The 72,089-nt window shown below is 32.4% G+C and overlaps 1 protein-coding gene and 1 long non-coding RNA gene across 2 annotated transcripts; both read right to left on the bottom strand.

Moving 5' to 3' along the window:
- Window positions 1–28,590: 28,590 nt before the first annotated feature.
- LOC142321197 (uncharacterized) lies at window positions 28,591–44,856 on the bottom strand. Its single transcript, XM_075359193.1, has 4 exons — window positions 44,726–44,856; window positions 31,621–31,748; window positions 28,628–28,758; window positions 28,591–28,596 (listed from the first exon to the last, which is right to left on the bottom strand). The coding sequence occupies exons 1-4, from the start codon at window positions 44,854–44,856 to the stop codon at window positions 28,591–28,593; spliced, it is 396 nt and encodes a 131-aa protein (XP_075215308.1).
- A 12,713-nt stretch (window positions 44,857–57,569) lies between these two features.
- On the bottom strand, window positions 57,570–68,677 carry LOC142320964 (uncharacterized). Its single transcript, XR_012755524.1, has 4 exons — window positions 68,571–68,677; window positions 67,466–67,626; window positions 65,776–65,912; window positions 57,570–57,656 (listed from the first exon to the last, which is right to left on the bottom strand). It is a non-coding gene; the product is annotated as an uncharacterized LOC142320964 (long non-coding RNA).
- Between the last annotated feature and the right edge of the window lie 3,412 nt (window positions 68,678–72,089).

Here is a 72,089-nt window from a genome sequence, read left to right as displayed (position 1 = left end):
ATAACAGTATCAACATCTAAATGACATAAGTGAGTAAAATTTTTTCAATTTATTGGATTATAAAAAAAGAATATAAAACCTTATGATCAGATTTCTTTATGTAAAAAATTGAAGGATTTTTTTTTGTTTAAGACAGTAATAATTTTGACAACATTAATGTTACATCATTTCATGTAACTGTGCATTAGAGGTTTTAATAAAAACGATCAATTATATTTATTTATCCTTAAATATTAATAAGAATCTTCTTGTAAAATTTTACTACATTGAACATTTTATTTTTCTAAAGTTGAATCAATGGTATTAATTTTATATTTAATTTTTAATAATTATTTGTATATGATTTGGTTCGTGTTACTATATTTCTAATAGTAAATCTTTTGTTGTATTCTCTGTAGACACATTATGTTTATCAAGCAACATATCTAACCTCAATTGTTGTAACCACTGGACCAGTTGTGTGAGCTTCTATCGACCAGCTAAAATATTAATCTGGTAAGTTATCATTTATTTAACAAAGTCACTAAATTATCTCTTACACGTAGTCGGTTACGGTTTGCATTCTGTTGCCAGAGTTTTTTGTTAGTATTACATTAAAGATTTCTAATCTGAGGAGAACATTTTATATATTAACCACTGTATACGTGAATACATAACTGATTTTTATTGAAGTATATCAAGCAAAAAAAAAAAATTAACAATTTTTTCCCTCCTTCTTGTTATGAATGTTTAATTTCCATATTTTAAAATGAAGTTAGGGAAAAAAGTATGGGCTTTCCAGAAAACTTCTGCAGAAAACTTTATACAGTCCCCTATACAAGGGATTCATCCATCTTGGTATTCTGTATATGACACTAACAGTGTGAATATAAATAATTTTTTAATTTTTGTTTGTAAAATGTGATTTAAAAAAAATATTATTCACTTCATTGAAATCAATGTCTGTGTTTTATTGTCAGGATAACACCTACTTCTACAATTTTTTCTGTGCTTCCATGCAATAAAATTTCATTCCTTTTCTTGATCGTTTGATACTGTAAAATAATTTATGATCAAAGCACACTCTCTTGTTATTCATTCAAAGAAGTCAAAAGCAGTGGTTCCTAAACGATTCGCGTTCGCGTCCCGTTTTTAATTACATTTTCCATTGTGCCATTCGCAACGAAAATCATTGACTGCCCGTAAGTAAGGGATTAAAATAAATACAATCTATTATGGGTTCATTGCAAAAATTAATAACTATAAAAATCTTTTAAAATTTTATTATAAAACTTTAACAATATTTCGCGACAAGCGAGTGAAGAGGCATCTCGTATCATTTGTTGCAGGTACGACAACGATTAGATAAGTAGATTTAGAGTGAACAGCATTAATATGACAACAATGAAATTGATAATGCAAATTGAAAGGAGGATGGTATTACATTGCAACAGGTTCTCCATTTTTAGTAAGATTAGTTTCTTCTTCAGGTAATTATGTATTCTTCATTGGATGCATGTGCATAGTGGAGTAATTTAGCGTGTTAGAACATTGGAAAAAATCGCATTTCCCAGGTAATCATCTCAGTAGTTTGTAAATTTTCTTCATGTTAACTGGGTAATTAAGTATTATAAGTTAGAGATATGTTCAGTCGCGTTCCCATTCCATACCCCATCATCTCGCTGCCCCTAAAACGGTTGTAATTGTTTTTTAATTATGTTTATTACTGTATCATTATGCATTTTACTTTGGAATTGGTTATGCTAATTCGCGTTCACGTCCCGAAATACCCGCCTCAAAAGTAAGTCTCTGCGTATGTTGTAAATGTTTTTAATTATGTTTTTGCATGTTGTCTTTATTACAGGTGTATTTTGTGTTTTAGGTTTTGACTTGTATTTTTTTAAGTCGCGTTCACGTTCCATATACATATCCCCTTAAGCCCCTCAGTGGATTTTAAAAGTATTTTATGTTTTTTGTAGTGTTTTTGTGTTTCATTAGAATTATTTTTGTTTAGTATGTTCGTCATTGTGTTAAGTAGTGTTATATGTGTTTATTATTTTTACAAGTGCATTATGTTATTTAAGTTAAAATTAGTTATGTTTATCGCCCGCGCGTTTCATAAACGAAACATCAAATCTCCCTATTTTGAACTCCGATATAATTTTAAAAAGTTTTTGTTACTTATATTTAAAATTAAAGTGAATGCTCGTAAGCCAGGTAAAGGTATGGGTAGTATTCCTATGTTTTTTTTAAATTTTATTATGCAATATATTTTACATACATGTAACTGTGTTTTTACGAATTGATTTGATATTTTTAATAATTTAGTTTCAGACTGTTAAACTAATCAGGGATAAAAACTATGGTGTGATGAAGAGAAGAAATGAATAATTTGATTCCAGAAGACTTAATATATTATTAGTTTGTTAATTTATTTTACAATTTTTATACTAATATTATTTTATTTTGTTTAATGGTTTTTTCAGGCACAAAAATATTTGTATATTTAAAAATTAATGTTGGAACAAGAAAGCTAAAATAATACTTAGAAAATTTACATGTGATGATGAATGTGTAACAAAAAAAAGATGTAAAATGTAATTTCAACAAGGTCAAGTGAAGATGATCAGTTTAACAATAACAGTATCAACATCTAAATGACATAAGTGAGTAAAATTTTCAATTTATTAGATTATAAAAAAAGAATATAAAACCTTATGATCAGATTTCTTTATGTAAAAAATTGAAGGATTTCTTTTTGTTTAATACAGTATTAATTTTGACAACATTAATGTTACATCATTTCATGTAACGGTGCATTAGAATTTTTAATAAAAACGATCAATTATAGTTATTTATCCTTAAATATTAATAAGAAGCTTCTTGTAAACTTTTACTACATTGAATATTTTATTTTTCTAAAGTTGAATCAATGGTATTAATTTTATATTTAATTTTTAATAATTATTTGTATATGATTTGGTTCGCGTTACTATATTTCTAATAGTAAATCTTTTGTTGTATTCTCTGTAGACACATTATGTTTATCAAGCAACATATCTAACCTCAATTGTTGTAACCACTGGACCAGTTGTGTGAGCTTCTATCCACCGGCTAAAATATTAATCTGGTAAGTTATCATTTATTTAACAAAGTCACTAAATTATCTCTTACACGTAGTCGGTTACGGTTTGCATTCTGTTGCAAGAGTTTTTTGTTAGTATTACATTAAAGATTTCTAATCTGAGGAGAACTTTTTATATATTAACCACTGTATGCGTGAATACATAACTGATTTTTATTGAAGTATATCAAGCAAAAAAAAATAATTAATAATTTTTTCCCTCCTTCTTGTTATGAATGTTTAATTTGCATATTTTAAAATGAAGTTAGGGAAAAAAGTATGGGCTTTGCAGAAAACTTCTGCAGAAAACTTTATACAGTCCCCTATACAAGGGATTCATCCATCATGGTATTCTGTATATGACATTAACAGTGTGAATATAAATCATTTTTTAATTTTTGTTTGTAAAATGTGATTTAAAAAAAATATTATTCACTTCATTGACCGGCCATTGAAATCAATGTCTGTGTTTTATTGTCAGGATGACACCTACTTCTACAATTTTTTCTGTGCTTCCATGCAATAAAATTTCATTCCTTTTCTTGATCGTTTGATACTGTAAAATAATTTATGATCAAAGCACACTCTCTTGTTATTCATTCAAAGAAGTCAAAAGCAGTGGTTCCTAAACGTTTCGGGTTCGCGTCGCCGTTTTTAATTACATTTTCCATTGTGCCATTCGCAACGAAAATCATTGACTGCCCGTAAGTAAGGGATTAAAATAAATACAATCTATTATGGGTTCATTGCAAAAATTAATAACTATAAAAATCTTTTAAAATTTTATTATAAAACTTTAACAATATTTCGCGACAAGCGAGTGAAGAGGCATCTCGTATCATTTGTTGCAGGTACGACAACGATTAGATAAGTAGGTTTAGAGTGAACAGCATTAACATGACAACAATGAAATTGATAATGCAAATTGAAAGGAGGATGGTATTACATTGCAACAGGTTCTCCATTTTTAGTAAGATTAGTTTCTTCTTCAGGTAATTATGTATTCTTTATTGGATGCATGTGCATAGTGGAGTAATTTAGCGTGTTAGAACATTGGAAAAAATCGCATTTCCCAGGTAATCATCTCAGTAGTTTGTAAATTTTCTTCATGTTAACTGGGTCATTAAGTATTATAAGTTAGAGATATGTTCAGTCGCGTTCCCATTCCATACCCCATCATCTCGCTGCCCCTAAAACGGTTGTAATTGTTTTTTAATTATGTTTATTACTGTATCATTATGCATTTTACTTTGGAATTGGTTATGCTAATTCGCGTTCACGTCCCGAAATACCCGCCTCAAAAGTAAGTCTCTGCGTATGATGTAAATGTTTTTAATTATGTTTTTGCATGTTGTCTTTATTACAGGTGTATTTTGTGTTTTAGGTTTTGACTTGTATTTTTTTAAGTCGCGTTCACGTTCCATATACATATCCCCTTAAGCCCCTCAGTGGATTTTAAATGTATTTTATGTTTTTTGTAGTGTTTTTGTGTTTCATTAGAATTATTTTTGTTTAGTATGTTCATCATTGTGTTAAGTAGTGTTATATGTGTTTAGTATTTTTACAAGTGCATTATGTTATTTAAGTTAAAATTAGTTATGTTTATCGCCCGCGCGTTTCATAAACGAAACATCAAATCTCCCTATTTTGAACTCCGATATAATTTTAAAAAGTTTTTGTTACTTATATTTAAAATTAAAGTGAATGCTCGTAAGCCAGGTAAAGGTATGGGTAGTTTTCCTATGTTTTTTTTAAATTTTATTATGCAATATATTTTACATACATGTAAATGTGTTTTTACGAATTGATTTGATATTTTTAATAATTTAGTTTCAGACTGTTAAACTAATCAGGGATAAAAACTATGGTGTGATGAAGAGAAGAAATGAATAATTTGATTCCAGAAGACTTAATATATTATTAGTTTGTTAATTTATTTTACAATTTTTATACTAATATTATTTTATTTTGTTTCATGGTTTTTTCAGGCACAAAAATACTTGTATATTTAAAAATTAATGTTGGAACAAGAGAACTAAAATAATACTTAGAAAATTTACATGTGATGATGAATGTGTAACAAAAAAAAGATGTAAAATGTAATTTCAACAAGGTCAAGTGAAGATGATCTGTTTAACAATAACAGTATCAACATCTAAATGACATAAGTGACTAAAATTTACAATTTATTAGATTATAAAAAAGAATATAAAACCTTATGATCAGATTTCTTTTTGTAAAGATTTGAAGGATTTCTTTTTGTTTAAGACAGTATTAATTTTGACAACATTAATGTTACATCATTTCATGTAACGGTGCATTAGAGTTTTTAATAAAAACGATCAATTATAGTTATTTATCCTTAAATATTAATAAGAAGCTTCTTGTAAACTTTTACTACATTGAACATTTTATTTTTCTAAAGTTTAATCAATGGTATTAATTTTATATTTAATTTTTAATAATTATTTGTATATGATTTGGTTCGTGTTACTATATTTCTAATAGTAAATCTTTTGTTGTATTCTCTGTAGACACATTATGTTTATCAAGCAACATATCTAACCTCAATTGTTGTAACCACTGGACCATTTGTGTGAGCTTCTATCCACCAGCTAAAATATTAATCTGGTAAGTAATCATTTATTTAACAAAGTCACTAAAATATCTCTTACACGTAGTCGGTTACGGTTTGCATTCTGTTGCAAGAGTTTTTTGTTAGTATTACATTAAAGATTTCTAATCTGAGGAGAACTTTTTATATATTAACCACTGTATACGTGAGAACATAACTGATTTTTATTGAAGTATATCAAGCAAAAAAAAATAATTAATAATTTTTTCCCTCCTTCTTGTTATGAATGTTTAATTTGCATATTATAATATGAAGTTAGTGAAATAGTATGGGCTTTGCAGAAAGCTTCTGCAGAAAACTTTATACAGTCCCCTATACAAGCGATTCCGTCATCATGGTATTCTGTATATGACATTAACAGTGTGTAAATAAATCATTTTTTAATTTTTGTTTGTAAAATGTGATTTAAAAAAAATATTATTCACTTCATTGACCGGCCATTGAAATCAATGTCTGTGTTTTATGGTCAGGATAACACCTACTTCTACAATTTATTCTGTGCTTCCATGCAATAAAATTTCATTCCTGTTCTTGTTCGTTTGATACTGTAAAATAATTTATGATCAAAGCACACTCTCTTGTTATTCATTCAAAGAAGTCAAAAGCAGTGGTTCCTAAACGTTTCGGGTTCGCGTCGCCGTTTTTAATTACATTTTCCATTGTGCCATTCGCAACGAAAATCATTGACTGCCCGTAAGTAAGGGATTAAAATAAATACAATCTATTATGGGTTCATTGCAAAAATTAATAACTATAAAAATCTTTTAAAATTTTATTATAAAACTTTAACAATATTTCGCGACAAGCGAGTGAAGAGGCATCTCGTATCATTTGTTGCAGGTACGACAACGATTAGATAAGTAGGTTTAGAGTGAACAGCATTAACATGACAACAATGAAATTGATAATGCAAATTGAAAGGAGGATGGTATTACATTGCAACAGGTTCTCCATTTTTAGTAAGATTAGTTTCTTCTTCAGGTAATTATGTATTCTTTATTGGATGCATGTGCATAGTGGAGTAATTTAGCGTGTTAGAACATTGGAAATAATCGCATTTCCCAGGTAATCATCTCAGTAGTTTGTAAATTTTCTTCATGTTAACTGGGTCATTAAGTATTATAAGTTAGAGATATGTTCAGTCGCGTTCCCATTCCATACCCCATCATCTCGCTGCCCCTAAAACGGTTGTAATTGTTTTTTAATTATGTTTATTACTTTATCATTATGGATTTTACTTTGGAATTGGTTATTCTAATTCGCGTTCACGTCCCGAAATACCCGTCTCATAAGTAAGTCTCTGCGTATGTTGTAAATGATTTTAATCATGTTTTTGCATGTTGTCTTTATTACAGGTGTATTTTGTGTTTTAGGTTTTGACTTGTATTTTTTTAAGTCGCGTTCACGTTCCATACACTAATTCCCCTTAAGCCCCTCATGGATTTTAAATGTATTTTATGTTATGTGTTGTAAAAATACTAAACACATATAACACTACTTAACACAATGACGAACATACTGAACAAAAATAATTCTAATGAAACACAAAAACACTACAAAAAACATATCACCTCTTTGGAAAATATCACCTCTTTTTAGAGGTGATATTTTCCTGGGCACCACGTGAATATTTTTTCTAGTAACATTATTATTGTTCACGTAACCAAATTTAGACGAAGTGAATGCACTAATAAAAACTATTTAATTATTATCGAGATTTGTTTTTTATTACCGACACCGAGAGAGTTGTTTGGACAATTACCCTTTATGGTCACGTTCTTCTTTAATACAATATATTGTAAAATTACAAATCGTAAAAATCGCAAGTTATTTTACATAGGTACTGCATTATGGTTCAAAACTTTTTCGAAATGACAGTTTTGTTACCCAGAACAAGTAATCTATCTTTCTTTACAAGCCTACCTTTATTTTCAGATAGAAACTTACTATTCTACAGTCGATATTACTGTTTGATTGATTTTTCGATATGAGAATCGAGAAAAAGGTTTTATAACCGTTATTTACTAACTTTCTTGTTCGCTTGTTGCCTACTTTTAGAAATCGATCTTTCTGTCATCAGAAGTTAACAAACTTTCTTCGTTTTCCGTGAACCTCATTAAAGAAAGATAAATTGCAATTCTTCAGTTATTTCTGTTTAAGTAGCATACTGCATAAATGTCTCTTTTCTTTAGCCTTCTATATTTTTAGTGATTTCAGAATTGATGTTTATAGCTATCGTTTACATTGGTATTAATACAACCAAAAATTTTGTCCAAAGAAAAATTTTGTCTTCCACGAAAAAATTAATGTTACTCGCGAGCAAGAAAAGATTGTTACGTAAGTTGACGTTTGTAAAAACATTCAATAACCTAGATCGTTTGTAGGCACGTATAGAAAACAGAGAAAAAACAATTAAAGCTTTTAATTCAGGAAGCAACTTCAGAAATATTCGTAGACCAGAATTCGAGTAAATTAATTAAGTCTCTTGTAGATTACGGCGAACGAAAAGTATAAACATTGCAGTAAACTGTCCATTAATAAAAACAGAAACTTAATCCTTCCAAAAAATTAGGGTTTTCTGAATTTTAAAGGTTCTAATGGTCGGCTTGTCAAATTCAAGCAATGTCGTTTCCCAAAATATTGTTTAGTGAAGCTAAGGATGTTGATTTAAATTTTACAAGTACCTGGATAATTTTAAGGAAGACGACTTATTCAGTGCTGATGAAATAAGAATATTTTATAAGCTACTTAGTAAAACTTTAAAATTTTAACGATAAAAATGTGCCGGCAGAAAAATTTCCAACGAATCAGTCACCGTTTTATCTGAGCCAATATAACAGGAACGGAAAAACGTCCGTTATTATTAATTAATAAGTCAAAGAATTCAAGATGTTTCAAAAACGTTAAAATCAACCTGTAGAGAATTGAAATAACAAATGAACACGAATGATTTCTGAAAATTTTTAAGAAGAAATTCATTCGTGCGATGATGAATGCGGTAAGGTCGATCGGAAAATTTTGTTACTGAGAGGTAAGTAAACGGTCGGTAGGTTACTAGGTAGTGCAACCCACCGGGTTGGTTCGGCGATCCCTTACCGCTATGTCAGACTGATGCGGTCATATGTGCTAGACCGACATTTTGTCGTGCGCGTAGGGGAAACGATTTCCTCTACCAGAGAAATAGCCGCTGGGGTTCCCCAAGGAGCAGTGCTTTCCCCGTTCTTGTACACTTTGTACGTGAACGATATGCCGCTGTCGGAAGGGGTCAAAACGGCCCTTTACGCAGACGACACGGGATATTTCTACGAATCCGCAAATGTGGATTACGCGGTCCGGAGGCTCCAAAGGCAGCTGGACTTAGTGGAACCATGGCTCGATATGTGGAGAATCAGGGTCAACGGTGAAACATCGGTGGCCGTGATGTTCACATACAAGACACGAAAACCGGCCAGACAGCTGGAAATCTCAGGGGAGAAAATCCCTTTTGAGAAAACGGTTAAGTACCTGGGGGTGGTGTTGGACAGGCGGCTTACCTTCGGCGAACATGTAAATTATGCGACCTGGAGGGCTAAGGCCGCCAGAACCTCGCTATACCCAGTGCTGAACAGTGCCAGCCCGTACCCACTGGCAACTAAGCTACTCATTTTTTGGCTGTAGTACTGCCGATTCTGAATATGCTTACCCGGCATGGGGGGGCAGTGTTGAGCTCCTCGCTTCAAAAGAAGATCGAGGCCGTCCAAAACATCGCGTTGCGGACGATCTTTGGAGCTCCGTGGTTCGTCAGGAACGACACTCTCCGATCTGATGCGAGATTTCAATCCGTGTCCGAGGTGGGGGTGGCGCAGGCGCGCAGACTGTTTGGGAGAGCGGCTGTGTCCGAACACAGTCATCTTCGGGACATCTGCCGAGAGGACCCAACCCCGACAGTTGTAAGGAAGCGGCCTCACGCCGTACTGGACGAACCACCGTGATGGTGCGGTGCGGGAGCCGAGAATCGACAAACCAGGCTTAGGGGCCTCCATATCGCATGAGCCATAAACGGAATAACGCGTCAGAGGCGTTTCCGGGGTCGCGAGTGCTTAATTTTCGCGAGTTATATAGTCTGCAACGTCAAATACGGTAAGTCGCGCATAAAACAAAAACGCGGTCCTAATTTTTAATTTTTATTTTTTCCGCGTGTGTTTTGTTCTGTTTCTCTTGTTTCAGAAACGGGAGAAACGTGGATGTGGAACGACTCGTCGTGCCGTCTTGGGAAACGGCCTTTCCTTCCTCTCATCCTGCCAGTCCAAAGGAAAGTAAAAATCAAATTTTTTTATTTATTTATTTATTTTTGGTTTTTTCTTCGTGTGTGTGTGTTCTGCTTCTTTTGTTGCAGATACCAACAGCCACCCAAAACAAATGGTTTCTTCACTGCGGCCACGCGGTCCCCCAAACCCCTTCCCGGACACACGTGTGTCTGAAGGTTAATAATTACGTGGAGTGAATAATTTCTGTTTACTTCTTCTAAGAAAACCGCCGCCCCAAAACCGCGATCGCGAATAGGTATCACCATTTTGTAAGTTCCCTATTACCTTCCTTTAAGAAAGAAGAACGAGGGAACGAGCCCAGCAGCCATCAGCCCAGCAGTCACAAGCCCAGCAGCCACTGACAGCACGGAAGAACGAAGAAACCTGCACTTTCCCCCGTTCAGCCCTTCGGGGCCTCGGGAATTTCAAGGTTAACGGCATGTAACTTCGGTTACTGCCAATTCTTGGAAAGTGCAGGCCAAAGAAGAATAAAGAGGTCTTCGGAAGAAGAAGAGGGAGAAGAAGAAGATGAAGAAGAAGGAAGACCCTCTACTCGTCCCAACATCACGGACTGGAGTCCGGAACAGAGCCCAGCAGAGATGCGTCCTGGAAGGCAGCCATAACAGAAGTGGAGGAAGAACTTCTACACAACCTTTCCTTTCTAAAACTTACTAGTTAGATAAAAATAAACCAGCAACTGCGACTCCTCCGGAGTAGGGGTCGCATTGCTCCCTCCTTATAGTTAGTGCCCCGTTGTGGCGTATTCCTGCTACCCTATTAAGCGTTAACACCGAAAGGACTTCAGTAGACGGTCTGAAGGGGAATTGCGTCGGGAGAACAGGCTTCATAAGCCTAGCCTTCCGCGGTCGCCCCATAAAATGGGTTCGATAACGCTGGTTCAACAACGGATTGGAATGCAATTAAATCCGTCTTAAATTAACTAAATAATAATAACCAAAACTTGAAAAAATTAGACCCGCTATATAAAATAACCCTTTAAAAAAAAAACAAGCCCGATTAGAATGATCCAGCAGCAAGGGACTCTGTCCAGGTTCTGCGATAAGTAGGGAGAAATAAACTCCCGTCAACTTTGCATTCCACCGGGTTGGTCTAGTGGTTAACGCGTCTTCCCAAATCAGCTGATTTGGAAGTCGAGAGTTACAGCGTTCAAGTCCTAGTAAAGCCAGTTATTTTTACACGGATTTGAATACTAGATCGTGGATACCGGTGTTCTTTGGTGGTTGGGTTTCAGTTAACCACACATCTCAGGAATGGTCGAACTGAGAATGTACAAGACTACACTTCATTTACACTCATACATATCATCCTCATTCATCCTCTGAAGAATTATCTAAACGGTAGTTACCGGAGGCTAAACAGGAAAAAGAAAGAAAAGGTTACTAGGTAGTGCAGCCGTCCAGGGACCTTACGCGGGAAACAGTGGTGATCGCACAGGCGGACTTCCTCCTAATATCAGAACCCAATAAGCGAATGGCGGGAGAAGGTCCCTGGCTATTAACCAAGACGGAGATGCTGCGATTGGAGTTGTGTCCAATAAATATGCAATAGAACGAACTATCGTAGGGAGAGGCTTCATGGCGGTAGTGCTAACAGACTGCCTACATATCCCCAAATAGCGGACTAGAATTTCCAAGAAATATTGTCGTGACTAGAGAGCTGGTTCATAGAACACGAAACCAGTTATTCTAGTCGGGGATTTGAACGCCGAAAGTGCGGAGTTGGGAGGATTGAGGTCCACCATCCAGGGTTACGAAATGGCGGCGCTGATGTCATCGCTCGGGATGGTGGTCATAAATATGCCTGCTGTTCCCACGTTCATCGGAAGGGGGATGGGTCACTCCTCAACATAACAGCTGGATCGGAAGGACTGGCACCAATGGTGGAGAGGTAGGAAGTGAGCTACGAAGAATTTGGAAGTGATCACGAGCGATAATCTTTGTGGTCGGAGACACTCGCACCTGCCACCCTCCCCCTCGCGGAGGTGGAGGCCCACTGAATATCAGCTACAAAGGATAGCGGATGCGGTTGTTGATGAGATAGGAGACGTCCAGCCCCTGACTCCGGAAGACCTGATGACTGTTCTACAGAAACAATGTGCCCAGGTGGCACAATCGTCGAGAACACCACGAAGACAATTTTACTTGACTAATGGACATTGCTCTCTCAGGAAAGAGACCCAACGCAGGCAAAGGATCCTGATGAGGGCCAGAGGTCAATGAAACACCCAGCTTGAACAATTAGATGAATTAAGGGAGGAGTATAAAGCTGTGAAAAGACGGCTGAGAGATGCAATCCGGAGAGCAAAACAGGAAGCTTAGCGACGACTGGTTAGTGAACTGGATGCGGCCCTGGTGGAAGACGTACCAAATTCTAATGAAGAGGTTCGGCCGACGCCTCCCCAGGTTGTTCCGCACTCAGACTACAAGAGCGATTTTGTCGCTATTTACAGCCATAGAGGAAGGAGACTGGACGGAAATGAATGCCGGCCATGCACTGCCCTTCTCCTTGGATGAAATTCATTGGGCGACGTCCAGGATCAACATCAAGAAGAGCCCAGAGCCAGACGAAGTGCCTGCGACGATGATAAAATGCCTTGTCGCGCGACACCCAGGGTTGTGCGACAAGGCGGTGTTTCAGAGTCTCCAGGGCGGTGTTCATTATATCCTTGGACATAATGAACACCGCCCTGGATAGAGGCGACTTCCCTCGCTGCTGGAAGGAAACAAAGATGGTACTCCTTCCCAAGCCGGGGCTTCCACCCGGGAGGGAGATTAAGTATAGGTTAATATGTTTTCTCAACACTAGGGGCTAACTGTATGAGAGCTTAATATCAGAATGACTCAAGGAGGAGCTAACAGCAGCGGAGGGACTCTCCCCTCGTCAATATGGTTTCACAAGGGAAAGTCAACGGTGAATGTGATCAGGATGGACTGGTCGAAAGAACGTGCTGCAGGTACTTGGCGGCGACAGAAGATCCCGTTGGTGGTTCTACTAGATATCCAGAATGCTTTTAACAGCGTCCCCTGACATGTCATAGTTGATGAGTTAAAGTATAGAGGAATCAGTGATCCACTCCTGTCGGTGTTCAATAACTATTTCAAGAATAGAAAGATGTTTGTAGAACCGAGAAGAAGAGTTGATTTTGACATGTACGGGGGAGTATCACAGGGCTCGGTCCTAGAACCGCTTCTCTTGAATGTGGCGTACGACGGCCTCCTGCGAATAGAACTACCAGGAGACGCGCAGGTGGTCGCGGAGACTGTAGTAAAGGAGACCGCCAACGAAGCGGTTAGAGGAGTAAGTGCATGGCTCGAAGAGAGGGGGCTGAGACTAACTCCGCAGAACAAGGCGGTGGTGGCCTTACCCGGTCGCAGACATCTGCGGAGGATGGGGATACAGGTCGACGGCTGTACGGTACAAGAGGAGAAGAACGCAAAGTACCTCGGCGTATGGTTGGACCGATCTGGCCGCTTCACCCTCCACATCAAGAAAGTAACGGAGAGGACAGTAAAGGTCCTAGCGGACTTGGGTGGTCTCCTGGCACCTCGACAGGGGCCGCGGGCGAGTAAATGAAAGATGCTTCTGTCCGTGGCCACATCGATTGGGCTATATTCGGTTACGGTGTGGTTTGAGGCGCTGGAAGTTAAGCGTAACGCCAACAGGCTGGCTTCTTTACAACGACGCGCCAACATCAGTCATATCAGCATATCGGACCATATCCGAGGCTGTAGCAGAGGTGATAGCTGGAGTCCCGCCCATCCACCTCAGAGCGTTGGAGATCAAGAGAGTTCATGACGGCATACCAAAGATAGAGGCTAAACGGAGGCGCAATGAAGAGTGGCAATCCGAATGGGAGGCGTCGAACTCAGGTCGGTGGACTAAACGGCTCATCGGCTCATACTACGCCTGGAGTTGTGGCTCCAGGGAGGATTTGGAGATGTAAACTACTTTCTGACTCAACTCCTCTCTGGACATGGAGTCTTCGGTGCCTATCTCTTCAGCTTCGGTAAAAGGATGTCTCCAGATTGTGTTTATTGTGGCAGTGAAGATACGCCGGAGCATATATACTTCGGGTGAAGAAGATGGGAGCGAGCATGAATGTTGCATGGCCTCAACTAGATAACCCTGGAGAAAATGGTGAAATACATGCTCCAGGGAAAACGACAGTGGAGTGAAATTCCTTGCAACACATTCTGAAAAAAAGAGAAGCTGTTCTCTGGGATGCGGAGTAACATTTGGCAAAGGACATGGATATCTGGACACCATGGTTGGCGGTAATTAGAAAAAAAATGAATTACAGGGAGCTGACTAAAAAGATAGCATAGCCAGAGGGGTTGAAACACGGAATCTTGCAGGGCCAGGGAAGTAGCCTTCTTGCTGAGGATGTCTTGGCTCAATCACATGCAAGAGTGACTAGAGTGACTAGAGGGACACTCTGATGACGCATGAAGAACCTTCGAAGTTTGTGAGGCGGGCGCGCAAGGGTCTGGGGGGCATGCAAGGGAAGCATACCCGGTCTAGTCGGACCCCGACTAGAAGTAGAAACGTAAAGGGTGGCCCAACTGGGGAGGAGCTCCACGGCATCCAGAAACGGAGGCGGTGTCGCTTCAATGGTGGTGGCCTCGTAGAAGGTTGTTTTAAACACACCAGTGCATACGATTAAGTCTTTGCGCTGGGCACTCCTTAAATTTTGAATTAGTGCTCGATTTCTTTCCAACCTATGCGCCCAAACGGACGCAACATAAGAAGTCATGCTTTCGAAGACACCTCGGTACACAAATACAAATGACGGCCCGACAGCCCGTAATCCTTCCGAGCAATCCTCCTAAGCTTGTGCATCAACAAATGGCGTTCGCCGCTACTTGCCTAATGCGGTTGCTAAACAGCAACTTCTCATCAAACAAAACACCTTGGTAATTATGAACTCTAACTCGGCTGATTACACAGCCTTTGTACTTAATATGGGGGTTGCGAATGTACGATAATTTGTCTGCACCCTTGAGAAGCATACACTTCGTCTTGGACACTGAACTCTTTTAAATTTTGCATGTACATCCAACCTTCTGCGGTTGAGAAAGCCTCTTGCGCCCGGTCTTCTAGCTGTGGTTGTGAATTACCACGAACTAACAGGAGACAGTCATCGGTAAAAGCCCGGACCGTGACTCCTTCTGGAAATGTCAACCCCAGAAATCCGTCCAATACCAGATTCCACAGCAAGGGACTGAGAACGGAACCCTGCGGGCTTCCCCTGGTGACTGATTTTTCCACAACTAGGTGCGCAACAGAGTCGTACGTTAGACAAACAGTCACGTACCACGGTCTGCAGGGCTACGGGAACATTGTGACGTTCGAACTAAGAGAACAGAACTCCAATACAAGGAAGGAAATTCTGCCTCTATGTCAATAAAAATTGCCAAAACACCGGTGTGGTTAAAAAAAAGAAAAAAGTCATTAAATAGGTATACGTCGCATAACCCACCGGGTTGGTCTAGTGGTGAATACGTCTTCCCAAATCAGCTGATTTCGAAGTCGAGGGTTCTAAGGTTCAAATCCTAGTAAAGGCAGTTACTTTTATACGGATTTGAATATTAGATCGTGAACACCGGTGTTCTTTGGTGGTTGGATTTCAATTAACCACATATCTCAGAAATGGTCGACTTGAGATTGTGCAAGACTATACTTCTTTTACAGTCGTACATATCATCCTCTCAAGTAATCCTGACGGTGGCTCCGGAGGCTAAACAGTAAAAAAAATGTATACGTCACATATTGATATCACAGGCTTTAAAAGAATTAAGCAATTTTTCTTCGGGACATAATATATGTGTACTACAGCCGATGGACCAGGGTGACATAAAAACTGCAAAAGGTTACTACCAAGAGAAAATCTTGTAAAACTTACTTTAGATACGTTAGAAAAACTTAATTTATACGATCCAGTATATCCAAAGCAAAAAAGAAAACCCATTGAAAATATTCGTACTGATTTATTATTTCAATTCTTTACTGGTCGATTTTAATGCTTTTGAAGCATGTTGAATTCCTTGATTTATGGATAACTAATAACGGATATTTTTTCGTTCATGTCATATTCGCAAAGAATAAACGGTGACTCGTTCGTTTGAAACTTTTGTGCCGAAACATTTTTATCGTTAAATTTTTAACAACAGTAAAAAAAAAATAATTTTAATATGCTGGCCATATTCAAAATACAAAAACGAACTCTACTTATGATGAAAAAGACAATCATCCACTAAGTATCCAGTTATTGATTAAACTTATTATTGATCTTTTTTGATCAAATAGTTCATCTAAAGTTTTCCAGTTTCTTCAGTAAATAGATTAAATTTTTACATAAGGATTTCAGACGATTTGGATAATTGGTACTTTTTGCAACGTTGTTATGGAAAGCGTTGTCTTTATGAAAAAGTTTTTTGTAGTCTTTGTTTTCCTTATACTTAAAACCTAAACCTAAGGGCTTTTGCATCAATAGCTTGTTTGTTTTAATTTGTGCCCATTACCTCGATTTTTGTGTTTTACATTTTGTACTGGATTATGCATGTACAACATTTTACATGAAATAAATTTAAAATTGATTACGTCAGATCCAGTGGCGGCTCGTAGCTAAAATTAGTGGGGGTGATGCTCCAGAAAAAATTTTCTGGACCTTTTCAAGACCACGGTTAAAGTTTTGTGTAAAATAAAAATTAATCAAATAGAATAGCTAGAAGCAGGATAATAATCTAATTCTATACTTTATCACATTCAAGAATATGGTACACTGTTTTTAAGCACAGTTTAAAGCAGTTATTTTAGAGTTAAAGTGAGTTTACTGAATTCCTAGTGGAAACCTACTGGGATGGTGTAAGTACTTGCTTGTCCAATTTATTGAGTTTACAAACACAAAAATAATTAATTGTTGCTTTTATTAAATTCTGGTGATTAAAAAATATATGCATAAGATGTTCATTAAATCTAATGATCACATTAAAATATATTTATTAATGAATATATATTATTCAAATTAATTATTATGTATACATTTTAAAGCATGTATTAAAAAATAGTCATTAAATCTAATATTATTTTTGTAAAAAAGTAAAAAACAGTAACCAAAATCATATTCAAACCATCATTAACCTGGTAAGTTAATTTGATTTAGGAACTTACCAGAATTCCGTGTAATAAGTTTTCAAATCGTCCTTTGTACATTGTTTGACAGTGTGCCACTTAAGTATAACAGGAAGAAACTATATAATTCAGCACTGAAGTGACCTCATCACTAAAAATTATTTTATTTAATGAATAAAGGATCTACATCATTGTTAGCAGTCATGATTTTGCAGAACTTGACTATAGTTGAAATCAACCCAATAACGTTTGCAATAAATATATATCAAAAGGTTTAAATTTTTTACTTTTCAATATTGCAACAAATGAATTTGGGCGATGTGATGTGATGTGATCTGATGTGATGTTCTTGCACTATTTTTCAAGTATGGAATGGAGATTTTCAATAAACTTGTAATAAATCTGACAACCCATCTCCTAGTCATTCGCTTATCCTGTGCTGCTGCCTGTAATTTTTTTCTTCGAAACACTAAACCTTTATTGACACTGTACATTTAAAAATAGAAGCAAAATTAGAGAAGGAAAACATATTTAACTGTAATAAGATGAAAAATATGTATGTAGTTAATCCTTTCTCTATCTTTATGAATTGTTTCAAAAATACTCATCCTATACCACCAAATCTCCAAACAAATGAATGTTCACTCGATTTTGAATACTTTGAAACTGGTAGTACCCCAATCTTTGTTCATCTGTATTTTGTGGCTGGAATATCCTTGAGAATTCTTTACACCATTTTTTTTTTGTCTTAATGAAAACTTTGAAATGAACTGCTGTGTGATGTAAGCTGCTAGTTAAAAATGTGACTTCCTCTCCCAAAGGGAGATAAATTTCATTATCATCAACAAAAGGTAGAGTAAAACTAACCTAAACACACTCCTCAGCATTTCAAGTCTCCATGTGAAACATCTTCAAAAATTAGAAAGATTACTTTTGAGTAACTGTAAATATTATAATTGCCTTCTTAAAATAAAAGAATAGTCTTGACTTTTTTAATATTTTTTAAATTAGTTTCTTTCTGTGGAAGATCATCAGAGTCCCAAAGAATTTATGTGAGAATGTAATTTTACCCTTATGAAGTTCAAGTAAGAGTATTTTCAATACAAGAGTAAGAAAAATTATCTTTACTGAATTGGCAGTAGGCACATATTAGATTAGTAAAATAAAAACTATTTGAAAATTTGTTTCAAATATTGTTCATAATAGCGCACAAAAAATTCAATTGCTCGTATAAAATTATACAGAATCCCATTAATGTGGATTTTCAGATTTCTTAAATGTAAGATTTTTTTTAAAAAAGCCTAAATTTATTTACACAAACAATTTGAATACTACATACTACTCACTATCTAATATTTATTGCTTAAGGTGATGGTGTATACAATGACATTCTGGTATTCAAAATTATTTTGCATGAAAATTCAAGAAAATCAGCCAGACTCATTAAGGTAATAACTACTCCTACATTCCATAGGCAAAAATTTGATATCACTTTATTTTACATTGTTTCTTTGCATTCCATTTCTTTTTTTTATCACGACCCACGTTTCTTGCCTTTTTCATTTCTACTGAAAATTTTTTTTTAGGCAGAGAGCATTTTTTTGTAGGCGTATTTGTATTTTAATTAGAAACAAATCTAAAAGAATTTAAACAATATAAACTTCAAAACACAATTAAAAATTAAAAAAAAATTCTTCTCTATTCTAAATTTCAATTTTTTGAGGTCTCACAGAAATTATGAGTTAGCAGTCGTTTTTAAATTGCCACCAACTACAAAAAAATCTCAAATTTCAGAACTATGGAAAAAAATTTAATTTTTCACTTTTTAGCTAGGATTTTTTTAAAATCAGTTTTATTTTTTTAAAGTTGTTTATAGTTACGTAATTCTACAAAACAGATGTTACTTCGTCAAGAATGTGCAACTGAATAACATTTACTTAATTATCACTGCAACAGCTGTCACAAGTCAGGCAAACACACAAATATTTATTTACATTTAGTTATCTCCTGAATATTTGCTCCTTTTATAACCACTAAACCATCAAAAAATTTATTTCTATGCAAAACTAAATTTTAAGATGGTCTTAAAGGCAGATTCCTGCAATTATTCTATGAATAAAATAAATGGGATAGTAACTAGACGAGCATCAATAAGCTGACTGATGATCAGTTGGTATAATTATAACATTAAAGAATTTACACTAGATGAAATCAATTTTTATCAGATGGGACATAGATGCCACTCATAAATGCAGTAATTTTTGTTACTTTTTTCACCTGTATATTTATTTTTCCTTTTTTTTATTAGTATATTATTAGTGCTTATTGTCATATAGTTAGGCAGTAGTAAACCTCATTATGATATCTTGAACTCCTCTAAAAGAACTATCAATAACAAAAATTATTAATTATTAAGTTATTAAAAAATTAATAATCTTAGTAACCGAAACTGCTAGGGAAATGAATAACATTACCTTTGTGAAAAATGAGATAATTTTGTTTAAACTATGCTATAGGTCTTCTTTTTAGTTTACGCTGAGGTGAAAAAGAAATATTTTAAGTTCAAAAAGAAAATGCATAGATTACTAAAGAAATTCAGCTGCAATCTAAGGAACTAATTTTTCTATTGACTTGCAAAATTAATTGAAAAGTTACCAATTAATATTCAAAAGTTTTTCTTGGTATCAAAAGTTTAATGATTATTTAAATTGTAATTCCAGTAATAAAGAAATTTGATGGGAATATTATTAAGCAAGAAAATGTAACTTATAGTAAAACTACTAAAACAACTTTACAGAAATTACACAAACATTACTTCTGTTACCATTTCTGCTACTGTTATACTATAGTAATTGATTTTATATTAATTTTAATAATTCCAACCAGCAAAATACTGATCCTATACTAAGTAAACAATTCACCTTGAATAATTTTTGTTGATGGTTCAATAAATTGTTTCTCAAAGATTCCAAGAAAATAAAAAATTGAATTTTATGTATAAAAAACAAATATTCAGTTTGTATTAAATGACACCTTGGTTTTTAAAGAAATCATAGATGATAAAATTTCTCCTCAACAAATTTAAACAATGAATCTTTTACTAATGAAATATTTCTAACTTACTAAGGAATTCTATTTGTTAGTTTTAATGAAATTATACTAAAAACATTGTAATTATATAATATGTAAAATTTAAATGTAATTAATTTAATTATTTAATATGTAAAAAAAAAAATTATTAAATAAATAAAAACATTTTAAAAACATGTTTTAAAAAAACCCCAAATATCAGTAACAATCCCAGTTTTATGCCACTGTAATGTATTTATGTGTATGCAAACCTAAACATATTACATTTATACATTCACAAGACCAGTGTCAATCGTAGTTTTGTTCAATAGAAATAAGTCAACAGTGTAATGTTAGTTCAGAAAGAGAACGAAACATCTGAAGAACGAGAGGTTTGATTAACACTTAGGCATCAGCGTTATTCACAAATTCATGCAGCAGAGTTAATTGAAGAGAGCGAGGCTCGATTAGAAAGTTATGTATGCATTTTCAAGTTAACAAAATATTAATGATATCGTTCTTAAATAAAAACAAAAAAATAAAAAATGTTTAAAAACATGCTTTTAAAAAAAATCTAAAAAATTGATTACTTAGTAAACATAAATAGAAGATAATTTTGTTTTCAACAAAATAATATATATAAAGTTGCCTATTTTCACAAGACCACAATGAAAAGCATGGGGCATGCTTACATATTCAATATCTACATAAATTCTTTAAATATGACAAAGGTTTTGATGTAAAATAGAATGATCGCTTCAATATACAATATCTAGTAAATCTCTTTGAATGAATAAAGTTAAGGTGCAAAATACAACCTCAGTCGTGCCCCATTCTTTTCATTGTGGTCTTGAGAAAATAGCCATCGTTATACATATTATTTTGTTGAAAACAAAATAATTATCTTCTGTTTATGTTTAGTGGGTAATCCATTTTTTAGATTTTTTAAAAGCATATTTAAATTTTTTTTTCCCCCAAATAAAATGACTTAATTTAATAAAATTAAAAATGACTATTTCCCTTGCAAAACATACATCAACTAACCTTTAGCATGATTTATGAAAATTCTATATCTTAAAATTTAAAATAACATAACTTTTAACAATTTTAAACTTTATTTTAAAAAAAAAGTATATTAACGTTCTACAACAATTCACATAAGATTATCACAGATAGCTGTTTTATTTTTTTAATTATTTGGTCTATTATTATTGTGAAAAAATTATTACTTAACTTGATACTAATTTACAGTACTAGAATTAACAATGAATAAAAACAATTAATATTTAGCCAAATTGAATGTAAAGTAGAGGACATGAAAACAGTCACAAAATTACATTGGTTTTCTGACATAATTCAGCTACTTCTTAATCGTTTTTAAAAAATAAAATTGTCATTTTGTTCAAAATAAAAAATTTTATATTTTAGCAAAAATATACATGGTCGCCATTTTGTAACTCTGTATATATGCTATATTTGCAAGAATATGTGATCACTTCTAGCTGTATCAAGTCCTAGTAGTGTCATATGCTAAATGTGCAAGAAGAATCATTTAAAATTTTACACTTATTTCCATCCACATTGATGGGTTAAGACTATATCTGAACAAATGTAGACTAACTGCTTTTAGCCTACACTATTTCAGTCATTATTTATGTGATAATTATCACTTCTGCCTTGCTGCAGTAAACAAACACAACTGAGGAAATTATTTATTTTATTTAAAGAATAGTAAAACATATATATTGCATTGAACTCTAGCTTTATTCATGCAATTACAAGTTATAAGACTAAATAACAATATCCTACACATAAGTTTTATTATGAAAATAAAGTATTAATTTCTAAGAGAGAAAAAAATACATAAGCTATAAGCCTAAAAATGTTTAATCTGAATAAACAAAATTATCACTAATAAAGAGAAAAAATATCTTTTCATTTTCTCAGTAGATATATTACTATGTTCTCTAGTAAATCTCAGCAAAATGAATAATTTAATAATTTGTTTCTACAGATTTGTTTTTCACAATTCCAGTTGCATTCAGAATATTTATAACTATTTTGAAAAAATTGTCTATCATAAATGAAAAGATTATTAATAAATGATTAGGTGTGTTTGATTAAATATAACTAGTGAGATTCAACTGCATTCATCATTTCACGTTTTACATTTTTAGAAACAGAACAGATTTTAAAATTTTATTGACTTAAATTGTGATGCTTTGCTCTTGAATAGACATACACACACATTCACATTTATTTATGAATTTTTATATGATCCTCAGTTCACATTTTTTGCCATTATGCATATGTTGGAAAAGTTGATATATTTTTTTTTACCTATCATTATGAACTACTTATCTTTTATGTTCCTTAGTTTTCTGCTGCTTAATACTGCTCTGATCTGAGTTTTCCTTCCCAAAGTTGTTCCTCAAAAAACAAATCCTTATAAATGTTTAACTAGTTCTTTGTTATAAATGGAATTACAAATCTATCATTTATGAGATGATCTAAGTGGTGTATGATCTTTTATAATGTAGATGTAGTACATAATAAATTTGTATTTTAAACAAAAAATAACAATTTGACCAGCTCAGAATGCAAAGTTTCTTCTCTCACATTGTTAAGCAAATAGGAGACATATTTTACTTCTGGGAGGATTGTATTTTTTTAAATATATTTTAGCAAATGTTTCAAATCTAAATGAAAGGTCATGCAAACTTTCAGTTGTTAGAACTTGAGATTTGCAGATATTACATAGAATAAGTTGAAATTTATGTTTCCTCATATATGTAAGTAAGAGTGAACCTCATTTTGAACCTTTAGACATTGTTACCTCTAGTTCAATGTTAGTAGTTTTTGAATACCCACTGTGTAATGAATATGAAAAATTTTATCATCCAATCAACTTGAAAAATAGAATTATGGACATCACTTTCAAAGACTGAATTCATTTTAATCACCTAAGATTAATATTTTGAATTCAAAATCAATATTTGATCAACTTTGAAAGTTATCAAATTCCATTAAATTTGCTTGCTTTCTGAATGTTTAGAAAGTACAGTTTGGATGATATAGTCACATAGTTCGGCTACTATTTTGTAAATTTAAAGGAATAAACACAAAATTTCTATTATATTTGAAAAATGTTACATGGCATTTATTTAAATCCAAAATAATCTTAAAAAAGAAGGTAGGTAGTGTAATTTTCATTCTAATTTCACGTAAATGAAATTATTTTAAAAAGTTATTTTTAAATCTTAAATTGTATTAAAAAGAATTTTAAATTAGTAGACTAAATTCTCTGTTTTAAACTTATGAAAATAATTCTTTGTAATATATCCTTCATTCCACATCATTATTTTTTCATAAAGTTTTCATTTTATCATTAGATTTGTTCCATATTTCCTACCTCCTCTGGTGTATTAAATCTTTGTTCTACTTTTATTGTTATTTAGTAAAAAAGTGAGCTGAAAGTATCGCAAACTATCTGATGAACATTTCAGTTTTCAAATCTTCTTATTTGAAAACTGAAGCATTGAAATAGCTGCACAACTATGATTATCTCATGGTTTAGCAAAAATAAAATAATAGTATGAACCATTCAATAGACACAAAAATATCATCAATGTTGATCTTATTGCTTACATAAATCAGCTGAATCTTTTAAAAATGGGTGTGAACTGAAGATCTGAATAGAAGACTAAAGGTACCTAAATAAAGCTTACATTTATTTATTAAGCTTAGAACAAAAGAAGATTTACAGAAAACAAACACTAAATGATACAGAATTCATTAAAATAATTTTAGAGAAATATTTTAACTAAATTTTATAAAATTATTACCAGTAATAGATGGGTTAACCTATGATTATTTAGGCAATTTGTTTAATTAGATTTTAAAAGTAACTTTCATGATTACATCCTATTTCTTAAAAGGCAAACATTAACAATTAATTGAGAAGTGGGAAAGTTAAAGAATACAAGCTGCACAAAGTGTAATATTTTTTTTATAGCTAATACCAAGACCAACAGCCTAGAAACTGTCATATGACCAAATAATTTTTTACCTATGTCCTAGTGCCACTTTACATAATTTTTTTTTTTTTTTTTTAGCGTACCCCAGAATAAAAGTTAGATGACCTTGATAGCAGCATCGAACTAAATTGCCAAAACATACATTGAAACAGAAAAATTAAAATATTTAATTTCTAGCCACACTTATACAAATTCTGAGATGTTTTGGATCAATAGAAAAACAAATACCTAAAATATAAGGGATTGAAGAGCTCAAAGATGAAATAGGCAGCATAAGGCCAAAAATGTCTTTCAAAGTGATTGAAATCAATTTTTGATTCGGCTCTTTAGCTAATGAGTTTATTAAAACCAACAACCTAAAAATTATAAATTTTCAAATATCACAGATTCATTATTACTAGAGTCATAAGTGATCAACCTAGAACTATTTAAATTAAAAACTTCTTCAATGCGATAATAAAATGGAAAGCCTACTTTCTGGTAAAAAATTAACCAAAATCTTATAAACCATCAGGCACAATTTCTGAAAGATAAACTACTTGAATCTAAGCCATTGTAAAACTAAATAGAATAATAATGCAATTTACATTTTTATATTTTGGATTGTGTTACATAAAAAGTGAAAGAAAATAAAAAACATAATTAATATCAGGGGCAGAAATAATGAACACTAACATAATCGATTGAGTCATACAAAATTGCTAGTATATTTTAAACAAGGTGAATTATTTTTATAGATTTAAAAAAACCTTTAAGTATTAAGAGTTACCCAGGTAAATTGGATATGCATTCACTTACACATTTGCAGAATCTTCACGAGCACTAATCATATTAGAATCAATTTGCAAAATCTATATATATATACATAGAAAATGGATATTCATACAAAGATATTAATGATAAATTACAAATTTATGTATTACACATAAAAGTCATAAACTCAGCTCACTTAAATAATTAAAAATTAAAGTTTAATCTTTAATGACTTGTATCGGTTCTGTAAGAACAGTAGCAACCTCACAATTTTTACCATTACCAATAATTTTACTCAAAATTTCATTTTCAAAGCCATCCTTATCAATTTGTAATGATGTTATCAGTTCCTCTACAACAACCTGAAAATTACAGATTTTAATAATAACATGAATTTATTATATTAGTAAATTATTCTATACTGATGTGTGCTAAATTCACAAAAACACTAACTTATCAGAAATGAAAGAAAACCTTATTTATTAGTATATCTATTAAGGAGTAGTTGCTCAAGTAATGCAGAGAAGTTTTAATAAATGTATAAATATTGAATAATGATTAGTATAATAAACACACATCATATGACAATCAATAATACTTATTGGTAGTAAGCAGTATTTCGTACCATACTAACATTTATTTTATTTTATTTTTTTATTTAAACATCCTAGGAACACTTGGCATTAACTGAATTGCTCTCAATTGTCATGGGTCCCAGTCTGAGTGACTCTCCCGCTCTTATGTGAAGGCAAGTAAGGATATCCTAGGCAAGGAGGCTGTCTGCCTGGCACTAGACAATGCCACGCTTCATCCTGACTTCCTTACTTTTTGAAGTCTCTCCTTGTATATGGTTTTTTTTTACAAATTTATTATTTATTCATTATTCGGTTAATACTGTTGTATTAACCGAATAATACACAATAAAACCACAATTTATCAAATACCAAATACAAGAATAACACATAATTTGTAATAGAACAAGAAATAAATGCATATCTAAAGTCACCTTCCCGTCACACAGGATAACCGCTAAACCATGGGCCACAATTCCCACATTACATTAAATACAAATCACTATCACTACAATTATAATTATCCTGGATCTAATCCTAAACGGATGGCACCAATTGCCACCGATCACATTCAGTCCAGCCCCCAAGCTACAACCTCCTCCGTCTTGGACTGCAGGATGCCTGAGACCAAAGTTGACACTTCCAATTTGATGATCTCCTACTTACCTGAAGGCTTAACCTTTAGATAAATGCATGACCTTTTTATAGTTAAATATCCTGAATTGGCTGACTTAGTAAAACATCAGTTTTACTAGGATTAGTTCAGGAAAGATTTTTTACTAAGTTGTGGCTGCCCTGCCAAAGACACTTGTACAGCTTGTGAGGAACTAGGAATTAAATTAAGATCTCCATCTTTAAATGATGTTTCAAAGCGAGTAGCAGCACAAGTTTGTTCATTCCTTCCACATACTCAGTACGAGTTTCAACTCTGTTCAACCAACACATTATTTTTGACAGCGCCATCAGTGAAGTTGTGTTTTACGAATATAGAGCATCAGAATTTAGAGCAACGTTATGCAATCAAGTTTTGTGTTAAACTTGGGGAATCCGCGAGTGAGACTTTTGAAAAGTTGAAACAGGCTTATGGGGAACATTGCTTATCAAGAACACAAGTTTTCCGCTGGCACAAATCATTTTTGGAAGGCCGAGAACTCATTGAAGATCAATCTCACTCAGGGAGACCTTCAACTTCAAAATCTGGTGAAAACGTTGAGCATGTGAGGGTTCTTGTGAGAGATCAGACCATCATTTAACAATAAGAATGATGAGTGAACAGTTAAATTTAAACACTTTCATTGTACATCAAATTTTGACTGACAATTTGGACATGCGAAATTGGTGCCGAAAAACCTCACAATGGAACAGAAGGACAATCAAAGAAATGTGTGTGTTGATCTTCTTCAGAGGATTGACAATGACCAAGAATTCTTCAATCATGTGATTACAGGTGACGAATCCTGGATATTTGGGTACGATCCTGAAACAAAGCGGCAAAGCGGAGAGTGATTCACACTCCGTCATCTCCTCGACTGAAAAAATGACGAATGAGCAAATCAAACATCAAAACCATGCTGATTTTCTTGTTTGACAGTAGGAGTATTGTGCATAAAGAATTTGTTCCTCCAGGACAAACTGTCAACCAAGTGTTTTACAAAGGTGTCCTTGAAAGGCTCAGGAAAAGAGTGGTTCGCGTGAGACCAGACATTGGAGACAAGTGGATGCTTCATCATGACAATGCCCCGTGTCACACAGCCATTTCCATCAGGGAATTTTTGACCTCAAAACGCATTCCTACGGTTCCTCAACCCCCCTATTCGCCTGATTTGAGTCCTTGTGACTTTTTCCTTTTCCCGAAATTGAAACATGTCTTAAAAGGACGTCATTTTGGAACTCTGGAGAACATCCAAAAGACTGTGACCGACCAGTTAAAAGCCCTACCAGTTAAAGCCTTCCAGCACTGTTACCAGGAGTGGGAACAATGACTCCACCGGTGTATAGCTGCCCAAGGGAACTACTTTGAAGGGGATAATATTGTTGTTTGAAAAAATAAAAACTTTGGTAAGTAAAAAGTCAGTCTCATTACTTTTCTCACACATCTCGTATACAAGAACTGATGGAGAAAGATAATTCCAAAACATATCCAACAAACCATGAAGTATTTTCTTAAAAAAATACTTTAGGATAGTTTATGGGTGGGATCACTTCTGCTCTGTGAAGGAATGATGAACAGTGAAAAATATTTTACACAACTTAAGCCTGCTGAACCTGTCATATTTTGAAATATGACATAAGAAATTGGACAATATCACTTAAAAAGAAGGTAACAAAAGTTTTTCAGGACAAAGGGATAAAAGTATTCAACTGATCTGGGAACCATGATATGAATACCACTGAAAACTTGTGATTCATTTGAAAGTCCAAGTTCAAAAAAAGTATTGCACACATTAAGAGAGATGATTTCACAACTTAAATGAGTCTAGTTTCATGATGCAGAGATTCAGGGAAAAGTGTAAATGATTGGTTAAGTTGATGCCTAATAATATTAAAATGTTAATTAAAGCTAAAAGAGGACTTAGTAACAACTAAAAACCTTTTATAAAGCTATTTCTTTTGTTTTGCCACCATAGAGAAATAATACATTTATATTGTAAAATTAATCATGCTTCAATTACTTTACACAAGGCTGTAACCATGGCAGCAGTTTTAGTCTAAAGTCTGTTACCGAAAACTGACAATACTCAATAATTGGCTGGAATTTTTTCTAAATTTACTTCAAAATTATAATTGAAGTATGAGTGTGAATACAATTAAACATTGTGAATAGTTAGTAATGCTTAAATGTTAATAATTATTTAATATAATATATTAAGTAATATATTTAAGTAATATATATTATATTTAATATAATATATTATTTAACATACATAATCATGATGTGCATTAGCCATCAGGAGAGCAGTATTGTTATATTTATTAAAAACTTTTATTTCTGCACCTGCTGATAAGAGAAGCTTAATTACTGAGATACTATCTCCATTATTGGTAAGCACTGCTTGCATTAAAGGTGTCTGACCACGAACATCACAAACATTTACACATGCTCCTTTCTGTATCAACTCTGATAAAGCTGATGTTTCACTACCAAGATATACTGAAAATTTATGAGAGATAATCACAGATCATTAATTTGCAATTAAATGGATTTTTTTTTCTACATTCAAAAGAGCATTTCTGAAATTATAAATTTCTATACTTCTTTTGATCAAACAGTAGTAAAGTGAATTTTCTGTATGGTTTGAAATACGGTCATTGTCTTAATCTAATAAGACATAAAAACAATCAGAAAGTTTAATTTTTAACCATAAGTGTATAAGAAAAATCAAGTAAATTCATCATATGCTATACTGTTAATGTAAAGAAAATACCCTTTCTCATTGAAAAAAAATAAAATTAACTGTATTTGGGTGTCATCTAGTAGTTAAACATATATAAATGAGTACATGTAAGTTCTTATAAATGTTCTTACATTTATGAATAAAAACAAGAGAAGATCTGTTCCATTTTCTGAAGGAAGAATCAATCATGGATAAAAAGTGTAAATTGGTGAGTTATGTATTGAAGGTCATTCTACTGCTGCTTGCTATGTTTGCAGAATACTTTTAATGCATTTATAGAAAATATGATGCTATGCCTGTCATTTAAAACAGATTTCTGAATTTACATATTTGATCAAAAATGTTTAAAAATTATAACAAAACCGTTTTTGAATGTCTCAAAAATAATTTGTATACATTGTTAATTTTAAATTTTAATGATTAATTGTATCTATTTCATTCTAGAAGACTGAAAGAGTTTTTTATAAATCAAAATTGGAATTCAAAACAATTTCTGATGCCTCATAGTATAGAGATTTTTTCTTTTAGGTAAACCATTTTATTTCTCAACCAAGTAGTTTGATTACTTCTTTTTATATATGCTAGTACTTAAGATTTATTTATTTACTTAATTATTTTATGACCTCAGATGTGAATTAATATACATATTTTAATGAGAAGCTCTTTCTTCTATATCCAATAAAGGTTTTCCATTCACACTTTTGATACTGATACAGCCAAAGTTTTCTCCATATTTGCATTTGTGGCATCATAGCTCTACAGCTACACTGTAAATAGTAAAATATATTAATCAGTCAAAAAATAGGGTTTGGGTTTTTTGCATTCTAAATGTTTCATGATCCACAACCCCAAAAAAAAATTTGGGGGATTTATGTACTTAAGCATGTGTGTTGGTGTGATTGAAACTTAATAACTTGATTGGATGAACCAATTTTGATGAAATTTGGCACAGAGACTTGAGAATATTGGACGATTTGTAGTTAAAAGTTTGGGGTCAATATCTCCAGTGGAGTAGATAGTTTCTTTGGAGTCAATGTTCTTAAAACTTTGCAAATGTACACCATTTTATATTAACTTCAGTACTTGCATACATGCGTATCATACCATTTTTAAAAAAAATTCTACCCCTTCCCAAAAATCAAAAAGCTATCTTTTTATTTCTGAATATTTTTAACCAGAATCTTTTTATATCTTTCTAAGCAAAGTAGTAGGGCAATATTAGGGGTGGGAGAGCCAATCAAGTTTAAAAATATGGATTTTTTTGATTTTTAAAACTTTTTAGCTTTTTAAACTTTTAATAATAAAATTTCATCATAATTCACCCCCACTCCAAAAAAAAAATTTAGGCATTTTTTTTCAGTGGAATTTCATTTAGTTTCTTTTAATTTAGTAAATGTAGACAAATCAACAAATTTTCTTGGGAAGTGATTTTGGGAGTGGACAGAAGAAAGAGGTAAAAATATAATTTTTTTTAATTTAAAAAATTTTTTTCATATATCATTTTTCCAAGAATAAATAACCATTTCCAGGAATTATAACAACTTTATTGTCAGCTTTTTTTCTGTGTGCTACAAATTCCTTACACATAATCATGCTTTTCACTACCTCATTTCAGCTCTCCTCCTTCAACCATTCTTCCTTTGCTACTAAATATTCCTTATTAATTTTATTTCATATGTCAATGCAATCTTTGTGCCTCCATTAACTTTTGCATTTTTATACTTTCTGCGTTCATTCATCAGGCTTAATCTTCTCATTTATCAGCCTATATACTAGGATCATATGTGTACTACACATTATTGTTATGTAATTATGTGAGGTAATTATGCAGTTTAGTTGAGAATAAATATAACAGCAACGTTTTTTGGTTTTCTCTACTTACTGTACACAGTACATTTTGACATCCTTTATTACTCTTAATGTTATTGAATAGATGCCCTCCTTCTGTGCCACTGCACAAGAAGGAGGTAGAGCAGTGTGAATTTCTGATAGAAATGGTCTCAAATATTTGCATCTGAATTTTGGCATATGGAAATTATTTTGATCTTCATTTTTTGTAATTTCAGTTGTTTAAAAAATAATTTTGCAAAATTAGATCTATAAAAAAGGGAAGGATATTGTCATAGCGTATGATTATTACTTTTGAGGTGAAAAATTATATTCAGATATTATACCTGCGCGCACGCGCATGCACACACATACCAAACATATGCACACTGAGTATTGATCAATAAATATTCTCTAGGTTGCCAACCAAACGCAAATGCAGTTATAGTGTGATATGTAAGAGTTTAGAAGCTCTAAGCCAGTTGCCTGTTGTAAAATGTCAGTTTACCTGTTGTAAATTGTCATGTTTAGAATAAATAAATACATGATTGTGACTACATTCAATATTAAGTGCGTCATTTAGTTTGAATAAAATATCTCTAATATAATGAATGATTATTATAACATTATTCATTATCATCATCATATCATAATATTTTTTATATACTTACAGACAAATTGTTTTATTAAAAAATTGTATAATGATTCCATGAAAAAAAATGACCAAAGTTTTAAGGGTCTTTTTATTTGTAATTACTTTATCTGCTTTGAAATGAAAAAGTAGTGAGTACCTCCACGTAAAAGTGGTGTCCATCCATTATTATCTCTTTCTTCTATATTAGCTCTACATTCCAGTGCAAAATTAATTAATTCCTTCTGTGAGTTGTCCACAGCATAATGAAGAGCAGTACAACCATAACTGAAAAATTTCATTATTCATCAAAACTTTTTACCAAATAAAATAAATAATCCTTATTATTCGTTATTCTTTCAAGTAATTACAGGTTCACTATTATTATTTACAGTTCAGATGACGTTGTATTTGACGTTGAATTTTTCTAACATGCAAATAAACTAAGACTGGGATTTAAACCTAGAACTCTCTGTGTGAAAGATTAAGAAGCTACAACTTTGCCATGCAGACAATAAAAACAAGAACTCAAACCACCTTTACCCATATAAAACCAGCAAGTTTTGATCGATAACCATTAAAAAATAAAAAGTTCCAAATAAAGCAGAAAATTTAATAATTAACCGAAACAAATACCTATTGATAATGATGATTATAAATAAGAGATGATTTGATAAACTCTGCATACATAAAAACAATATCACAATAAAAAACAACCAGCACTAATAGCAATTACCATTCTAACGATAAACACGATAAAGCAGACCACTATACCACTATACCACTACCTACTCAAAATTTAATATGACATCAGTATTAAAAAAATATATCATTAATTCCTTTAAGAAAGATAATTACTGTAACCTACTGACCATAAATTGCCCCCCTCAAAAATAATATACATATACATATTTACATACAAAATACATATATTCTCTGTTCATTCTAAGGAGATAATAAATAAACAAACTGCGAATGTGGTAGTGCGTGTATCTACAGCACACTAATGTACGCGCCAAGCTGTTGTAACTACCGAATGTTTATAAACAAACATCGCTGTTTATCACCAGCTTCAAAATTGCGGTATAAATAAATATTCTCTTTTTCCATACTAGATATTTTTAATTTTCTTTTAATTGTAGTTCTGAGTTTCAGTACTTTTTTTGGTACACATGAGTGTGTGTGTATATTCGGTTATTGTGTGAGTATTGTGCGGTTTTTTACTATGCGATTATTACTGATTATTATGAGATTTGATAGTGTGATTAGCCTCTTATAGAGGCTAATCAAGCCTCTATATGGCTGATAATTCAGCCGTCTATCAGCCTATATGGCTGATAATTCAAGAACGTCTTTTAATAAGCATAGAAAAGGGAAAGATTCGCGAAGTGGTGAAAAAAAAATTTAAACGTATTCAATCAACTGCTGGAGAAAAATCTTACATTGATTAAAAAGGAAATAGTGAAATTTGCTTCTGAATTAACTGGTGTGTCGGTTAGTAGTATTAATAGATTACGGACTGAAGTAAATAGGAAAGGAAAGATGACTCCTGTTTAAAATAGAAAACTTTAACTCCTGTTAAAAATAGAAAACGTGAATAACCTGTGCTAGGAAAATGGGATGAATTTGACAAAAATGTAATAAGATTGACTGTACATAATTTCTTTTTTCAAAATGAAATAACAACCTTAAAAAAATTTTCTGGCTCTGATAAACTGTGACAAGAGTTTACCAAAGATTGGACGCACTAGTTTATACAACTTACTGTTGTCGATAAATTTAAAATTTATTAAAAGAAATAAAGTGTAATTGTTGATCAAGAGATCATGATACGGCGACATAATTATTAAAAAAAAATAGCAAATAATAGAAAAACGGGTAAAAATACATTTTATTTTTTTATTTTTATTTTTTTGAGGTTTTTAGGGGCATCGACTACTTTGGTCATTAGCCCCATCACACTTCAAAAAAAAAGAAAAAAAAAAGGTTCTTTAATTCATATTTCCATGAAGAAAATAAGTGATCAAAATTTCAATCTTCTAATTTAAAATCCAACAAATTACCTAGGCTTTCCTTTCGGCCATCCTTTCTTACGTTTTTCCATTCTGCGGACGGCCTCAACTTCCGACGACAGAGTGTCTGAGGCTTCGGACATGGCATCGTCTTCTCTTTCTGACGCCAATGACGTTCGCCGGCTTACATCAGGTGATGAAAGCTTCAATGGTGCTGTGAGCATCGTTGCAATTGAGTCTAAACTTGCAACCGATGCACTTTCGGCGGCTGATGAACTTGATTCAATGTCTAAGGCTGTGCTTGGGCCGGCTGATACAGATGCTCTCGCCACAGTTGTTCTCTGAGCTTTTGGGGCCTCTGTAGGTACAGTTTTAATATCGTCTGTGTCCGGTGCTTTTTCGATAGTTACTTGCACCTCCATTTTGGTTGACGCAGATTTTTCCTGTACTCTTGTCACAGTATCCTTAGCTATATGACTCGTCGTCGGGGTGATCTTTAGATCTTTGTCGGATAAATCAAGATTTTTCTTCATTACGTCTATTGCTGGAGTTATAATCGAAGATTTTGCCGGTTTTTTAAACTGCGCTGGTACGGGTCTTCTGTCGGCGACGTCAGTCCGGGAATGAGCCTTCTCATGTTTACTTTGTTGTATCTGATGAGTCGACTCGATCTTGGAATCAATGATTCTTTCTATCATTGTCGCGAGACTTGGTGCCATCGTATTAAGCAACTGCTCCACGTTGATTTTAGGTGTGGGGGGAGCAGCAGCTGCTTCTGCGTATGTAGTCGATGGTCTAGGTGTACGTAGGTTTACAATCTTCTTCGCTTCAGGGTAGCTGACTTTTTGAAGCGTTTTAACCTCCTGAATGGCTGTTTCTGATTTGTGTACTGGGCAGTTCCTGGATCGACAGTTACGGTGCCCTTTACAATTAATGCAGACTGGAGGGTCTTTACATGGATCACCCTCATGTATCTTCATTCCGCATATACAAATTTCCTGCGCTTCACATCTAGCTGCAGTGTGTCCGAAACGTTGACATCTAAAACATCTCATCGGCTGCGGAATAAATGCCCGTACATCAAGCCGATGGATGCCAGCTCGTACCTTTTCAGGAAGACTTGGCCTATTGAATGTCAACACATGAGAGGCCGAAGGAAGAATCTCACCATTTCGTCTCATAGAAAGTCTGCGACAATGTGTCACTCCCTGACTAGGCATTTCCTGCACTATTTCTTCTTCAGTACAGTTAAGAAGATCACGGCAAACAACAACTCCTCTAGATGAATTAAGTGTACTATGCGGTTGGACAGTAACCGCAAATTCACCGATCTTCTTCAACGCCTGGACTTTCTGGCTTTGGATGTCGTTTATAGTTTCGACATGTAATCCGTTAAACGTCTTACGGATTTCCTTGACAGGACCACCAGCACAATTTGTAATCTCTCTAACAATTAAGAATGGACTTACCTTTTGGAAGTTACCATTCTCTTTTGTAATGACCAAAAATCTTGGTTTGGGAAAATTATTTCCAAACAAAGCTTTTCTTAAATCTTTACTGATTTTATCAGCATCTTTTCTTAACTTATCACTCTCCTTACTTTTTTTCCTCTTCGCTTGTGGCGAATCGGCGGTTTCTAAACGAGGGTGTTTACGTGCACCCTCTGCCACGTTAGTTTGTTCAGGAAAATTCATGAACATTGATCCCTTCTGTAGCAAGGCTAGCCGCCGGGATACACCCCCACTCCAGGGCTACTAACCTTGGAGGTCCGATCCGGTACTCCGGTGGAACCGGCATATGTCCTGGCAGAGAGCGGATGCGCAGTCTCTGCACTGACTCCAGGCTCCTACTCACCGAAGCTTTCAGAGCTCCCATGCACCGACATACATGGGCACCATTGCTACATGCTTGCCATCGCAGGGGGCATGTGGACAACGGAAGGGTCTCCATTGACCCTGGCCGCCACATCGCCAGCTCTAAGAGTGGTATAAATCCATTTCCAAAATCGTTTATTATTCCATTTCCTGCAGGTAGCCAAAAATCCAGTCCGTTTAGTGACCTGAAGTTGGAACCAGGTCAAACCTAACAAAGCATAACCGAGGAATTTACTCGGAACCCCGTTAGCCAGCTATATGTGATGTAGAAAGGTACAGCTGTTGCCGCCCTGGACGTGGAACATAGATGTTGTGTTCCGGACGTGGGGATTATCTACCTCAGGGCAAATTTTATTTGGATTAGACATGGGTAAATGAAGGCCACACCACCACTTCAAGAATTTGGTGCGATACGACAGTTACATCGGTAAAACAGCATTTCTGTTAGGATTAAGCAGGGACCTGCAACCTCCAAAAAATAAAGGAGAGATATTAATTGTGGTACATATTGGCAATGAAAAAGGATTTTCAGAGGGAGGATTATTCATTTTTGAATCCAAAAAATCTGGAGACTACCACGATGACATGAACGGAGATATTTTAGGAAGTGGTTTGAAAAAGTATTGTCATTATTACCCGAAAATAGTATTGTTGTAATGGACAATGCTCCTTACCGTAATGTAAAACTGGAAAATATTCCGAACAGTTCATAGTGGAACTGATATTGTCATACAAGATATTGTCATAGTCAAACAAGAAATTGCTTTACGGCTGCGATCAAAAAAACCCACTTTGGAGAAAACAGTTTAAAAGAACTCCTTGAACATAAAACACAGTCGTGACAAATTTAATAAATGTTTAATCGATGATTTGGTTGAAACGAAAGATCATATGGTGTTAAGGTTCTCCGTTATCATTGTAACCTTAATCCAGTTGAGTTAGTGTGGAGCCAAGTAAAAGGTTATATTGCCCAAAATAATAATACATATAAAATGAAAGATGTTAAAATCCTGCTTGAAAAAGGCATGAGCGAGCTATCAACTGATAAGTGGAAACAGTGCGTGAAGCATGTTATAGAAGAAAAAAAGAAAATGTAGGATTGAATTAGATACTACACGCTTGTGCGTGCCAACTGATCCACTTCGGCTTGCGCAAATCTTCATGGTGTGCTACATCGGCTCGCGCAACTTCCGTAACTTACTGAAAATACATTCTGATTAGTTTCTTCTAACGTGCCAAAAGAAGTATAACTTCAAAAAATAAGCTTGAAAACATTATATTTCAGTTCAATTAGATTTTTAATAAAGAACAGTTTCAAGAAATATCGCGAATTTTGTTATATAACGTTTTTTTTCTCCATTTGATGAACCGCGGGACTCGAATATGTCACTTTATTAATTTTTTTAAATTTTCCAAACCGCGCCGCTAAGTAGCAGTACTTGATAGTACTAGGTGCGTACAAAAACTTGGTAATGTAGTTGAAATAATAAAATTTAAAGGAAAATATATATACTACAACTTGTTTTAATAGTAAATGGTCTTATGTAAATGAAAGTACTGAATATGAAACAATTTTTTTAATTCCCATCACTTCTTTAAAAAAAATTAATGTATTAGTTTACAACAGATTATACTAGTTTTATTAAAAAATGAAAAATATGGCATGAAGTGAATGATATGACTATCAGCAAAAAAAATTGACCGTGAAATTAAAAAAAAAGTATATTTGTTTGTTCTAGAAAGGCACTAAATTTTAGTGCCAATAAATTTTAAAGCACTAAAGGCACTAAAATTTTAAAGGCAATAAATCCATAAAATAACAATCAGTAATTCATAAAAAAATAAAAGAATAATCTAACAAAATGCAGTGATTTCCAAAAAAATTACAAAGAAATTGTAAACCATACGGTAAGTCTCGCAGATGTAATTTCTTCCGCTCAAATAATACATACCACATTTACAGAAATAAGACAATTCTTATGATTATTCGTTGTTTATAAATGCAATCGGGCCAGTGAGATTTTTGTAACAAATTTTTCTATATTTTTCATGGAACGCTTAAACATCGTTTATTATCTATTATTGTATCTATTGTCTATTACATATATTTAAAATGCGTTTTTTTTAAACAAATTCTAAATTAATAACAGATTTTGATAATAGAAATGTAGTGTCTTACCTTTTTTGATATCATTATCGTTTTGTTAAAAACAGTTTTATTTATATTACAGAAGTTTTTGTTTTTTGAGCGGAAGAAATGATATCTGCGAGACTTTTAACGTACGGTTTATAATTTCATTTTAATTTTTTTGGATACATAATAAACACATATAATCACATGCAAAAACTAAACCAATAAATTAGAATCTATTTGACGAATCTGATACATATTAAAAATTAAATATGTTAAAATGGTAAAGCTGTAATCATATTTACAAGGCAGAGTAAAAATATGAGCATTTTACAATTGAAAAATTGAGCATGTTACGAATGAAAAACAATTTAATTAGTAAAGTATACATTAAACTATATAAAAAAATTAAACTTTTAAAAATATGCTTTTCTTTCAAAAAAAAATAAATAACAAAAACAAACAAAACAATTTATACAACAAAGTAAAAAATATTTCTCTTTTTAACAAAATTACTTTTAAAAAATTTTCTATTTATGCATGATTAAAAATAAAACTGTGGAGCATGCTCTCTAATTATAATTGGACATATATAATTGCTCTAATTATAATTATAACATATGAGAGTGCACCCTACGCTTTTCGTTTAGTCATAATAATATAAATTTTTTTTTAAAGTATCCTAATTTTCTTAAAAACAGAATTATTTTTTTACTTTGTAGTACAGGGTTTTTTTTGAAGAGGGGTGTTTTTTAGTTTTTCTACTTTTTAGTCATAATTAAATGAAATTATCAAATTTATTTTTCTCATATGTTCCGTCTCTGCTATGGCATCATTTTTACAAGGTTTTCGCTTGTTAAATTTGGATTGTTCAGTTCTTAAATTCAAAGACCATCAAGAGATCTTTCTTTTTCTGTTTAGCCTCCGGAACCGCCGTAAGGTATTACTTCAGAGGATGAATGAGAATTATGTGTAAGAATGTAAATGAAGTGTAGTCACGTACAGTCTCAGGTCGACGACCATTCCTGAGGTATGTGGTCGACTGAAACCCAACCACCAAACAACACTGGTATCTGCGATCTCGATGGTCATTTCTCGATGACTTCAAAGACATCCTGAGCGAAAATAATTGCTTGTCCTTTGAGATTGCCCGTATAAAACATCAAATTTGATGACCTTGATGAATGGTATTACGAATGACAGTAATCACTGTTCTGATTGCAAGAGTATTTGAATCACGTTTGGTCCAGGTTGACAATTGTTCCAATAAGCTTTACGTGGTGCTGTCGTTTTTCGGCTTGATATATGAGATTTACAGCGGTGACAAATTGGCAATTGATTTTTTTGTTTTAATTCATTCGGTAGATATTATGGTTCTGCTACAGCAAATCGAAATGTTGAAACCTGGTTAGGAGAGCATCGTTTTATACAAATTTCATAGATGCTTCACAAAACGTGCTGGTTGCATTCTCGAATGCTGTAAGATCAACATTCAATTCATGGCATTGTTGGTCGCATATGCTCAACTAATTTCACGTTCTTATGCTTTCTCTAGTGCCCTACATTCTAAAAAGGCTGGCGTTGACTTTTCAAGAGAGCTTCGTGGTCTTGAGGTGTCTCTGTTGGACGATATTGCGATTCGTGTTGGCGTCAAAGTTGCAAATCGAACTTCACGCTGTTCTGGTGTTTGATTGCGTTGTACTAGTAATGAATATCCAATCTTGTCTGCTTGGCTTCTTTATCTTCATTCACCTTTTTTTATATCTTTGACATGCGTCCTCTAATCGTCTGTTCGTTGAGTCGCTACCTCGTTCGTCATCGCTGTAGAAGTTTGTTACTTTCCTTTCCTAAATGCTTACTAAGATTCGGTGTCATTCAACACTTATTCTTTTAAAATTACTTATGTTATTTTTTTCTTATCGTATAAGTATTTAAACTGATAAGTTTTTTTACTTTTAGTTTTTTTGATTCTTTAGCAAACAAAAAATATTTACATGCAGTTTTATTCTATATAACCTGGATAACTACTTTTCATTATTATAAATGATACCAGTTATTTATAAATAAATCAGATGATTTGCGTACATAAATTTTAGAAGGTAAATTTACGCTGTTTACATTAAAATCCACTTCAACAGCCACCTTATCTATCGTACTGACATCATATCGACAGTCGAGATCAATCGGATCGATACCTACATCTTATCGATTTAGCTCCCTTCCTCAAGACATTCCCCTTAGTTTAAATTTAAAATTATAGAAATATATGGAATTAACATGTAATATTGTATTGTCACCTGACTTACATTGCTGTGTAAAATTTCACCACGTATGATGTCGGGAAATGACTTTAATTTCCTGACAAGATTTAGGAAATGGTTGCAAGATTTGAGGATATGGTTGAACCATTCCAAGTTAAACAAAAACATTTTTGTAAACTATCAAACAGCACTTAATGAACACATTGTTTGAAATTGAAGCCAAAATTAGTAACCCAACAGACTATCTACAACATGAGTAAATATACATTACAATAAATATTTTAAGTAGTTTAGTTTTAGCCAGCATTGACACATCTTATTTAATGACTTGTATATTAAATGGCAAATTTGTAATACGTCGATGTCTGCTTTCATCTGAAAAACATTTTTATTTTGAGATAATATGCTGAAAGTCTTTAGTTCAATGTCAAATGGCTGCTGATACAATTAGTTCCTAATATTATCCATTTTCCAGATAATATAATTATTCCTTCATCAAATATGCTTGATGATGGATGCTGGAAGGAGAGGTTTTTAATTTATTTTCATCCTAGCAGTGGTGGCTCGCTTATAGGCAGTGCAGCACCCCTACTTCCACTTGATGTCTATAAAATTTAATATACGAGCCCTTTTTTCTTAAATCCTTTTTTTATACTTGTACAATATATAATCCTTAAACTTATGTCAGTAGCCATCCCCCAGTTTATGAAAAAGATACAAAAATCTTTGCATGGAACTGTGCACTTTACAATTCCAGCAGCGTGCTGTTTGGCTGTGGTGTCCACGTGCACATAGGAAGTTGCATGCAACGCTGCGAGGGAGAGAAAGTACATTCAAGAGTACAATTAGAATTGGTGAAATATTTAAAATTAAAACATATTTCAAATGGTTTGTAACATACAGTTAAATTTAAGACTATAACGATAGCAGGTATATGTTGTGGACGTTCAAGAATACCGGTTTTGTAAGCTTCACTTGGTAGAGCTGTAATGCGTACGCGCACTCACGGTCGCAGTTCATGTTACATTTTGTTCCGTTTTGACCTGAAGCGGAGCTGACCCCAGCAGATGACATCTATCGAATATACGTTCAAGCTTATTGTTCATTCAACTTCAGTTATGGAGATAATAATCTAACAATATTGATTTGTATTCAACCTTATCTACTTTTAATAGTATTATTATATAATAATTTAATTTCTAATAAATTTAATATTATCTCTGTCAATATTGTAATTCCAGTAAAAATGGAATTTAATGATTTAATTAAGAAACGAGGTATTATGAAAAACTGCATAGCAAAATTAAAAGCGTTCATTGATAATTTCAAGTCCGAATCAAACGATTATGGTCTATTCACTATTAAATTCAATAAGCTATTAGAATACGAAAAAACCTTTTTTGAAGTTCAGTTTGAAATAGTATTGCACAAAGATGCAACAGATAAAGACTTAGAAGTTACGGACATATATGATAACATTTTTTATAAACTTAAATTAAAACATAAAAAACTAGAAAATCGTTTCAAAAATTCAGATGCAACTGATTCAAATAAAAAAATTAATCCAATTACATTAAAACCTATACAAATTGAGCCCTTTCATAGTGATGTGATAGCTTGGCATAAGTTTTTTGAACTTTTTAATAGTTTAGTTCATAACCGCAAAGAATTTTCTGATGTTGAAAGATTTTACTACCTTATAAATTTCTTAAGGGGTAATGCTCTGATGTAATAAAAAATTTATCAGTAACATCTGAAAATTATGAAACTGCAATAAAATTACTTAAAGCTCGTTATGACAATAAACGGCTAATAGCAGCTAAACATGCTATAGAAATTATTAATCTAACACCATTAAAAAAGGAAAATTCTGAGAATTTATCTAAATTCATTGATCAAATTAATTCAAATATTAATTCCTTAAAGAATCTAATTATTAATTATTTAGAACTTATTATAATACAATTAATTACTCAGAATTTAAACTTAAATACTTTAAAGACTGAGGAGAAAATTAAAAATAATGAATTCCCGAAGTTATAACAACTTATTTCTTTCTTAGAATCTAAGTGTAAATTATTTGAATCCACCGACACAATTCAAGGTAATGAAAAAGCGCAGCCGGCTTATGTATGACGGCAATAGAAAAAGATACAATTATTCCAAACCTAGTTCTAATAAAAATGTATTTTATGTAAATAATTCTAATAATTTTGTGTGTGCATTATGTAAAACTAACAACCATCAATTGTATCTGTGTGATAAATTTTTTAAATATGATGTTAATAAAAGGAAAAAAATTGTATTTCAGGAAAAATTATGTCTTAATTATTTAAGTAAACAGCATATTATGAAAGAGTGTCCAAGCAATCGTACATGTAAAAAATGCTCACGAAAACATCATACACTAATTCATTCAGATAAAACGCTGCAAGACGCAGCAAATAAATCTTCCAAGCTGAATCAAGCTCCCTCGACTAATAGTTCATATTGTACTTTAAAATCAGAACCTAACAAGTCTGTTTTACTTGCGACAACTGTAGTTAATGTCAAGGATAAAGAAGGTAATTTCATTCAAGCCAGGGTTTTACTTGATTCTGCTTCGATGATTTCGTTTTGTACTGAAAGGTTTGCTGCTTAACTTGGGCTTCAAATCGAACCTGTTTTAATGCCGATCTCAAGTAATCTAAGTTAAGTGTTAATTTAAATATTAATTCTAGGTATGAAAATTTTAATTTTAATTTGAAATGTCATACACTGCCATCTATTACAGGTTTGTTACCGAATGATTTTATAGACGTAACCGACTGGGAAATTCCTTGTCACCTTTTTCTTGCAGATCTAATTTTAATGTCCCTGGGCAAGTTGATATTCTTCTAGGAGCTCAATATTATCTTACTTTGCTTAAGCCTGTCCAATTAACTGATAATTCTAATCATACCATACTTCAAGAAACTCGTCTTGGTTGCATAGTCTCTGGTCAAATCCCTACTAAATCTATTAAACGGAAAAATAATTCAGATTCAATATCACTTCTTGTTAGTAATGAACAACTTTCCTCTCAAATACAGTGATTCTGGAGATCTGAAGAGATCGAAGATCGTTTACCGACTAAGGAGAATCTTTCCGCGAAAAACATTTCGTTGAAATACCTTTCGTGATGACCAAGGCAGATTTGTTGTCTGTTTCTCGTAAGGAAAACTGTGCTTTACGAGATTCGTATGAGAATGCAAGGCATCGCTTCAATTTGTTACATCGTAGTTTTCAGAAAAACGCTAAACTTAAAGAAGATTACTTCCATTTCAAGAATATCAAGAATTAGATCACATGCAGTCAGTAGATTTGTCTCCGTGTAAGGCTTCATCTGAAACCTTTTATTTGCCCCACCACGCAGTATTTAGTGAATCTTCCACCACTACCAAAACGAGAATAGTATTTGACGGTAGTACAAAAACTTCAAACGGCCGATCACTCAATTCAATTCTTGCTACAGGTCTAGTAGTACAACAAGATTTATTTTCAGTTATAATTCGTTTTAGAACTCGTACCTACGTGCTGTCAGGAGATATTCCGAAAATTTATCGACAAATTCGCATTAATCCTCAAGATTTTCCATTGCAAAGGATCCTCTGGTATGATAATAATAACTCATCAATCACTCCATACAATCTGCAAACAGTTACTTACGGTTTGGCACCTTCAAGTTTTCTAGCTACAAGATGTTTGATCGAAATTTCTAATCAAAATGAGGCCTCCTTCCTGAAGCTTGCCAATCAATCAAGCAGGATTTTTATGTCGATGATTTGCTCTCTGGTTGTGACAACATTGATCAGTTGAAAGAACTGTACAATGATATTTTGTTATTGCTTAACAAATACGGACTTTCGCTGCACAAATGTAATTCAAGCGTGCCTGGTATGTTTGACGATTCTAATTCCTTCTTCAAATTAGACAAAGATGAAAATATCAAGACACTTGGATTATCTTGAGATCCACAAGGTGATGATTTCATTTATCAAATCAAACCAAAGGATAATAATACTTCTTACACTAAACGTTCTGTTTCATCAATTATTTCTTCATTGTTCGATCCTTTTGGTCTACTTGCTCCTACAATCATTCCATTTAAGGTCTTCATCCAAGAGTTATGGTGCGCAAACCTTCAATGAGATGAAGTTCTTCCCGCTCCGCTACCTGAAAAATGGATTCTCTGTATTCTCAGCTCAAATCGTCAAGTAATTTTAGGATTCCTAGGTTAGTCAAAATCGGTAGTTTCATTAAGAGTTATCAATTGCATGGATTTTGTGATGCAAGTAGCAGCGCATAGGTGCTTGTCTTTTTATCAGATCTGTTGATAGTAATGAGCACGTTGAAACCCACTTGCTGTGTTCAAAGTCTAGGGTTGTGTCTGTCAAACATATCTCTATTCCAAGGCTTGAGTTGAATGCTGCTCTTCTGTTATCTCGTTTATTTAATAAGGTTAAGTGTATTTTAGGTATAAGATTTGATTCAATCCATTTTTGATCGGATTCTAAGGTAGTACTTTACTGGTTGTCTTCGCTTCCTAATAGATGGAAGATATTTATCGCAAATAGAGTTTGCGAAATGCAAGAGTTAACTAAGGAATGCTTATGGAAGCACGTTCCTTCGAAGGATAACCCTGCAGACGTCTTGCCATGTGGTTGTGTACCAGATGTATTAACCTCGTTACAACTTTGGTGGAATGGTCCGTCGTTTCTGGAACAAGATGAGAACGCCTGGCTATCCAATCAGCCTATCGTTTTTATGATTCCGCCGGATTCGCTCAAGGAAGAGAAGAAGCCTAGCAAAACTAATGTGTGTTCAGCTGCTTTTCAAACACCAGAAACTTTAGAACTTTCAAAACCATTTTCTTTGTTTGTTCGAACATTAAACATATGTTCATATTGTCGTCGTTTCATATATAATTTAAAAAATAAAAATAATCGTATATTGTCAGATCTCTCACTGGAAGAAATCAATTCCACGTTGGAAATATTTATCATGGTGGGCGGCGTACGATCCTGCTCCACTTACTCCTGGACATTTTTTAACCTTTGCTCCATTAACTTCTTTACCTGATCCTGATTTCTCAGGCATTAATATAAATAGACTTACTAGGTGGCAGCTTATCCAAAAATTATTAAAAGACGTTTGGAAAACATGGTAAATGACTATTTAAATTCCTTGCAGCAGAGGAATAAATGTAAGATCTCTAACAATAACGTTTGTGTTGGCGATGTAGTTATAACAAAAGAAATTAATCTCCGTCCACTGATGTGGAAATTGGGAATAATTGTGAAAATATATCCAGGAAATGACGGATTAATTAGATTAGTTGATGTAAAAACTAATAGTACAATAGTAAAAATAACTATTAATAAATTAATTCTTCTTCCAAATTCAGACGTTTGTGATGACCTCAATGATGCCGAATGTAATTAACGAAATTTCTTTAACGTCATTTTCATGTACTTGTTTAATTTTAAGTTATTTGCTTTGTAGTCCTTTTTTTGCCCTTGTCAACATTGTACAAAAGTAACTTCAAGTTTTTACGTTCTTTCAAGGTTTATGTAACTATTTTTGTATGTATTACTTTTTATTTTTTCATATTAAGTTTCATCTCATGATAATGTATCTTAAAATTGTAATTTAATAAAATTATAATTGGTGGGTGGTGTGTTCCGTTGCATGTTGAGTCGGTTGGTGTTGCACTCTAGCATCTACTAGCGTTGGCCGGCGAGTTAGTCTAATGTCACCATTCGAGAGTCGGATTCCGCTTGGAGCAGTCGTGATTTGTTTAATGTAACATTTCATTCTAATGCAGAATAGTTTTATTTTGTAGTCTAATGTGGCTTGTAGTGTTAAATGCTAATGTTCAATTGTATAATTTTGACTAATGTGTCATTTATTCATCAGTATAATGTGACAAATTAAAATATAACGATTCAAGAAGAATATGTTATAGTTCATTTCATCATCTCAACCATCATTTCAAAATACAGTCTATACTCGCTCTACAACTTAACAGAGACATTTATCATCTAGAACTAAAATAAATTATATTTTATGTTAAACCAAAATTATTATAATTAATACTTTTTATTAATACTTTTCGAGCATAACTTTTTTAAGACTTTCTCGAAATCAATCGTGATTACTTCAGTTTTACCTTAAGTGTAAGTAAAGGATTCAGTATAATAGATTTGTGTGCTTAAAGTAAACTGCAAAATAAATGATTCTAAAAATGAAGAAGTAAAAATTTGGAGATAAAAGCATTAAAAAAATTAACAGTCTTCATTATTAATTGCACAATAATCTCCTATGAATTAAACCTGAGAAATAAAAAATTAGAATTAATGATGGTAATCCCTAAAAGCTTCACACATTTTACAGTAATTTTAATGCTAAATCAAGGTAGTATAAATTTTAAATGTGTTCAAAATAAAAAAGAGAAACTTTTTTTTAGTTCTTAAAACAAAACAAACAAAGTAAAGTCCATTAAAAACACTGCACAGCTATGAAAATGTTTCAGGTTCAAAAATAGCTTATTCTTATGTATTTCCATCTACTGAATTCAAAAATCTCCATGAAAATGAGTGATTAGCTCTTGCTTTGGAGTACAATGACATGTCATTTTTTACCCAATCTACATTTTTAGTTTGGGAGTAATTTTGTTTTTGGAGTTGTCGCACCTGTTAAATGACAAAACACAACTTTCTCCAGCTGTTTGCGGTTATAAACATTGTTGCAATGACTGTGAGTTTCATATTGTGTGCATTGTAATTAGTTCAGAATTTCTGGTTTTCGAGGGCTTTTGAAGTGAAAAATTTTTTAAATCAAAATGCCACAAAAATGTTTAAATTCAGTGAATAATTTTTATTACATTTGTAATGAAATAAAATTTTTGTCATAGAAATGCAATCTGATGCCCCTTGTGAAGATTGCATATCAGCATTAATTTGGTATGAAAGTAGGAGACCAGGATAAGTCATGGGCTCAACGTAGATGTCACAACTCTTGTTCAATTGTACTATGAAAATGGCTGAAAAATAAAAAATGATCTATGGCTTTTGCTGTGCCTATTGTTAGACGGGAGCCTGCAAACCATACAGATAACTGCTACTTCTGCTTGACTCCACCTATAAAGACAGGATTGTCAATGAAGAAAAGAGAAACAGTTCAATACCCTAATCTTTCATCTGCTATTGAACCTATTCCACATTCAGATAGTTTACCAGTTCTTACTCCACCCCAAAATTTTGAGCTTGAAGTAAGAAATGAAGATAGGAAGAAGAAGAACCCAACAAGCCTTCCACATCCGATGATTCCCAATGATTTTCATGAAAAAGATGATAACTGCACAGACTGAGTCAAACGGAATTGAGTGATCTCATTTGAGACCTTGAATTGTCAAAGAAGAAGGCAGAACTTCTTGGGTCAAGTCTGAAGCAATGGAATCTTCTCCAGTGTGATGTCAGGGTCTCACAGTAAGGACGTCGTCATAGAGATCAGCTTTCTTCTTTTGAGAAGAAAAGCAATCTTGTTGTTTGCTGCGATGTTAATGGCTTGATGAAGTGTCTTAATTTGAATAATGATCCAACTGATTGGAGGATATTCATAGACTCCTCTAAGTTTAGTTTGAAAGCTGCATTACTTCACAATGGCAACTGTCTTCCTTCTACTCCTGTTGGTCATGTAGTTCACATAAAGGATATCCCATTAAAGTCCATCAGAGCTAGGAATGGAGCAGATGGTGACCAGAAGCATCAGTCACAAGGCAGGTGTCTTCCCCTGTGGGGTTGGGAAGTAAGTTTGCATGGAAGAGACTTATGCAAACATGGCAATCCTCCTAGAATCAATCAAATATGCTGAACACAAGTAGAACATCTGTGACACTCTAAAAGACATCATTGTCCTCTTAGGAATGCATCTGGGGTACACTAAATACAGCTGCTTTTTATGTATAAGAGACAGTAGGGATAGGAAATCGCATTATATTCAAGCAAACTGGACTGAAAGAAATCTTAACTTTATCAAGAAAAATATCATTGCCAAGCCTCTTGTGGACCCAAAAGTTGTTCTTCTTCCACCCCTTCATATAAAGCTGGGTTTGGTGAAAATTTTTGTGAAAAGTATGAACCAAGAAGGACAGGCCTTTAAGTACTTAAGTGACAAATTTCCTACATTAAGTGATGCAAATGTTAAGGAAGGAATTTTTGTTGGGCCACAAGTTCAACAACTTGTAAAGGATCCTGTGTTTGACCGAATTTTGGATGGGAAAGAAAAGGAAGCTTGGGAAGCCTTAAAGGGAGTTATTCATGAATTTTTAGGCAACAAAAGAGATGAAAACTACAGTCAGTTGGTGACAGTACTGCAAAAATTCCATCAACTCGGATGCAACATGTCCCCTAAAATTCATTTTTTCACTCACATCTGGACTTTTTCCCTCCTAGTTGTGGAGTTGTCAGTGACGAACACAGAGAAAGATTCCATCAGGATATGTCTGTAATGGAACAAATATATCAGGTCTATTAGAGTGAAGCAATGCTTGCAGATTACTGCTGGTTTTGTGCAGGGATGCTCCAGAACTCACAAGAGGAAATCCAAAAGACAATGATCTCATGAAACCACCACATGATTCTCTTCAGACCCAACCAACTGCCAGGTATTCTTTCATCAATTAAGAACTCTTAGAATCTAACTGTCATTATAAAAGTGTGAAATGTTCTTTCTATGTTGTTGGAATATGTAATTAAAATGTATCGTTTTCTCTTAATCTGTAAAAATAAAATAGTTCCATCTATTGTTATCACAGAAACTACAGCTAATAAAAATTTTTCTTTGAAATAGTCCTTTTCCTCAACCCAAAATTAGTAACATTTGACTCATGAAGTGAAGGAAACATTCAGAAAAAATTTTTTTATTGGGCAGTGAAATCAGAGAATAAGGTTTTTCAGTATTATGTAAATTTCTATTTTTAGATGTATGAACTAAACCCATTAGATGTATAATCTAATTATTTTCATAATATAATTGGATTAGATGTATTACTAACCCTTATTTGGCAAACAATATTGGTAAAACATCAATTTACAAATAAATAGATAAAACTAAATTGTTGTTACTACTTTTTAAATAAGATACATATTGCTACATTTTTGTGGCTCAATGAGGATATTGAGAGATTGACAATTGAAAACGTTTATATAATTACAATTTATTGGTTTAAGAACATAAACAAATAATAATGATGTAGAACAAGTAACATAGAGCAGGTTTAAGGACATAAAACAAATCAATAATAATAATAGTAAACAACAATAATAAAAATAGTAATCAGAATAATAATAATAACAGACTGATTACATACAAAACAGAATTTAAAGTAATCGTCAGGATTTATTCACAGATAGACAAATAATATTGGAAACCAGAATCAGTTCCACTGACAAAAAACATTAGCATAACCACCAGTCTTAACACTTTTAACCACTAGTCTTGTATTAACAACAATAGTACAATAGATAAGACAAGTATAACTTCTTTTACTGCAAATACCTTTGCTGTTCACAAATAAAACTACCCTAACAATTTATGAATGAAATTTAATACATTATCCCTTTCACTTACAGTCTAACAATAACTCATCGAACCATTTCTTGTTTTCATGTACTGGAATTACTTGTGATACCTTAATCGCATCAAACTTGCATAATAATTCCTCTATCATAGCACTTTTGCAGACACACATCATAACAACTCCTTAAACTGATTGTCAACTGGTCTTCCCCAGGGTCCTCCTTACCTGCCAGACTGGACCCAACTCGAAGTGTGAGAATGATCGTTCACTCTCACACATTCCCATGAAATTCCTACCCTGGTTCGATAACTCTTCTCACGGAACAACATCTGTTTAGGTGTATCAATGGTCACTATTATAAAAAACGATTGTTAAACAAACCTGTTTAATCTACTAAAACGGTTTCTTTTAGCCCCTTTCTGGATTCCTCCCATTATTATATTTTCTACTAATTTCTTCTTAATTGGTAGGAATCCATTATTCAGGTCCATTATATACCGATTTTGTTACAATATGATTGGTAAAAAAAAAGATATAGAGTAAAGAAAGAATGTGTTGCAATATAATTTTGTTATGAAGTAGATTTGTCACCCAAAATATAGTAAGGATGGTCTAAAAGAGATATATAGTCATCATTCACTTCTTCCAGTGGTATGGATATTTTTAACAGCTGAAAAATCATAGAAAGACAACAAATCTAGTGTAGTTATAGACTGCCCAACAATAGCTTAAACTGTCATCACTGCTATTAGCAAACTAGTCAAAGAGAATTGACAGATGACAGCTCAAATGATATAGATTCTACATATCTAAAATAAAATTTTTATACTTTGCCTGACAAATACCTTTAATAATCTTCTTTCTTAATAGCTGGTAACTATACCTCAGCTCACAATAAGCAATTCATTCCTTCCACTTGTCACAGTTGCTTTTTTACCTCACCATGTAATGAGCATTTTAACAAGGGGTTAAGCACTTTTAGGAAATCTGCTCTGAGGAAAAGACATAAAATAGCTTGGCTGTTATTCAGACAAAATTACATTTCCTGTATATAATGGAATAATGCTGAAGGCTGATTTATTGCACAGGTATATCATACAGAGTCAACACATTTTTGAACAGTATGTTTTTTCTGTACTTGATCTCTAATTTCCTGATATGTACAGTTCCTTTATGACCATTTCCATCACTGGATTTTACTTGAAATTGTTCTCTTTCAAGATGTTAGACATCAACCTTAACTTCAACAGGAGCTTGTAATGTTTCTCTTCAAGATAAATCCAATTATGATAATTTGAGATCATTTTAAAAATGGTTTATTTGGCCATATGTTCACAGCCTGCCAGAAAACTTGTACTTGTTTCTCAACTTCTGAATTTATTACAACTACTTTTACACACAGGCAGCATTTTTTTGGGTCTACCTGCATTTTAATTTTAAGTTTTCAAGGTATACACATAACTTCCTTCTGTGGCTGAACAGAAACTGTCAAATTAAAAAACAGAGGCTAATAATTTTAAAAATTAGTTTAAATTATTATTTTACTGATTTGAATTAATGAGATTAATTTTGTTATCAGTAATGTGACAATTACAGAACAATACAAATATGAGAATTCAGGGGGAAGAACTGTTAATACTAAATACTGTTACATTCAAAAACATTGAAAAAAAAAACAAATCTGTAAGAACAAAAAATATAACCTGTCTTTGACAAACCAGTTGGCATTATTCTCATGCAGCAATCTAGCAACTGATAAATGACCAAACCAGCATGCTATCATGAGAGCAGTACTACAAGATGAAATACTCTGCATATTGATGGAAGCCCCAGCAAATAAAAGCAATGACATAAGCTTAGTATCACCAAGTCTTGCACACTTCATCAATGCTGTCTTCCCATTAGAATCATAACAATCAATTGTTGATGGCCTAAAAAGAAATAGTTTAACATTGAAAATACTTCCATCTATTTCAAGGTGTGTAGGCAGTACTAAAACTGTATATTTAGTATCATTGTTCTAAAAGCACATTTAATCAATTCTATCTTTAATTTTATCTATTAGCTGTTAAAAATTATCTTGAATGATTTGAAAATACTTTTTCTTTTTTGTCTGTTGACAACATTGTTTAGTATTGGCTTACTTTGGTCAAATAATACGTAGTTTGATTTGTATGTGTGAATGCTACACTGTGAACATGTAGTATTCAAAGTGTTTTTACATGAAAGTAAAATCAGATTAGTTGGAAAACTAGGTAAAAAATAATACATATACCCACATATTAGAGAGTCTCAGCTCATAGTGGTCTTTGTGTTGTTTCTCTGTACTCCTTTCCTTATTTTTACCTAGACATAAAATCCTCAAAGGTTGGTAGGTTAGAAAATTTAAAGAGGGAAATGGGTACGATAAATGTAGATGTAGTAGGAATTAGCGAGCTTTGGTGGGTAGAGGAAAACAACTTTTGGTCAGGTTTTTAAAATAATTTACTCAGCTTCAAATAATGGGCAGGCAGGAGTAAGTTTCATAATGAACAAGAAGATAGGAAAAAGAGTAGAGTACTTCAAAATGCATAACAATAGAATCATTGTAATAAGGATAAAATCAATACCTAAATCAACGATTGTTAACATCTATATGCCTAGAAGCACCTATGATGATGATGAGGTAGAGTGTGTATACAAAGAAATTGAATGCAAATTAAACACATAAAAGGAGAAAAGGAGATGAAAATTTAATAATACTTGGAGATTGTAATACAAGCACTGAAAAAGGCAAGGAAGGAAATATGGTGGATGAATACGGGCTGGGCAAAAGTAATGAAAGAGGGGACCGACTTGTAGAGTTTTGCACAAAGTATAATTTAGTAATTGCCAACACCCAGTTTAAAAATCATAATAGAAAAAGCCAGGTGATACTGCAAGGTATCAGGTAGATTATATCATGGTTAAGCAAAGATTTAGAAATCAACTCATCGACTGCAAAACTTACCCTGGAGCAAACATTGATAGTGACCATAATTTAGTGTTAATGAAATGTAGATTGGGGTTTAAACACCTGAAGTAAAGGTGTTAGATGAATTGGTGGAATTTAGAGAAGTTTGAGGAAGAGGAAATAAAGAAGATTTTTTAGGATGACATCGCAAGAGGTCTGCGTAAAAAATATAAGATAGAAAATGTAGAAGAAGAATGGGAGAATGTTAAAAAGGTAATTCCTAAATCAGCAGGAGTGAACTTTTTTTGGCGGAACAAAGAGAACTGGTAGAAAATCTTGGATTTCAGACGATATATTGCAGCTGATGGATGAACGTAGAAAATACGAGGTGCAACAATAAAGTAATGAGACTGATTTTTCTTTGCAAGATGTGGCAACCCTGCAGCTTGCGTAGGCACACCATCTTTGACCTTGGTCTAAAAGCTACTTCTAGTCCAAGCGGCACATTGATGCATCTGCTCAGTCGTGAGTTGTGCTGTAATAAGTGAACACGTGTTTGTGTCTCTCGTCATAGAAATGAAACCGCAAAATATTGCGCAACGGTATGCCATTTCTTTTTGCGTTAAATCGGGTGAAAACGCAACGACAACTTATGGTAAGCTTCAGAAGGCTTTTGGAGAGGAAGTTATGTCAAGAGCTCAAGTTTTTCGGTAGCATAAAATTTTTAGTGAAGGCAGAACGAATGTTGAAGATGAAGACCGCAGTGGACGACCATCAACCTCACGGACAGATGTCAACTTGACCAGGGTGCGTGAAATCGTAGGATCTGATCGAAGATTATCCGTGAAAATGATTGCAGAAGAACTCAACATCAATCAAGAAACGGTTAGTCTAATATTAACTGAAGATCTTGGTATGAGAAAGATTAGTGCAAAAATGGTCCCCAAAAATCTCACAAAACAACAGCGAGAAATACGGAAAAATGTGGCAGCCGATCTGTTAGAGCAAACGGAAATCAATACAGATTTGTTGAGCCGTGTTATCACTAGTGATGAAGGTTGGTTTTTCAGTACGATCCAGAGACAAAACGCCAAAGTTCGCAATGGTGTTCAAAGGTGCTCAAAGGCACCCAGACCAAAAAAAGCTCGCGTATGAAAGTCAAAAGTGAAATGCATGCTTGTGTGCTTCTTCAATTCCAAGGGAATTGTTCATAAAGAGTGGGTGCCTCCTGCACAAACAGTTAACCAATATTTGTACAAAGAAATTTTAGAAAGACTTCGTAAACGAGTTCTTCATGTTCGTGCCAACATGCTGAAAATTGGATTCTGCATTACGATAATGCGTCATCCCATACTGCTCTGTCAGAACAGCAATTTTTAACCTCAAAACAAATTTCAGTACTACCACAGCCACCTTATTCACCAGATATCACTCCGTGCGACTTTTTTCTATTTCCAAGAGTCAAAATGGCGGTCAAGGGACACCATCTTCAAACAACACAAGATGTCCAAAAAGCTGTGACGAGGGTCTTGGAGGATGTTACAGAAGATGAGTTCCAGAACTCAGAAATGTTACCATCGATGGCAGAAGTGCTGGAATAAGTGTGTGCAATCAGAGGGGAACTACTTTGAAGGAGACAGCACTAAACATGACTAAAACGGTAAGCAACATTTTTTTCACTTCAGTTTCATTACTTTATTGTCGCACCTCGTATAAGAATGCTAGTGATGAAGAAAGTAAAAGGAACTATCGAAAATTAAGAAATACTATAAACAGGAAGTGCAAACTAGCAAAAGAAGAGTGGATTAAAGAAAAGTCTTCAGAAGTGAAAAGAGAAATGAGCATTGGTAAAATAGACGAAGTATACAGGAAAGTTAAGGAAAATTTTGGGGTACATAAATTAAAATCTAATAATGTGTTAAACAAAGATGGTACACCGATATATAATACAAAAGGCAAAGTCGATAGGTGGGTGGAATATATTGAAGAGTTATACAGAGGAAATGAATTAGAAAATGGTGTTATAGAGGAAGAAGAGGAAGTCGAAGATAATGAAATGGGAGAAACAATACTGAGATCTGAATTTAAGATTTGAATGGCAGAAAGGCTCCTGGAATAAATGGAATACCTGTAGAATTACTGCACAGTGCAAATGAGGAAGCGATAGATTATACAAAACTGGTGTGTAATATTTATGAAAAAGGGGAAGTTCCAACTTCAAAAAGTGTTATAGTAATGATACCAAAGAAAGCAGAAGTAGATAAATGTGAAGAATACAGAACAATCAACTTAACTATCCATGCAGCAAAAATTTTAACTAGAATTCTGTACAGAAGAATTGAGAAGAGAGTAGAGGAAGTGTTAGAAGACAAGTTTGGTTTCAGGAAGAGTATAGGGACAAGGGAAGCAATTTTAGTGCTCAGATTAATAGTAGAAAGAAAATTAAAGAAAAACAAATCAACATAGTTAGCATTTATAGACTTAGAAAAGGCATTCAATAACGTAGACTGGAATAAAATATTCAGCATTTTACAAAAATTGGGGTTCAATTACAGAGATAGAAGAACAATTGCTAACATTTACAGGAACCAAACAGCAACAGTAATAATTGAAGAACATAAAAAAGAAGCCGTAATAAGAAAGGGAGTCTGGCAAGGATGTTCCCTATCCTCGTTACTTTTTAATCTTTACATAGAACTAGCAGTTAATGATGTTAAAGAACAATTTAGATCCGGAGTAACAGTACAAGGTGAAAAGATAAAGATGCTACAATTTGCTGATGATATAGTAATTCTAGTTGAAAGTAAAAAGGATTTAGAAGAAACAATGAATGGCAAGGATGAAGTCCTACGCAAGAACTACCGCATGAAAATAAACAAGAGCAAAACAAAAGTAATGAAATGTAGTAGAAATAACAAACATGGACCACTGAATATGAAAATAGGAGGAGAAAAGATTATGGAGGTAGAAGAATTTTCTTATTTGGGAAGTAGAATTACTAAAGTTGGACGAAGCGATATAAAATCCGAATAGCACAGGCAAAACGAGCCTTCAGTCAGAAATATAATTTGTTTAAATTATAATTTGTTAAATTGTTATAATCGTTTAAATTTAATTTAAATATCAGGAAAAGATTTTTGAAAGTATATGTTTGGAGTGTAGCTTTATATGGAAGTGAAACTTGGATGATCAGAGTACCTGAGTAGAAAAGATTAGAAGCTTTTGAAATGTGGTGCTACATGAGAATGTTAAAAATCAGATGGGTAGATAAAGTGACAAATGAAGAGGTGTTGCAGCAAATAGATGAAGAAGAAGCGCTTGGAAAAATATAGTTAAAAGCAGAGACAGACTTATAGGCCACATATTAAGGCATCCTGGAATAGTCACTTTAATACTGGAGGGACAGGTAGAAGGAAAAAATTGTGCAGGCAGGCAACGTTTGGAGTATGTAAAAAAAATTGTTAGGATGTAGGTTGTAGGGTATACCAAAATGAAACGACTAGCACTAGATAGAGAATCTTGGAGAGCTGCATCAAACCAGTCAAATGACTGAAGACAAACAAAAATCCTCACCTTTGGTTTTTGCAAGTGTTTTTCCCCATAAAATTAGTATTTTTTATGGGCCTATCCAAAAAAAAATTAGAAAATAATAAAATAAACTTCAAAAACACTGCATTAAAAACTAATACATTTGAATTCTGACTTTTTGAAGTTTACAATAAATGAAGAAGTTTATAAATTGTTAGTTTGTTTATAATCTGGTACTGATTTCTAAAAGTTGAAATTAAAGAATGAGACTGCAGTTAAATGGGCTGTATTGTACTCATAATTAAAAAAATAATTGTGAATTGTTAATAAGGGTTTATTGTGTTAATAAAATAACTCAATAATAAAGTAATGTAGCACTTATCCTTATTGATATGACATATATAGTAGCTATAGAAAAGAAATGTTGGTAGTGGATTTGGGAAAAAGACAGGATACTAACATCCCTGCAGGAGTAATAAAAAGAGTAAAACAAATACATAAAATATAAATATTTACACTATTATTATTATTATTATAAATATTATTACTTGTTTTAATAGCAAAAAAATACTAGTAGTAGTAATAGTTTTAGCAGCAGCAGACTATTAATTGTATATTAAAACACAAATTAATAAATTGTATTTATCACTCTCATTGCCAAAGAACTTGCAAGCTTTGTAATTATTGTTCACCACCTTACCCAGCCAGAAAGAGAAGAATTTAAACAACTCATTTTTTTTATTTTTTGGTAACATTTTTTAATGTAGTTTATATTTCTGTTAAGTAAAACGTTTATTTCATAACATAACTATTATTATCAGTATTAATAGATGAACCATTGAATTCAGTACATGAATAGAGCTTTCAAATTGAAGCATTTCAGTTCTTAGAACATAAAGACTTGATCTATTTATTATAGTTTACATATTTGTTATGCCAATAAAATTTTGCCAAAACAGATTTACATTTCATAAAAGTAATAAATTACTTAAAAAATTTTTCTACATGTTAATAAATAATTTTTCTTGGATAATTCAAGGATAAAATCATAATCAAAACAGTGACACAAAATACAAAACTTCTTTAAAAAAAGGCATAATAAAAATGGTTAAAGTACATATATTAATATATGAAAATAATAAATGTATAAAACAATAATATGTACACTGCTACAAAAATAAAATAAGAAAATCAAAAAAACAATTTAGGAGGTAATAATGATGAAAATTATTTCATATACATTATTTCTGTTCTTTAAATAAAGGGAGAGAGAGAGAGGGAGAGAGAGAGAGAGAGGGAGAGAGAGAGAGAGAGAGAGAGAGAGAGAGAGAGGGAGGGAGTTCTTTTTTCATTAGTAATATTAAAAATGATCAAGTGAATAAAACTATAAAAAAAACTTTTCATTTTATTTTAAATAAATTGCTGTAAAAATCACATCAGTAATTTAAAAATGGCCACTGAAATATAAGGATTCTTTCTCATATATCAAAGAATTTACAATTTGCAGCACAATTGTGCTGCAAATATATACTCAGTACAATATTCACAGTAAAGATTCTGTGAATTATGAAAAGTACTGCAAGTTATTAGATTCACTTATTTTCTCAGTTAACAGTTATATTTTAAATAAAATTAAATAGTTCAAAACAAATAAATGCAAAATATCCACAAGAATTGTTAGAATAACTTGATTTATTTCTGTTAATTGTAAGCATGCAGCTTCTATTAAAACAAGAAAGTTAACATAAGAAATTTTAAACAATTTAATATCATACCTCAGAGACAAAAACTTTTTAGCTAAACTCATATTTCCATACAGAATCGCCCTATGCAAACTGAGAGCAGAAATGTGTTCATCTAAAAAGTAAAATATATAATAAGAAATTTCATAATCTAATTCAGTAACATGTTAAGTATTCTACTAAATTCTGTGAAAGTTATGTTTATCATATTAATATCTTATGTATCAATATTTCCATTACTTTAAATGTTGTTAAATTAAGAATGAAAGAGAACATTTGTTGTTATTTAATTGATTTTTAAATTAAAAGGAATTTACTTTTCTAATTAAAATCTTCTAATAAATAGAAATTTCAAGAATTACTGTAACTGATAAGAAATATTTATATATTTTTGTTTTGAGTTAATAATTAATTCATCATATAAGCTTGAAGCTTGTACATTGATGCAATACAAATCGTTTTATTTAAAAGATAATAATTTATCAATTAAAAAACAATAAATGTACATATAAAAAAACATTAAATTGATATATAAAATAAAACTTTTTTAATATTTTAGTAAGTGATCTTTCTCTACGTTGGTTTTTTTTTAGAATTCAGATTTGTAAATACAATTTTTCTATCACCCTTAGTTTAATAGAATTGACATATTAAAGGTCTATAAAAATTAATATAACTGATATTACGGGATGTCATAAACTTACATTAAAACTTCTTAGCATATGCGTCCTTTTATAGGTAGCCTCAGGTACATCTCAAATTAAAGTCCAACAGCATCTATATTAATACTCCAGTTGCCTTTGTAACCACTTTCCGACACTGAAATATCTACTGTCAAAGCAGTGAGTTCGAACAAAGCAGAGCAAGCAAGCAGTGAATAAGTAAAGTAGAGTAACATTTCACCTCTGATCAGTCCTTTATTTGTAGCCCAATAAAAATCCTCTCTTCAATTTTTGCTTCTCTTACATTTGTGAATTTCTGCCTTATATACAAGAATCCTTGACTGTGCTTCATAGCTTTTACAAAATATTTTTACTAATCCCAGTTTGTTTGAAGGGATGGTAAAATAATATTCTTTTAACTACTAGAGGCATATTAATAATGTTTTTTTTTTTTTCACCAGGAGTTAGATTCTCACATTTTTGCCTAACAAAAGAGCTATTACTTTTAAATCCCCACACACGTTCTAACTGTGCTTTTTATAATTAACTTTTTCTATAACAGTTTTCATAACATCATAGGTTTCTTTCTTATTAATTCCATCACAGATAGAAAAAAAAGGATTACTATTATTATAAACCACTTTTTTAAGCTGTACTTGTAGGAATCAATGAAAAGGTGCCATTCCTCAGGTTCGTGAACTTGCCCTAACTGTAACACAAGCTTATCAATATTTATAAAGTAAACTAAGTAATTTTCTCTAAGTAATTCTCTTCAGCAAATATTGAGAAAAATTTTTCTGTTGCCTTTGATAGCCTGAGACTTTTATATTTTTTTAAGTAAATTCTAACCTTGCAATCTTGAGTTAAACGTTCCAAAGTTTAAATCTCTTACCAAATCAGTTTGCTCACCTTGTGCTATAAGATGTGGCTCAATGGGATTGTAATTTAAAGTCTGAATTTAAATATGATAGTCATCTTCCACAATGTCCGCTTCTTCATTACTGTTCACATGAAATAAGTTTTCAGGAACCTTGGGAAGTGTAATAGATTCAATGTTAGGTACAGTTCTGAGTGCAGATGGCAATGAAAGATAGAATAGTGTCTTTAGACTTCTTAGAAATTCCAGACACAATAGTTAGAAATTACAATTGATTAAATGATCTTTTAGTTCATGCCAAACCTTAGAGACACCAAATGGCAAGACCCTTTTTTCATATGCCTTTTAGCCAGTCTGTTAAGTTGACTCCACAGTTACCATAAATTATATGATGAGCCCATGTCTTTTCCTGATCACCAATTTTACAGTCAAAGTACAATTTACAAGCTTTTTTAGCTAAAGGTGTAATAAATATTTTTCTTATGCTATTTTATATTTAACTTACCACAAACTTAATAATAACTGTTTGAATCATTTACACATTTAAAAGGCATTATGAGACTTCACTGATCATTCACTTAATAAAGTTATCACAATGATGGAAGAGATTATATTAATAAAAGCAGTTAGCTAACAAAGCCAACAAGTTTTAGATTGTTTTGAATTGTACAGACATGATGAATGTTGTTCAGGTATGCTTTAAAAGAGAAGTATGATGACATAATATAGTTTAATGTAATGATTTATGTTATAGTTTCATAGTTAGCAGCTTATTAATAGAATTAAAAATATATACTGAGCATACAAATATAAAGTAAATCTTGTAAAACAATAAGCATACGAGTATAATCATGCATCATATAACATCAACAATTTTCAAAATTTAAATTTTGGAATTTTTAAAAACATAAAGTAATGTAAAAATTCTGACTTCAAGACTCATTTTCAACATTAAAAACAGAGTGGTTTCATGTATCTCACATGATAAGAAACAAAACTTATGTTTATCAGTGTAATATTAACTAGCTGATATTAATTTATTTAAATGATCCTTGGTTTTTAACAGACAACCTTTACACATTATTACCATAATACAATAGCTTGCATTATTTAGTAATAACTGGTTAGGAATTTGAGTTCTTGTAGCTATTATTTCATTGTTTACTGGTGCTGGCTGATAAAAGAAGCAGAATTATGCAGATAGAAGAAGGTATTTTAAGAAGGCACAAGGAATCTTCCAAAATATGAAAAACATAAGCAGGTAGTTCGAGTCAGCCCTACTGGGAATTCAAACAGCTGACTGATGAGGATACTAATTACTGAGCTGGAAAGTATAGATAAACTGTCAAGTAAAATGAAGAAGGTATGTGCTGTGATATGCCTAACTAAGAAACACACACCACCATCTACAATCCTAGACACCCAAAATAAATTTATAATCTAACACTTAACATAATAAAAGGCTTATCTTATCAGTGGATCTTATATTGGCATTCATTTCATCTTATTTAAAACTGTCAAATAACTTTCATTACCTGACATAATGCATAAGCTAGTAGAACATATAGACCTAATATATTACATTTTTATACTTTTTAATCTAGATTTATTCTGTAAGAAGAATAGGGAAGCTAACTTTAGTTTATATACATTTTAGCTATTAATTGGGCCCTAGAAAAGGCACAAGCAGAATTATCCCCAAATAATACCACTAAGAACACAGCAACCCTCCTCCTTCTTTCATTTGGCTTTCAAATAGTGCCAATCTTTAGCTCTGGGCTATAGGCAGAGATACAGCAGCAACTGAATTAATTTCCATGTTACCAGCCAAGGAAAAATGCAAAGGATGAGGAAACAAAAAGGGTGGTAAGAAAGATCATCTTAAATAAAACCTCTGAGCAATTGGCAGAGTGATGCAGCCCTTTCATTAAAAAAATACCATCTCAGGAAATTTTTTTTTTAATTGACATTTAAAGTTTATTACTTTCAGTAAACATTACTGTGAACCTGGATCAAATCAAATGATTATGAAACCACAATAAATGTTATTGTTATCTCAAGTTCCATGAGTTCTGTCAGCATATTTCTCTTGAGATGTTTAGAGAAATGTTTGAAAACATTTCAAAATACTGCATTAAGCATTTTTGTTGTTATAATGCACAGTAATATTAACAATTAAAAATTTATAAAAATTAGAAATGTTTATTTTACAAAAATTAAATAGTTTATATATATTAATTAACTTACTGTATGCATTAAACAAATTATTTTAACAAAATTTTCCTGTTCAAAAAAATATTAAAAAAATTCATACTTCTTTGGAATTATAAAAAATTAAGAATACCTTTAAAAATACTTCATTTTAAGACAGTTGCATGAACAAAAACTAACCATAGCTAACTGTAATGTTAGTTTCATAATGTAACTGAAAATATTATTTGTTTTAGTAAGTATCACTTAAACTGTATTTAGTCAAATCTACTAAAATAGCAAAACTTAATTACACATAAGTTAATTTATCTTAATTATAGTGGTTTCACTATCATTCCACAACCTATACTTTAAAGTAGCCTAACATACTGCTCCATTTACAAAAATGATAAGAACAGTTATTTCAGAAAAATAACTTTATTCATTGAATTTTTTGCTAAACATTTTAAATCACAATTTTATTGAATTTTGATTTTCCAAATCCCCTTTTTCAAACCCCATCTTGGTGATAAAGTACCAAGTGTAAAGTGAATCTAAGGTTGAATTAAAACTAATCCTAAAAATACAGCACCTTATTTATTACTTAATTATTATTAACATCATCTGTGTTCTGCCTGATAATAGATCCCTTACACCACTGCTGATTCCATCCATTTCTGTCCCAAGCCTTCTCCTTCATCCCCTTGTAGTTTTCAATCATCACCACTTCTACTAACATCATCTTTCTTCTTCCTAGCTTTCTTGCTTCTTCTACTGACTCTTCCAATGCACTTGTCAAGATTCCACTTCCCCTAATCAGATTACTAATCTTTTGTGTATTTCCCATGTATGTGCTTTTTCTTCTTTAATCCTGTTCATTACTTTTTTGCTACTTACTTTATCCATCCTCTACCATTAAATCCTCTGTTATTTACTTCCATTACTTTAGTTTTTCCTACATTATTTTCATTCCATACTCTTTCATTATTTCCTCCAGGGCTGTTAATAAGCTTTGAAAAGCGAGTGCCATCAGTTAGAATTATCACATCATCAACAGACCTTATGCATCTTATTTGTCATTCTCCTCTACTTAATCTGTCTTCTCTCTTCTATTATATTATATTCTTTATCATATCTTCAATGTAAATGTTGGTATAGGTGAGAGGCAGCATCCGTCCTTGTTCAACAGCTAGACCTAGACCCTCCCAGTTAGTCATTTTTACATACTTTCGTTGCTGCTCCTTGCTTCATATAATTCTTTAATTAACCTTCTGTTTTACCATTCTATTTTTTCTCTTTAATCTCCATTTTATCCCGTTTGACTCCATCAATTGCCTTCTTTAAATCTATGAAACAGAGACTCATTCTTCTTCCTCTATCTAATCTTTTTCATCTTAGTTTTTTCTTTTTCATCATTCTTAGTAGGCTGAAGACATTTCTGGCTCCTTTCCATTTCCTGAAGCCAAACTATTCCTCTCCTGCATTCTCTTCCATTATTCTTAGCAATCTCCAGTTCAGGACTCTTAAAAATATTTTAGCAGTAAACTTAACGTTCTGTGTTTTTAATATTTTCTGGTGCCTGTTTTTTTTTGTTTTTTTAACTGGTAACATTACCATTTTCACAAAATCTTCGAGCTGATGGTACGTCCTGTTACTTAGTTTAACTGTTTCTTCTACTCTTTCCTCATTTAAGCATTTTTAAAATTTTGTGGCACGTGTATCTACTCCAGTCAATTTTCTTCTTCATTTCTTTAATTGCTTTCTGTACTTCATTTTTTAAATTTGATGGTCTTTATCTTCTTCAGCTACCCTCCATTATTTTTCTATGTTGTTCCTCAGATTTCTTTCTTGTCATATACAGGTCCTTCACATATTCCTTCCATCTTTCTCTTACTTCTTTCTCCTCAATGTAGAGTTTTACCATCCTTATCCTCAATTTCTCTCACATTACATTTATCCCTGCTCTTCACCTTCCTATACATCATATCATAGTGGCGTTTCTTTTCTAGATCCTCAGCTTTTTGTATTTCTCTTCTTAAATGACTGTTTACTCTACAATACATCACTCTTTCATTTTCTGCTGTCTTATTCTTATACCACCTTCTTTCTTCCATTTTTCTTTAGAATTTCTGTTGTTTCCCATAGTTTCAATTTCCCTCATAATAGCCTACTTCTTTCTCTGCTGTTTTTACTATAGCATCTTTTTATTCTCATTCAGGTCTTCTCACTGTTCTCATTTTCCTTTTTTCTTTTCTTAATTGTTTTAGCTATATTCTCCCATTATTTCCTCATCCAATTCCTTCAACTTTTCAAGATCCATGTTTTAACTACCTTTGCTTCCTCTACTTTCTTTAAAGCTATTCTCAATCCCATTATAGCACTCAATCACTATTGATATCTGCATGGATAATCCATTGAGTTTCTTAACCATACTTCCACATCCTTCATCTACTAAGATATGATCTATCATCTGACAGCAAGCTTACCCACATATATATATCCTCCTTTTATAGTTTTTGAACCAAATGTTGATTATAAATAACTTTTTCTCTTGGCAAAATTCTACTAATCTGTATCCCCCTTGCATTTATTGTCACTATTAAGCTGAGTATCAGCCAGTTTATCCAGTACATTAACCCAGTGATGATAGACTCTGTGATGAAAAGGGACCAATAGTACTTTACCTAACCAACAAAAAATACATTCATCTTTGGGTCTCACACAAATTCAGTAACCCATGGTAATATCTGGTCTCCCATATCAAAACACAAAGAAATTCTCAGGATAACCAATATATGTCTCAGCAGGATATCATGGAAAGTTCCCTGGCATGTCCCATGCATTTTATGGGCACCCATCCCTTGGATAGAAAATTACCAGTCTTGGTGATATGTAATAGAATATATAGCAAATATAGCATGGAATATTTGAGATCTGATTCTATAATCTCTACGTGAACATGAAGACATCAGTTGGGATCTTATTATGATGTACTTAATACAAATGTCAGGCTATGAAATTTTGGTATTAGTGTAGTAAGCAATCTACCGTTGTAGTTGGTTCTTAGATGGCACCACTGAAACACTATATTGAAATAAAAAAATAAAATTATAAATATAATCTAACCAAACTTAACCTACGCTTGCTTCGCTCGCTAACCTTGACTAGCAAGCATAGGTTAAATTTGGTTAGATTTTATTTATTTTTTATTTCAATATAGCATTTCAGTGATGCCATCTAAGAACTAACTAACTACACTGAAATTTTTACTTCACAGGAAACCTTGAAATATTGAATGGACACTTTTAAGTACAGTTGAAGGTTATGCTATTGAAATGAATGGTGAAGTCTAAATAAATCATATGTAAATTCTATTTAAATTAATACATAATTATTCATAATCTTCACATCAAGAAATGGTAGGTGTCCTACTCTTGTAATAATAGAAAAAAAATTGTGTACCAGATAAGTGCCGAAGATATTAACTGAAACACACAATAAAAAACATTTTGTTGCAGCACATGAATTTTTGCGGCAGGAAAATGAAAGTGATGAACTGTTTGATCACATTGTTACCATTGAAACCTGAGTTTTTCATTTGAACATCGAGACAAAACGCAGTCAGTGTGATGGCGCATTCATCATCTTGACTGAAGAAGTTCAAAAAAGAACGTTTGGTAAAGAAGCGTGTGGCTACTGTGTTTTGGGACAAAAAGGGTTCCTTGTTTGTCAAATTTAGATATTGCAGAACTACTGTGAATGATGATAAGTACTGCAAAACGTTAAAAAGTCTCAGAAGAGCTGTAAAAAACCAATGACGTGGGATAAAAATTGGAAAATTTCTGTTAGAAAATCTTCACTCATTCACCCTATAACCCTCACTTAGCTCCCAGTGATTATTTTATTTTTCTTCGTATTAAATAGTGGCTTACATCACAATGATAACAAATTGAAAAATAAATATAGTTTTTATGAGTAAACAATAAAGTTTGTTCATATTTTTCAGTTCTGTTTTTATCTCAAAATGGATCTTCCTTTAAAAACCCCTCATATTGCTTACCATCTGTTACACCTGAATGAATAACATTTTTCTCTATCACTGGTTGAAATTCTCCAAACTGTACTATGCAATTACAACTTTAAGAAAATAATATAGAATTTAAATAAACATACTATTCTTCTTTCTTTTCTTTTTTTAAATTTATCTTTGTTTAATTGCTCAGATTTAAATAATATTCAAATCAGAAAACACCACAGAATTCTGTAATTTTAATCACTTGTTTGAAAAAAGAAAAGTAACTGTGTAACAATCAACCAAAAAAAATGAACAGTCCAACCACCAAATTTATAAAAAAAGAAGAAATTTGTAAAGTTCACAAAATTTATACTAATCTTCATACATCTTTTGTTTAAAACATATTACTGTATGTTAAAAGTTAACATTATGGACAATGAAAACTTTCAAACAAGCTATTTATTACTTATGAAGATATTTATGACATTACCTTTAGTGATTGCCCTTATAGTAGAACTCCAAATAATATCTGCCTCTGAATTACCATTTGGTTTCACTATTCCAACTCTAAAATTATAACATTCTTGCGGAGCTAATTGTTTTATTTCTACTTCTGTTCTAAAACCCCTAAAATTTAAAAACATTTATTCACTTATATTTATATATTTTATACAAAATGTACTTCCTTAACCAGAACAGCATAAGTACATAATACTAAGAGTATAACTCGAGATCTGCAAAATTATTACAACACATGGCATTACAGCAGATCCCAGTTAATTCAAACCAAATTAATGAATAAAAATAACTATATAAATACACTTAAGAAAAAGATAAATAAAAGAAATTATAAAATTCCAATATTCTGAATATTTTATACATACTAACTTTAACTTTCTAAAAATACAGTTGCAATACAAATAATTGCCAGCCTCCATGGCAGAATGGAAGCATCCCAGATTTTCATCCAAAGGTCCCAGGTTGAAAACTCCATAAGCGTTGCATTTTTTTATACACCAGAACATTTTATACTGTTTGATTCTAAAAAGCCAGCCTATTCATCTTTTCTTTGGATGCAGAATAGATGATTGTAAGGAATAAAGCTTACAAGCAGTAAAGGAATAAAGCTTACAATAAAGCAGTAGTTTTGGAAAAGAGATTTTGTTAAACAAAATGCCTCATGAATGGTTGTATTTCAGAAAGTCTGAAAAATCATTAATGGGTGCAAGCAATTAAATAAAAGTGATTCTAATTTTCCTTTAAGTGACTTAGAGTTTATCCGATCCAAATGTAAATACAAAAAAAAAACAATTATTGCATACCAGCATAGTCAATTTTTTAAAAAACACCTCATAAAATTAGGACACATATATAGAAACATTAATCATTACTTGCAAATTTGATTTTAGCGGATAAAACTAAAATCTCAACACAATTTATCAATATGAAATTCTCCAATGCAATAAACTTGGTAAAAGCAACATATTAAATAAACAAACACTTCATACACTATAATATATCATTTAACTACTTGCTTAACAGACTTGTTAATCTTTTTAAGTCAGTCACTCATTAACAACACCATCATTAACTTCACTGAAGAAGGAACTTTTCCTCTATTGAAGGAAGTTATTCTAATCTATAATAGTCAGTCAAACTAATTTTTAATAATTTTATAAGCTCTGTCCTAGAAAACTTCCAGTTCAAGGAATACTAGTTAACAGCTTACAAATTAGTAAGATTATACTTATATTTTAAAGTTTTCTAGCAGAACAGCTTGTCCTCTTTAATTTTTATTTACCATTATTTTCATAAGATTAAACTTCTTCAATTAGATGATTATGCATCAAACAAGCTTAAAACTCGGACATACAAATAAAGAATGGAATTTTGCAGAAATTGAAAAATGCCAAGCTGAACTGAACATTTGCTGCCAACTCATCAATATATAAAATTATTGATACCTCTTTTTTTTCGTTGATACCAAATATTTTTTTTTATCTGTGCAAATAGAAAAATCTAGAATGTCAACAGATAAATTAGCCTTACTCCAGTTATGGACAGTTGTATTTACTTATAGCCATAAGTATTGAAACTTAAAAAAAAAACAGTAATGCAATCTAAATGTTAGAATATCAATGTTGAGTGAACAAGACATTTTAAAATAGTAACTAACCTACCAGTATTTTGTAATCCATCCCCACAGTCGCTCTTTAAGCTGAACTTTATAAGTAGGTTTATGTTTGAAATTGTTCACTGCATTCCATATTAATGTAATAGAATTTCTAGTGCTTGCTTTTGATGACAATTTTAATGTACAATCTTCATCACAAATATCATTCTAATTAAACAAAGCAAAAATTCAAATTAACATCAAATTAAAATAATTAGTAATTATTTAAAGTACCTACTAGAGATTTATTAAAAATCTTTTTTAATTCATAGTTATTATTTTACCCATTTTCAAATTAGTGTTTAAAGCTTGCTAAATGCAATGCTTCAGGAATTTAGTAATAACACCTTGAATATTAGAAACAGAATTACTCTTCATTGAAAGGCTAATTGAGATAATAAACAACTTTTCATTAACAAATGTGACATCTTTCATTCTTTTCACAAATTCCTAGTCATTTTATGATGCTGAAAATTTACAATGTCTGCAAATATTATCATGTATACAAAAATTTGTGCAAATACATTTAAGATAAAAAAAACAAATAATATAATATTTTAAAACAATTAAAACTAAATATTCAAAAATTGATATTTTAACAGAAATTTACTAAGAACCATTTGTTATGTGCATTTAAAATTTATGCAATAAAATAACTAACATTTATGCAAGCAACAATTTCTGAAGACATGATAAATTATTAAACAATCAGGTTGCCTTAGCAATCTGATTGTTTAATCAAACAATCAGGTTGCCTTAGCAACCTGATTGTTTGATTAATAAATGCTGAATTAATTTATCTTTCTCATTATGTTAATAATAACATTAATGAGAAATGAAGAACTTGAGACCAATAATTTTTTTTTTCTTTTTTGTTGTTTGTGGGCGAAAAACGCCTGGGCGTCATCATCGCCCGGTACATTATTAGTAAAAGGGTACAATAACTCCGAAATAATAAACTATACAAGGTGTAAATGTAGTATTAATCATATAATAAAAATTTACTAAAACAAGCCAAGAAGGCAAAATAAAACTCAAAACTAATACCACAGACAAAGTTGATAAAATATAAAAGTTAAAATAATAGATAAAAGAAAGTATATAAAACTTACCTATATAAGACCAACAAAGATTATTAAAGAGATTGTAATAATTATTCAAAAATGTGAGATTGCTGAAGTCATTTTACATGTAGCTGTAGCTGTTCTTTTGTAACCTACAATCAGAAATATGTTAACAAAAATAATAAACCACATTTTTCATATTCCCCAGCAGCAAGCTTCAAGTTTATCTGGTGAATTAATTCATCACTATTATAAAACTTATTATTAACTTAATTATTAAAATCTTTAAACAAATTTAAAATGATATTGATAACTTTAAATTCTTTTTCTAGGCATAATAATTTTGAGGGGATATGAAATTTTGGGTTCGTGATTAAAATACCATATAACAAAATACTATTTGAAATAATAAAATTTAGTTAACCTCTGTACCCAGTGGTCACATTTTCAAGACTCCTTTTTTTTAATAGATTTTTTCATTTTCCCTAAGACTAATGTATGTTTATCCACATACCAAAATCTAAGAGAAATTGTATGTACTGTTTGATATACAACTGAAATTGGATGTTCTGTTGTCAGAATACACAGATTATCTGAGTTAACCAAGTTTCTACCTTTTCTTAAATTACCATGGCTTCATTATGGGTAAAATTGTCCCCAAACAGATTTCTGATTGGGAACCACTTTATGGGTCATCAACCAAATAATATAGAAGCTATTTTCACTAGTTGTAATTTATACCATTATACACTCTTAAAAAGCTAAGTTTGTTAACGTATGAACTGCAAGATCACTCCACACTAAAATAATAATTTGAGTAAACTTTTTTTACCTGTTTAAAAGTTTACTTCTTCCCAATCGTTGGGTTTCATATAAAAATTCACTCTACCTACATTCACCCCCTGATTTCATTTCTTTTGACATTATAATTAATAATTTGCAAATAAATAATCACCAGAATTACCAGGTGCTTCTTTAGGTATCAGTTCTTATAAACTGCTTAGTAAAAACGGTCAACAAAAATGTACAATTTTGAAAAATGTTACATTTTATGAAGTTTTTTCAATTTTATTTTCATTTTTATTCTTATTAAAATGTACTTTCAGAAGCAGGAGTAACCACAAAAAAGTAATGAGTACAAGGCCTGTTTGGTTAATGTGAAAGTTCAAAATCTCCCAATGATGTTTTTTAAAATTCTGCTTTAATTTTTGACTATCAAATTTTTCCACTAAAACACGCCCCCTACTGAATAAATTGTATGAAAACCAACAAGAAGGTGCTCCCCCTTTTCATTATCACAGTTTGAACATAAGAATATGATTTTGTATTGTTCCCATGCTACAGTTTTGTATGTGAAGTATGACCAAGTTAGAACCCCGACTGTCTGAGTGAAATAATCCAATTAAAAAAATTTTCTCCTAAGTTCTGATAAATTCAGAACAGGCTGCCTAACTTTTAATAAATGAAAAACCAAAGTAAAACTTAAAGTAATTCTAAGTTTCACCAACTCTATTTACCCAGATATCACAAAGTATAAAGAACTCTAACATGAACTAAAATTGTCATAACTAAATTTCATTATCTTATCCAGGCAATTGTAGTACTTAACAACAAAAGCCTGAACTCAGATCTTTACTGTTCTCACTTATACAATAGAATGTACTCCCTTGTAGATTAGGGGTATATAAAAATGTAGCCATCATATTTAGACGGTAATGGATGAGATTTAAGAAATAACTTAAGAATCCATCTGCCTGAACAAGTATCTTTTCACAACAGATACGCTCACACATAAAATTTGTACCCATTACTTTCCATAGGTAAGAATTACAGGTGGTACTAGTTAGAAGTGCAAACGTTATTGTAGCTTGATGGATTGAGACTTACCTATGAATTTCCATTGTGTGGATTGTGCAGAAATGTAGGTCTAACTTATAAGTCTACACAATGTTGTTGCTGCTTTTAATGTAAATTCTTTTTATACTGCTTTTATATGTTTTTCTATTGCTGTTGTTTTTAAAGTAAACTCATAATGTTTATATTATTAATTTCCCAGCTGTACAGTTACACAGACTAACAGTACAGTGTTCTATATAAAAGAAAGTATGCTAACTGGGTCAGATTTTGCATGTTAAGGTTTTTACAGATTTTGACATTTCATGATCCCATCTAACCAAAGAATACAGTTTTATCATTGAAAAATTAAATAAGACTGTATGTACATGCATGTATGTTTGCCTGTGTGGTTTTTTTTTTGTTAATACCTCTTAAGGTATCAGACATCAGCATACCTTATCGATATCAGCATCCAGACAGAAGAGATGGTCCAACCTTCCTCAGCAACTCAATGGGAAGCAGAACAGCCAGCATGCAAGAAAACTACTGAAAAAGATTATTCTTTCATTGCAATCACCCCACCACAAAGAGATAGAGAAAGAAGGCAAGCAAAAGAGACATACTTCAGATCTTCATCATCCTCTCCTGATCATGAAGAGCAACAAACCTACCTGAAGTTGAAGAAGAACTTTCTTCATTTGTCACAATGACGTATTGTCTCTCCTGAGGCATGAACATTAGGGATGTGGTAAAATTTAATTATATAAACCTTCATGAATTTACAAGAAAATCTCAGCTTGGGCTCACAACTACCATACATTACCTTTTTTTCCTTTCTTTCCTGTTTAGCCTACGGGAATCACTGTCAGGTATTACTTCAAAGGATGAATGAGGATGATATGTATGAGTGTAAGTGAAGTGTAGTCTTGTACAGTCTCAGGTCAACCATTTCTGAGATGTGTGGTTAATTGAAACCCAACCACCAAAGAACACCGGTATCCATGATCTAGTATTCTATTTTTTTTGTCTGGTTTGTTGCAGGTCTCCAAGATTCCCTATCTAGTGCTAGTCGTTTCATTTCAGTATACCCTCTACATCCTACATCCCTAACAATTTGTTTTACATATTCCAAACGTGGCCTGCCTACATAATTTTTGAATACTAAATCCATATAAAAGTAACAGCCGTTACTAGGATTTGACTGTTGGAACTCTCAACTTTGAAATCAACTGATCTGCGAAAACGCATTCACCAGTAGACAACCTGGTGGGTTACACTAACTGGTGAGTTCAAACTCACCTATGAACAGGCTTTATAAGATGCAAAACAAATCTCACTCTGAAATATATTGAAAGAGACACAAGATGACACTGTGAACTGATTCAGGATTATGTACAAGTACTAGCACGACCTCTGATGACTTACTCCTGCACCCATGATGAGCTTATATCAAGTAAGAACAAGGATATCTATGCAGGCTTGTTTCAAAGGAAGGTATATACACTTCACTTCAGACTTTCTTTCTTTTTCCTGTTTAGCCTCTTAACTACCGTTTAGATAATTCTTCAGAGGATGAATGAGGATGATATGTATGAGTGTAAATGAAGTGTAGTCTTGTACATTCTCAGGTCGACCATTCCTGAGATGTGTGGTTAATTGAAACCCAACCACCAAAGAACACCGGTATCCACGATCTAGTATTCAAATCCGTGTAAAAATAACTGGCTTTAC

Source organism: Lycorma delicatula, chromosome 3, assembly GCF_047948215.1.
Source record: "Lycorma delicatula isolate Av1 chromosome 3, ASM4794821v1, whole genome shotgun sequence".
Classification (NCBI taxonomy): domain Eukaryota; kingdom Metazoa; phylum Arthropoda; class Insecta; order Hemiptera; family Fulgoridae; genus Lycorma; species Lycorma delicatula.
Note: the sequence above shows the minus strand (reverse complement) of the source record. Positions and strands in the feature narration are given on the sequence as shown.

Excerpts from the sequence above, each read along its gene's own strand:
- LOC142321197 (XM_075359193.1), bottom strand. The coding sequence starts at position 44,856 with ATGCCTGAGAAATCAGGATCAGGTAAAGAAGTTAATGGAGCAAAGGTT. Across the intron at positions 31,749-44,725 it reads CGTGGAATTGATTTCTTCCA|TTATGGTTGTACTGCTCTTC; the intron begins GTGAGAGATCTG and ends GAAATTTTTCAG. Across the intron at positions 28,759-31,620 it reads GACACCACTTTTACGTGGAG|TATATCTTGGTAGTGAAACA; the intron begins GTACTCACTACT and ends ATAAATTTTCAG.